The 72,089-nt window shown below is 38.8% G+C and overlaps 1 protein-coding gene across 2 annotated transcripts; it reads left to right on the plus strand.

Moving 5' to 3' along the window:
• The first annotated feature begins 957 nt into the window (after positions 1-957).
• BCHE (butyrylcholinesterase) lies at positions 958-32,869 on the plus strand. Of its 2 annotated transcripts, none has more exons than XM_035902896.1 (4): positions 958-1,021; positions 4,034-5,555; positions 25,684-25,850; positions 32,742-32,869. In XM_035902896.1, exons 1-4 carry the CDS (start codon positions 958-960, stop codon positions 32,867-32,869), a joined length of 1,881 nt encoding a protein of 626 aa, XP_035758789.1. The 2 variants fall into 2 exon arrangements, with proteins under 2 accessions (XP_035758789.1, XP_035758797.1); XM_035902904.1 differs by lacking the exon at positions 958-1,021 and adding an exon at positions 1,053-1,074.
• The last annotated feature ends 39,220 nt before the right edge of the window (positions 32,870-72,089 follow it).

Below are 72,089 nucleotides of genomic sequence, written 5' to 3' on the forward strand. Positions count from 1 at the left end.
TGTGGATCCCTGCGCTGTGGGACACGTCCCTGACAACCCCGACCTGTGGTTTGGACTAGCTTTGCACCTGTAGCACTGAATTCTGGTGGAAACAATACTTAAGAGGTTCAAGGAGCAGGAGGATATTAGATATACTAAGCAGCATGGGTGATTTCCTATTTGAAGCCTAAGCAGAGAGAGAAAACAGCGTGTGACACCATATGGGTACCATTTTTAACCCTAACATCAGAAGAGGACAATGCAGGTTTCTGCGGCAGCCTACAGATGGCCATGAGTCAAGTAATAAAACTGATGCTTGCCAGTTGTTGACATGGCTGTGCAGAGGACACTCCTTTTTTATCTGCCACAGTTGCTTAAAACCAAAAATACCTTGCAAGTACCTTATAGTGAAAAGAAAAGTTTGAAGTGCTTTAAAATTGTGCTAATCTTGAGCTGTACAACAGCAAAAAAGTACAGGTGAGATCGGTGCTCTAAGCAAGATGAAGGAAAGAGAGGCAGGATTTTATTGTACTTATAATTATGTTTATCTTTCTAGATTATAAAATTGTTGCCCGCTGCTAAGAACAAATCACTGCTCCTTCCCTTTCCTGCAGAAGCTCATGCCTGGTTTTCTCCGAAACAGGTTTCTCTCTGTAGCATTTCTACAGCTATACCATTAGCCTTTGAGCAGATGTCAGCCGGCGAGGAAGGGCTGCCTGCAGATCAAGTTGCTGCTGCCAACTCTCGCGAGCTTTGTGTCAGAAACAGTTGATTATAATGTCAGTACTGTCCAATTCACGGGCTTAAAGCAGCAGCTGCATACTTCATTTTCCCTGAAGTATTCAAAGATCCTGACTCTTAAAAACTTTGTAGTTCTTGTAATAGAAGTGGGGTAAGTGATTCTCTATTTACACGTCTCTGTCTGCCAGGATAATTTACGGTTCAGCTTGATTTGCACGGGGATTGGGATCTTTTAAAATGTTACGCTCTGCCCATTTGTTGCTCTCTTGGGAAAACTCACTCTGCTCTGCAAATAGAACGAGCGAGCAGGCGCGTGTATCAGACCTTGGTATTATTCAAGGGATCCTGGGCTAAGTAAATTAAGCTGAGCTAGAAAGCACTGATTAATTCAACCATCTTTTCTATTTAAATAGTGATTATATAGTCTCGTGTATAGATTTTTTGGCTGGGTGAAGATTTGCAAGGAGAGGAAACAGTTATTGAAATAAATTGTGTTCCCTTGCTGAATAAAAATACAAAAGTATAGTCTGTTTAACTTTTGCTGGAGGAAACTACTACAGAAGCAGCATTTTAAAGTATGCAAATACATGATATATCATATCTCGGCTCGGTTAAGGTTGATGAGCTAAAGCAATCTTCTGACCCTTTTACTCTCACAGTAATAACCAAGTAATGCTTGTTTTGCTCAGTGTGCTTTACGATGTTGAGTTTGTTTTAATGCAGCATTAGGAACGTTATTAAAAGGAATATTTCCTTCAAGGTGTAGTAATCATCCTCTGTCACTTGCTACTTTTGTTAATATGAGCAGAGTAACTTGGGACTAGACAAGTCCTCTCATTAAGTAGTACAAAACTTCTCTGTTTTTCAAGCTTGATCTCTTTCAAACTTTTTCTTTAAGATTCCACCTGTTCTTCTGCAGAGCTAATTAAAAAGGTACAGAGCTGAATTGTTTGTTAGGTTTTTTCTTCGTAACATTCTTGTCTAGAACTTCTTAGGGTCAAAAGTTATGGCTCTGTGTTTTGCAATGCTACGGTGTTTTCCTCCCATTCCATCCCTTTTTAATTAACAGGCAAGTGCAGGGGGGAATTAATTTTAATTACTACTTAGATATTAAAAGCTTTAGGAACTTCAGCGTCTCTTGCTTTTCTTAGTGTCATTTTCTCTTCTTCATAATGATGATTTTTGAAATCTCTCATTATTTCCAGCTTGTTGTTGTGGTTCGGTCCTGGGTAGTGTGTTAGAAGCGATTACATGAAAAAAAGACAGCGTTGGTGAAACAACAGACTTACAGAAATTACTTTTCCCATCTCACAGGGTTGTGCATCGGGTGCACACATACCCAACTAGATCCCTACCACTAACATTTTTCACAGCCACCCCAGTTGCCTCGGTTGACTGTGAGATAGGGTGAAAGAGTTTAGCCTTAAGCTAACATTTACATACCTTTTCTCACCCATCTCTTAAAGGATTTTATTACAGGAACAAATGGGAGAAGAAAAAAAAATAAAAATGTCTGGCACAGAGAGAGGGGAGCTAAATGCCACTAAACGATGTGAGCCTCCTGTGCGGGTCCTGCAGACTGCTGGAGCCATCCTCTGCTTACCCAAACTCCTCATCCTCTGCTTACCCAAACTCCACAGGAGCTGCTGGACCACTTGTGTCATCCAGACTGACTACTCACATCTCTGAAGTTTAGCACACGTGGGACCATTTGCAGGTTTCTATAAGTCGAGCTGAAGGCTGGGTGAAGCCTTAGACCAACTCTGAAGTCTATTGCCCCTGTTCACCACCTCATATTTTTTTTCTTTTTTAATAAAAAGACAAGAGCATAAATGTTTGTTTTCTAAAATGTATCTATTTTCCGTCTGTTTAGATGAATACTAAAAATATTGTCTCTGAAGATCCTTTGATGCTCCTCTGATGCTGCGTCAAAGTTAGGAACCTCTCTGTGCAAAATCTTCCTTTCCCCCCCCGCTGCATTTTCCTAGCTGATTTCCAAGAATACCCAAGCAAGCCAGAGGAGCTCCGATTAGGCCACAGCTGTACTTTCCACAGAAATTAGCCTCATTCCTTTTAAGGACACGAGTGCTTCTCATTAACAAAGAATGGCCTGTTTAAATAGCAGGACAGAGTACACTGTGTACGACAGGGCAACACAAAAAATAGAAGGAAGCTTTGTTGGGCATTTTCGAATATGTAAGCCATAGAAATGGGTTTATGCAAATAGTCTTTTTCTGACTTTTCACTTTCAAGGGGAAGATACTGGGGTTCTTATAGGATTTCAAAATGTTGGGGTAAATAGGGCTATTAGTATGCTTAAATGTGGTGCATGATCAACATTTACATCTTTAGCTTTAAGACAATATTAATTATCCCTTTGCAAAGTTCTCAGGAAGAAAAGACCAGGCCATACTTAAAGTATTAGGCACCACCTACAGATATTAAAAAAATCCTTGGCTTTCTAAAATTTTAATGCTTGTTCTTAGTAGTAGAAGCATGACTACTTGTCATGACTATGATGGTTGTAAACTTGGTTAAGTTGCTTTAGAGAAAAAAGGTCTTGAAAGAAATGTTTCATTTAGGTCTTGGCGTGCCTCTACCACAGGAGCTGATGAACTGATGGTTCAGAGCACTTTGTATAGTTCACTCATTAAAACACCTTCAGAATTTAAGACACATGAGTAGGACAGTGAAATCACCCAGTGCTTTGAGTTTATAGCAATGCCATCTCACTGGTTTGCTTCAGCCCAGGCATCTGCTGTGACACAAGCATATGGTTCAAAACTTATGTGGACCTGCAAATCCTTGGATTAAAACTTGGTTTCAAGCTCCTTTTCAGTGTTCATATGTGTTTATGTGTGGAAAAATCTGTGCCTGGTGATGTTTGTTGTCACTTTCTATTGATTTAAAAATACAAATACTAAAATACAAAGTAACCTCTAACAGAATCATGGCTAGTCGGGCATGGCATTTTCTGTCACAGATCATAAAATGTCCTGTTCATCATGCTACTGGAAATGCATAGTAGTCAGTCTGCTTATGTGACTTTACTTTCCCTGGTCTGGCTTCTTCAGTCCTATGTGGTTTTAGTGGCAGTTTTTCTGAAGCACCATACCAAATACTAAATACTAAACACACTCTTTGCAACACAACTGACTAACAAGAACTTACAGCTAATGAGTGCTGAGCTTTGTACAGTAGCACCATCTCATTTTCAATGCTCTTGGGATGACCTACACCCTTTCTGAATTAGCGGGTTGGGCTCTGGTACATTGCAATACTAATTCTGAATTTCTTTTTTCCTGTATTTCAGGCATCATGATTTGGACAAATGGTACAAGTCTCTATACCAGATTTCTTATGTGGCTTCTTCTCCTATATGTGTTGATCAGGAAGGCAATGCCTGAAGATAACATCATTACAACCAAGAAGGGCAGAGTCAGAGGGACGAACCTGCAGGTACTGGGGGGAACTGTGACAGCTTTCCTTGGAATACCTTATGGACAGCCCCCCATTGGTAGGCTGAGATTTCAAAAACCAGAACCTCGTGAGAAATGGTCAGATGTTTGGGATGCCACAAAACATGCAAACTCTTGTTACCAGCTTATAGATACAACTTACCCAGGATTTCCTGGAACAGAGATGTGGAATCCAAAAACTAACTTAAATGAAGACTGCTTATACCTTAACGTATGGATTCCTTCTCCCAAACCCAAGAACGCAACTGTCATGGTGTGGATATATGGTGGTGGCTTTGAGACTGGGTCAACTTCCCTACCAGTCTATGATGGCAAGTTTCTGGCCAGGGTAGAACGAGTCATTGTAGTTTCCATGAACTACAGGACTGGTGCCTTAGGATTTTTGGCTTTGCCAGGAAACCAGGAAGCTCCCGGAAATGCAGGTTTATTTGATCAAAGATTGGCACTTCAGTGGGTCCAGGAGAACATAGCAGCATTTGGAGGCAATCCAAAAAGTGTGACTATATTTGGAGAGAGTGCTGGCTCGGCTTCTGTCAGCTACCATATCCTTTCTCCTAAAAGCCATCCTTTATTCACAAGAGCCATCATGCAAAGTGGATCTGCAAATGCCCCTTGGGCTGCAGTAACAGCAACTGAAGCCAGAAACCGAACGGTGGCTTTAGCTAAACAACTCCAGTGTCCCACCAGCAATGAGACAGAGCTAATTCTCTGCCTCCAAGACAAGGACCCGAAGGATATATTGGAGAATGAAATTTTTGTTGTAACATATGACCCTCTTTTACAAATATATTTTTGTCCAACTGTGGATGGCGATTTTCTCTCAGATATGCCAGAAACGTTGATTGAGAATGGCTTTTTCAAAGAAACACAGATCTTAGTCGGTGTTAATAAAGATGAAGGATCAGCTTTTCTAGCATATGGAGTCCCTGGCTTCAGCAAGGATAGCGATGGGTTGATCAATAAAACAGAATTTGAAACAGCTTTAACTCTGTCCTTCCCAGAAGCAAGCCAACTTGCAATCGAATCGATCATTTTTCAGTACACAGATTGGGAAAATGAGCAAAAGCCAGAACATTACCGTGATGCCATGGATGATGTTATTGGTGACTACAATATAATATGTCCTGCAATGGAATTCACCAAAAAATTTGCACAACTAGGACACAACACGTTCTTTTATTTCTTTGAACATCGATCCTCAAAGCTCCCTTGGCCAGAGTGGATGGGAGTAATGCACGGTTATGAGATCGAGTTTGTGTTCGGATTGCCCCTAGAAAGAAGAGTGAATTACACCAAAGCTGAAGAAATCTTAAGCCGGTCCATATTGAGATACTGGGCAACTTTTGCAAAAACTGGGTAAGTTTACTGTGGAAGTTTGTTTGACTGATCAGATGCTCGTTGTCTCATGGGCGGAAAAAGCTTAACTGTTTAGTGGTGATCTGAAGCCTGATGAGAATGATGAGGAAGGATTAATTGTTCGTCTGTTCAGAATTCCTGTTTTAGTTCTGATAAAAACCCCGTCTTAGTAGAACAAACTCTTGATGCATGGCTCGTTGTATGGGATGATCTTAAGAAAACAATCTGTGTCCACCCATAAAAGCAAATACAAAACCTTTTTTTGCCATGGCAGCAGTTGTTACAAAGGAAGGTAATGGTTTCAAGTTTTAGAAACAAAATATTTCAAATTCTAGGAAAGACTTCCAACAGTAGATGTAGGAGCAAAAAGCCCAGTTTCCTTTAAGATGTAATTTGCTCAGAACACTCAGGTGCATAATATGAAGGTATATTATGTTCACATGATGAAGTGGTTGGGCTTGCAGGATGGTTTTTTCAGAAAGCCTATCATCTTCCCCTGTGCACTGTAAGTATAATCCTGTGTTTCAGTGAAGCCAATGACAAATCACTTGCTATTTCCATTAGACTCATCTTTAAGTAAAATATGTCCTAGCCTGTATAAGAAACAAATAAGCATATTTCATTTGGATGTTTGAAACGGATTAAATGCAACCCCTCATTCAGTCCATTTAGCTGTTGTCCCAGAGAAGTGAGGCAGCAGTGAGCAGAGCTTGGCAGGGTTGTGGGGTTCTCGATGCAATGTTCAGTTTGAAATGAAAACATTTCAGTGCGGTAAGAAAAACAGCCACTACTACAGTCATGTACAATCAGTCTCAAGGCTGCAAGCCTGATGGGATGGGGAGGTATCTTGTCTTCTCAGAAGCTTGGTTTGTGCTCTCTCCTGAGAAAATTATATATATATATATATAAATCTGTACCTGTGAGAACATACAGTCAAACACTTAAATAACACTTTAAAAATGTTTAGTTATCTTAAATTTTAAGATCCTGCATTAATTTTACTTCCATAGTGCATTTTTCCTTTGATTTGTGAAGGATGTGTAGATTTGTAAAGGCTGAAATCAACTTTGGAACAGGATTTAATTATTTTTCTTAATAGATTAGAAATCAGAGGAGACCACGGTGCTCATTTAGTCTATGCAACCTTGTACATAACACAAAATACAGGTAGGAATGAAACATTTCCAGTGAAAAAAAAAAAAAAAACCCAGAACAAATGTTGGTAGTTTGTTCTAAAGCGTAATTCCACTTAAAATGGTTACAGTTATAAAAGGAAGTTTTGTGTCTGGTCTGAATTTGCCTATTCCACTTCTATGTTTTCCAGGTGTTGTATTTTGTTTGACAATTTCTAAGCTTTATATTATGATTTGTGTTCCATATAGAGATAATTCTAGGCTCTATTCAAATAACCCTTAATCCTTTTTTTTTTTTAATTAAATAAAAGAGGTTATACTCTTGAGGCTTTCACTACAATGCATTTTTTCAAGCCCTTAAATAATACCATCCACATTCTCTAAAACTGTGACGACACCACCTTGTTGGAACTTCCCATGTTGGAATTAAACACTTTTGTCCCCAAAGAGTCCTAATTACAGGTGTCATCCATCCCCTCTAGTTCAACCTGATATTCCCCTGTTTACTCATCCAGGGAAAGCACTATTTGCCTTGACCTTAGTGTTATACTAGGAGCTGCTCTGTGTCCGCCTGCGTACCATGGCTCTGTGGTCTGCCCTGATCCTGTGGTCCCGAGCCCTGCGTAGTCCCTTCATGTTATGCTCTACAAATGAACTAGGTTTTTTTTATATGCATCCTATTTTTTTGTTTAACAGATTTGCTTCTCAGTAGATGTGACTGGCTGTTTGTCTTGATGTGTAGAAATGTTAATTACATCAACAAGTTCTGTCCCCTTTACATGTTGAGGCCTGTAGTGGTTTTTTTTTTTTTACCATAAGTGAAGAGCATATTAAAATTCAGAAAATGACTCTGCAGATAGCTATACTTATCGATGCACAATGTTTCAATACCGGCTTTATTCTTGTAAAATTTAATCTAAAATTTAATCTATGAGCTCTCCCTGCTTCCCTCTTCACTCGGAGCCTGATGGCACCACTCCATGTGAATTCGGTGTGAAAGACTGTAGCACAGAGAAAAGCTTTCAGCAGGGGTGTATGCTGTGGAATTGAGCTGTGAAGTTGATTTATCAATGCCAAAAATGCATCTGATAGATTCCCAGGATGGAGTCAGCACAATGAGGTCAGGTACCGCTTGGTAACAACTCCTGCATCATGAAGACATGCTATGACAACATTGCTTTGAAACTGGTATCATTAGGCCCTTGGTGGAGAGCAAACTGAGTGAAGGCTCCTTATTACATACTGCAGCTTTACAATCTGCCAGGAGTTAGCAATCAGGATCCTATACCAGAGATAATGGATCTTTCCATTAAACAGAACTATTTCTTAGTAGGAAAAGAGAAATTCAGGTCTATATTAGATTTCGCAGAGTAGTATTTACATATTTGTGAACTATTCATTTCCACTGGATTACACATATATTAAAGATATGTAGTGTGTATATATATTATGTCTATCTAAGAATATAAATATATATAAAAAGTATAATACATTATATAAAATGTATTTACATACAAAATATACATTTATATATTTATATATAAATATATTATTTAAAACATAAACATGTAAAAATATATATTTACCTCCATATAACTATAGATACATTTATAAAATCTCAATTACCTGCTGTGCAAAATAGAGTACACTCTCCCTGTCACTGTAGCTAGCTAAAATTAGACAACATAAGGTGCATTCAGGTTTAAGTGTATAGAAGACAGCCCCATCGTCTAGTCTGATTATCATTTGCACTATAATTAGATTAGCCTACAGATCAAATTTCAGGTGGTTTCCACAGCAAACAGCAAATAATCCCTCCCTCTGCTTCCACCACGAGTATCAAAACCGTCACTATTAGAGTGGGCAAACAATCGTGCAATTTATGTACCAGTAAAATATCAGACCGGTATTAACCCTTCATGTGACACTTTCCTCATCGTCCAGAACACAGATCCCATAGGCTCTGTAACACATTATTCATAGCGTACAACGAGTGGAGAAATAATAAAAACTGTTAATAATTCCAAAAGTAATAGCTGATCCTTGTTTCCTTGGCACCTTTGAGCCCACAGTGAACATTTATGAAGAACTGGGGAAGCCCCATTTGACATAATGTTTTATAGTAAACTCTGGCAAGATCAAAGGGCAAACATTTGAGGGGAAAATTACCATTGATGTCTCCAGTAGATGAGGAGAAAATCAAGCAAAAGATGAAAATCAGAAATACAGTGCAGCGCAATTTTTAGTGAGGGCGTTTGACCTAATATTCTAATGTGCAGAAGTACAAAAGCGCAAGGGAGAGAAGAGCAGCCTGCAGAGGAAAGGAGGTAAGGTAGAGTCAACAAAAGCTGAAAGAAATCGTTTTTCCCCTGGTACTTTCTGGTTGGGAGGGACTGAGACGTGGCTCAACTCACTGCACGCAGAGCTGTTTCTCACGAGGGGTCTTCAAGCCCCTACTTTGACCCTAATGATCTCTGGTTTTCATTCTCACATGAGGAGTAGGAATAAAAATGGTGATATGAAAAGTCAAAGGCATATTCTATTTATATTAACATATAATTATGTTATTATTATATTAATATATAACTATATAATATTGATATTCTAACTTTGACTATGAATGAGGAATGGGTAACGTAGGTGATTCAGTAGGAGGCAGGAAGAGACATTTCACCTGTGAGGCTTGAAGTTAGATGCTGGCATTATACACCAATATCATTCTTCAGTACCCAAAGGAATAGTGTCGATTTTAGGAACCTGCCATATATTTTCATGTCTGTAACATCTGTGGAGACCCTGCTGAAATAGTCTGCTTTGACAATAAGCCATTGGTTTTCAGTCATGAGATTCCCTGCAGATTCATTATCCAGAACAGGATTCAGCAGCTTGGGAACCCCTGGGAACTATGGATATGGTAACGACCTCTGTTACTGCACGTAGGGACAGGATGATCATCACCGTCTGCGGTTCACCCATACAAATAATGTTACTTGGTATCACATAGCCTGAGAAGAATGGAAAACAAACAAACAAAAAAGCAAATTACCTCATAGGTCTGACTGTTCAAGCAGTTCACATGGAGTAGCTTCAAGAAAGGGCAGACTGGGAGGCCCATAAGATTCCTGGTAGTGATGTTTCGGATCAGCCCATTGGACTATTTCTAGCTAATGCTAACCCTGATGCTCATAGATAGACCACAGGACACAGGTAAACACCCCCCATGGAGCTGTGGCTAAGCAGACTGGCAATGTGGTTAACTTACCCTCCAGTTATACACTTGCAGAGCTTCTTCCCCTCAGAAATATGCTTACGATTTATTTCAAGAGCAGACCCAAGTAATCAGTGGCACAGATTATCTGTTAGACTCTTGCAAGGATGTGCTACACATGGAGAAAAATAACGTGCTCCAATTCACGGTGTTTAGAAAAGCATCACTCCAACAATTAGTCTTTCACTCTGTAAGACACATAGCCAGCTCCTGCTCTTCCTGGCTGGCTGAAGAACCTCTGCCCTCCAGTCTGGGACAATCCCCAGCCCCCTGGCATCTGAAGTCTACTGGCAGCTGAACACTTGCATCTTCCAATGACCTTTTCACTTTAAAAGTGGGTTCAGTGTATTGAGGGAGAAAGTGCATTGGTAGGAACATCCTCACGGTGTGAAGTCAGTCTTGGGGTGGATACCAATGTCTGTTAAGGTGCAGAGAAAGGTAATTATTACTAAATGTCAAATAAATTCCTGGGATTGGAAGACAAAAGTTTCCAGGTGTGGTAATTCCATTTCCACCACTTGAACACTTCTGTCATTTCATTATCACTACAAGTGTTAATGACTGAACTTTTGGTATCAAGTAAGGTTGACCAAGTATCCCAGCCTTTCCTAGTGCTGTTAGCATAATTTCATAAAATACTTCCTTTTTTGCACATACTTGCATCTTGAAAGAACAACGTTGTCATCACACCCTCAAAAATTTCTGTTCTACCAGCAAGAGAACAAAGAGGGTTATTACTAATGCTGTGGGAATAAATCAAGTATAATAAAATATTTCCAATATATTTCAAAGAACAGATTCCAAAACTGATGTTGTTGATTTACACTTGGATTTAAAATTCCTCCATTTACCCTGAGCTAGGGTACCCTCAGCTGAAATTTGTATTTAAGAATATTGGCAGTTCAATACCAGTTAGTAGTCTTAAAAGCATTTGATAAAATGCCAGACATCATCAAAATTAGACAGGCAAAGAGCTGTAGCAAGATTGTATTCAGCAGAAAACCAAAGTAAGTTATCATGGGGGGCAGGAGGAGTGCGAGGGTCAGGCTCCGTATGATTGGGCTTGTGTATAGGTCAAGTTAATTTTAACAATATTAAGTTAGTTTTCAGCGGCCTTCTCCTGAATGCTTTCCAGCACACTTTAAGTGATGCCCATGGTGAAAGAATTTAAATTTCTCTTTCTAAGCACTTTTAAAATTCATTTCTCTGCTGCACTTTTGTTATTCTTCAGAAAGCTTCGGAAAGTAAGCACAAGTGACACTAACAGGTACTATCAATCACGAGCAGCAGAATGCTCTGCTAACTCTAGTAAGAGGAAGTTTTATTTATCATGAAAAAATATATGGCATCCCAAATCAGTGGTTGCTAGGTTATGCCTTTTGCGTTACTTTATTCATTAGATTTGGTAACTGTATTCTTTAGATATGAGTGACGTAAAGTGACAAGGAGACAGACAAATCAGATGAGGTGAAAACTCAAATAAGAATGTAGTGGAACATACAAAGATAATATTTTTAAGGCTTTGTGAAAAATGTTTTGGATAAAAAGAAACTGGCAAAACTTGTCTCACTGCCAGTTTTACAACTGCTGAAACAAATCTTTGCAGCTTTTTCTATAAAGTGAAGCCTTTGAAATATTTCCTCCTATGTTTTAGGGGAATTTGTGAGGCTTTGATTGTCCCACTAAAGCTCTGAAGCACTTTGCCTGGTTATTATTGCCTTTCCCTGATGTTCCACTGGTAGACATATAATAAATTTCAGTGCTTTTGTTACCAACTTATCACAACATGTTTATAGAGAGTAGTTTCAGAACAGTGAGAACAAAACCAACAGCCTCATATAGAGTCCAGACAGCAGATTGAACTGGGGACCTATATACCCTATGTATGGAAAGGAATGAATATATTGGGGGAAAAAAAGAATATAAAAACCTCCAACCACTTTTAATTTTCTAATACTTTAGAAACTAGGAAGTTTGACCTACTATTAAGTCATTTCATGGTGAGACATTCACTGTGGGTTGTATTTCACTGAGATTAGCCCTCATTCACAGGGACAGAGGCAGGGGCCTGGGCTGCAGCCACTCAGCTGGGACCTGCTGTGGTCTTCAACCACATCATAGCTGTAGCTCAGCAGGACCAAGAGGAGGCTTTCCCTGACGCTGTGGCTTCTGTCACCCCATGCTTATGTAGAATAAGGAATTTTTCACCTTACCTAGTGATTTGACTGGATCAGGTCAAGAATCCAGAACAAAAGATTTCTGGGTGTGAGGTAAGGAGTATAAACAAAGGATGAGAGAGGTGTCTAAAAACACAAAAAGATATATGGAAAGTCTTCCTTTCCCATGTTAGGAAAAAGCAAAGATTTAATTTTGACTCAAAAGGGCACATGCATTCTCACACTCACTCTTTCACGGGAATAATTTCTGAGCCATGATAAAAATGGTGGAAATCATAGTCATAAACAAAATAAAGGTCAAATTTCAGGAAACTTGCTCCTATTTCTCCACCTTCAGTCTTGGGTTCTTAAAAGTGGCTCATCATCTTTCCAGGGTCCATACATATTTTTATATTCAGGAGCAGTAATGGAAACATCTTTTCAGCAATCTATTTGGAAATAGTGCATCATGGAAAAAAACAGTAACTAGAGACTCACTTTTGGCAGTCATCTCTCTCTTTCTGGCTTGCAAGCTGACAAGCTGTCATTGAATTTCAGAATTGAAAACAGGAGTATTTGATTCAGTCATCTTTTGAAAATAGGTCTAGGATACAAATTGTTTAGATTGGTTTAATATTATTACAAATATTGCAAAATTACAAGAAGATGTCTTGTTACTTTCCATATGTGCAGCAAATGCAATTCCATCCATACAGATTTTATTCTCTCCAACAGATGAGTCAAGCCATTATTTTCAAACATGAGATGAGAACAGCTATTAAGGAAATGTCCAAATATTGTAGGAGTAATTGAATGAGACATAAAACTAAAACCTAAAACCATAATGCAAAGGGTTGACTTGAATATAATACTGGCAATGCTTTATAGAAAAGGGTAAGCTCAAACACAATTGCCAAAGACTCCGGGATCAAAACCGCCAGTGATAACGCATAGTCCTGCGATTTAGCAAGGCGAACTCCCTGTGTCTGCAGTCGGAGGCAGAGACACACAAATATGCACGCACAGACACAAGAAAAGCAATGGTAAAGTGAATCTCCTGGAGATGCATTTTTGTACAGCTATGCTGCCTTTGGCTGACCTTGTAAAAGAAGAGAGGGAGATATCTTGGACATGGCTTTTCCTATTCTTGCAACAGAGATACGTAGAAGAGCCGGTACTGGACTTGGTTCCCTGCTCTGCCCAGAACCTGGCAAAGAGTCTACACGGATATGTTTTGCGGAAAGGAGAGGAATGAAGAGATACAACTGTTCCAAGAGTTGAAATAAGTGGTGTGATTGCTACCTGAAATTTGGAAGTGGGAATAAGAAGCCTGGATAAAAATAATTTAGTGTCTGATGGAAAGTACATGAGTAAGGAACATGGGAAAACAAGAGAGGGAAATGCTAACTGTTGCAAGAGGCTAGGTGAACAAGAAAAGACATAAATAAGAGAGAAAGAACAAAAAGAGATGGAAAGATAAGAAAATAAATTGTCCAAGAGACTTTCTAAACATTTTTGGAGGGTGAAACGATCTGTGATCAGTGAAATTAGGGAAATGCATGCTTGAACTTGCTTATTGTGAGTTACGTGTTAGGCAAAATCACAAGTAAGAGCAATACACTTCAGAGATAATCTAGGATTAGGGATTACTTTCCCTATATTGTAACTTTTGCAGTCACGTAAACATAGTTGCAAAAGTCACTGTGAAATTCTAATTAGTGTTCACCCACAGTTAATCCTCTTTTTAGGGGCACTCTTCTTCCATGCTGCTTTTCTGCAGCTTAGTTCTTGTTTCATCATCAAAAGACAGAAATTGAAGTCTAAAAGGTCTGCAAACCCCATTTTTCCAGGTGGTTCTGGAACACTAATCTGAAGTCCTACAGAGAAATTTCACATGGAGAATGGAAACCTTTCGGTACACATTTTAATTTACTCCCCAACACCAGAGATTGGCTTGTTTCAGGGAAGTGGCAAAGGGGAGAAAAGAGGAAATGAGGAGCAGCAGAGGTTACCTAACACCATATTTTTGAAGGTAGCTCAAGATGGTGTTTAATTTTTTTTCAATCAGCTGCAAGAGAAGTCAGTTGTGGGTAAATGTAGTTAGCAATTTAGTCACAGGACTTGTTAGACTCTGTCCCCACAAATCTAGAAACCACCTAAGTAGAAACCAGGCATTTTATGCTCTACATTTGGTAACGTTACACAATTAGATGCTAGTGCAGATGTAAAATTAAAAGCTGCCATTGTCTGTTTTCCCAGACTTCTCTGGCCACCATCCGTACTCTCTACCTTTCCTTTAGGGAACATAAGACAACTTCCTAATTTCATACAATACAAACCTAAAGAGCGTTGCCTCAAATTTACACCAGAGAGATCCTTTTTTCTACTGGAGCTGCTGCTCAAATACTGTGATTCTTATTTTAACTAATGAAGTTTTAAATATCTGCCTCTCATGAACGTTATTCACCATGGTGTTCTCAAGGAGTAGCCTCCAAGTGAATTTTCTAGCTATGAAGCAGTCTTGTGGACTATAATTTCCACACAAGCCCCCTCAGTTTAGAAAGAGAAGGACTTTGAATAGGCTTAGAGATCCTCCCCTCTTTACATACAATTTCTTCTTGAGAGAATACCTTTCAGGACGCAGGTTTTAATTTTCAGATCTCCCTCTTGGTGCCAAGAATATAGTTCAAATCAGATTCACGGGATGTTATTAATACAGGGACATAATCTGAATGTGTTTATTGTAGAAAGATACGTGATCGCCACTTGTAGATGTCAATCCTACAATGAATTTATAACAGGAATAAGAAAATAACTTAACCATATTTTTTAAAATATCTTATTTGGGGGTTTATGAAGCTTGTAGCTTCTCATTTACATTCTCCATCATGAAGTATCAGTGGCTCAGTTTCAGATGAAGCAATAACACACATACACACTACCAAAAGCTACCTAATGGTTTCATTTATAGGGCTGCTCAATTTGGCCTAGATTACATGGTAGTTGAAGTTTGTGACTCATGCTTTTCCTACCATTCACAGTGGCAGCAGTGGAAAATAACAAGAAAAATGCTACTATGATGAAGTCCATCAGGGCACAGTGAATCTAGATTATTTTGTTTGGTGCAGGGTTATGTGGAACATCCATCTTGAAAAGAAATCATGATTAGGGCAATTACAATTGAAAACAAATCTCAAATATTATATCCTAGTATTGTATCTACCACGCAGTCTGTATTGAAAATTTGGTCTCTAGAGATAAGAAAAGCATTGAATTCATTTATCTAACAATTTCTGAGTGTCTGGGATGAACTCTATTAAAGGGAGAGAAAGCAAGAGATGGAAACAGCAATCATATACATATGAGTACAGTATTTACTCTTTCTCGCAACCAACTGGGCTGACAAATTTTACCAAAGCCACTGGGAATTTAAAACACAGTATTAATAGTTAAATGGCAATAAAAACATTTTTCTCTCCCTTCACACACTCTCTTTAGCTTTATCTCAGGGAGCAATCCTGGTTCAGATACTACATAAGTTTATGTTTCTCCAGGTCATGAGACAAAGTGAGGTTGCAGAGGAGATAAGACAGTTTCAGAGAATGAGTAAAAGGGCAAGTGCCATGTGCCTTCCTGTCTACTTGTTCTTTTACTTACCTTCTGTGGAAGTTACTTCCTCTTTCAAGGTCTCAATAGAGTTCAGCACCTTCTTCCATTTCCAAATAGCCCTCTTCAACCTCTACAAGTAAGACTAAAAACCATAGTTTCATTTGATTTCTCGCTGCAGCCAAGAGTGTAAAAAAAATAACAGCTTTGAAAAGTGGTCCTTGAAAGCTAAAATTGATACCATAAGAAAGGGCATAAGGATCTTAAAAAATACTTTACAGGAACATTAAAAAAAAGGTAAAAATGTTCCCTTAGAATAAAGAAGGACTAAGCCATAGCGTTGCCTTTCTCATGTCTATTCAAAAGTGATGTAGATGTGAACTGTGAATATTCACACCAGAACCTGGAGTCCTGGAGAAGGTGCGAAATTATCGTTGTGAATTCTATCCTGGAGGAGAGAAGCTTTTGTAAACAGCCACAGGTATTTCTCCAGCTGGGACCTGATCCAAACCTTTTGAAGTCAATCAATCTGTTCCATTTGCTTGGATTTGGATCAGCCTCTAACTAGTAACTTGACTCACCTCAAAAAGTGCTGGACTGGTCTTTGAACAGCGTGCAAAATAACACATCAGATGCAAGACATGTTAAACAGAAGGAATAAAACACTTTCGAAAATCCTTTACTGCTTTATCCCAATACATAATCTAAATGTGTAAATGACTACAAGTGTATGTTGTAGGTACGTTATATTAGACACTTGTCACATTCAGCTTAGTGTGACCGTGAGCATCACACTGAGTGAGTGGTAAGTATTTTGTAAAATAAGACAGGATAAAACATATTTTTGGTGGTTTAAAATTATCTCCACATTAATGTCAAAATTTCATCCATTTCCCTGAACTCAATTTAGCTTCAAAGCTTTTGGCTTATTGAAGTCATACCATTAGGTTGAAGTTGAAGATCATGCACTGGTTTTGGGTTGGGTTGGTGTGTTGTGGTTTTTGGTTTTTTTTTTTTTTTTTTTTCCTCTTGCCAATCACTCTTCTCACTGTGGCAGCCTCCAGCATTGCAGGCTCTTTCCATTTTCAGAGCTTGCTTTCTTTTCTTTGGCCAGAAATAATGCTCTGTGATGAGAAAGCTTCAGCATGGTCTCAGTCTCTTCTTTGCACCCTCTTCAAAACTGTGCAGAACATGCACGTATTTGGCATGTACCATCTGAGATATTGAGGGATCTCGGACTGTCAGGGGTTCAGGACTGTGGTATAGACTTGCTGACATGGGTCTGATAGTCCTCAGTCAGAAGGGCCCAGAGGACATTGGGACAACACCGTTCTCATTCAAATCAATGTGGATCTTTGTTATCAATTAGAGCTAAATTTAGAGGAAGACCTAGTCATGTTTAACTTTATCAGTCCCTCAGGAAAGGAGATTTTAACTCGCTTTCAAGTTTCTAGTGCTAGTGACTCTTAGACAGAGTGGTGGGACTTCTGTTCCAGACCTTGTATGATAATCACATCTCATCATATGCTATAAAGATACATCATATGCTATAAAGATAGTGGAGTTTGGGGCAGGGGTTCCTGAAATAGCACCAAGCTTTGCAGGAACGTTTTCAGAGTGGATGAGACCTACATGCAGAAGTGCCAGCGTGGGCCCAGGGGGTTAGAAACACACAACCAGGGTCTGAAGGGTTCATTAGCTCTGGCTCAGCTGACCTGGCTCCTTATTGCTCCCGATACCAGAGCAAAATCCAATCCAGGAATCAGGGATTTCAGGCACTGAGCTCCTAAATGCATTGCAAGCATGCCCAAAGAGCTAAGGCAGAACATCCCGGACCTAAATTTCTCAAATACTGTATTATTTATGGTCAATACCTTAACACCTACCCTGTCAAAAAAAAGCAGGAATTCACAAAAAAGTACCAAGATATGCACAAGCAAGAATGATTCCAACTTTACGGGTGCTTCATGAGGCTGTTCTGAGCAGAACACAGCAAGACCAAAAAAGAAGCAACAGCTTGTTGCTTCATTTCCTGAAACTGATATCAGTTGTAATAGTGCATACCACGATAATTTATAGTTTAAGACATTTAAACACACAACTGCCGTCACCAAGCTGGAATCTGGAAGGAATATTCTGAGCTTTATTTAGCCTGCGAAGGTGTAAGAAAGCCTAGCTGCAAAGGTCTTTCTCCAGTTTCTGTCAGTTAAAAAGTATGCCAACTGGATCCTACAGGTTTCTTCAAGGATCAGCAGAAGAAATAATATTTACCTATGATACAACTTGCAAGGCAGTTTCCTTTGGCTGTGGCTGAGGGGCACTTTGTAGTTGCTAGATTGTGAGCTCACATGGGTGATCTGTGAGTGAGAACCGAGCACAACAGAGTCAAACGAACTTCCCATAAACAGCTGCTTAAGAACAGTAATCAGAAGGGTTCAAACCTGCAACCTCTTTCAGACTTGCAGTGCTTAATCGTACGAGTCCCTCCATTCATTACAGTAAGAATCTGAATAAGGCCAAAACATTGCAGAATCGGGACCAACAATTTTCACGTCTTATTAAGGAACAAGTAAATAAGAAACTTTTCATTACTATGGATTTTCAGAGACTGGTTACTATTTTCTCGCAATAACTAAATTCTAATAAATAAAACAATGTTTTTAAACATGACCATTTTTTTTTTCTAAGTTCCCCAGTTCTTCATAGTGTCACAGGAGCACAGACCTGATACCTTGAGAACACTGATGCCATGAGGCTGCAAGGAAGCTTAGTGTGTGAACCAGATACTCATGGATGCTTTCCAAGCACCCAGTATTGCCCAGGCTGACAATATCCCTGTCGGAGTTGTCACCTTTCAGTATAGTGGTTTTGAGAACTTGGTTATTAAAAATGGCACCACTCACCCTTTTCAGGTGATAGATTAGATAGCTGCTGTCTTTCCCATTAGTCTAAGAGGTTAAAGACCTTAAGAGAATATTTTAAAATAAAATATTAAGTGTGGCAGTGCATTTGTATGGAGGGTCCATCAGTTCAATAGACAGGATGGTTAGTGATTAGCTGATATTACGGAATACTCTGAAGAGCCATCTCTATTAAAAATTAGCAAGGTAACTTGTTATGCAGTATCACGTATAAAGAGCACCGACTGGTAGCAGTAGTGATATCAAAAGTAATATATGTATTTGTGAAGTGATAGCGTGTCAGCTTTCCAATTCACTTATTATAGGGATGGCAGTTCCCCTTGCTTGTTATTACCAATGGGCCAATTCATAAACTTTGGATAATGGACAAAAAAGTGCCCCTGTCCTCCTGTCTTTGCTTTTGTAGCTTCTAATAACAAAAAGCTTCAAAGTGTACAATTTAATATAAAATATTTTGGCATACTGTAAAGATTTTACGCAAGGAGCCCATCAAATCATTTTAGTAAGTGGTAGATGATTAACTTACTTGGGAAAACATTCTGGATAACTGTCTGAATTTAAAAAAAATAATCTAAGAATAAATTCATTATATAGAATCATACATAGGTGGACCTAACTGATAACGATATTGCATCAGATGCAGTCTATGTATTCGCACAGTGAAAGCCTTTCAGATTTATACAGGCCTCAGTCTCTGAATGGAAAGCTTATACAGCAATTAGAGATTCTGGGGATTTTTTTTTTACAGTTAACAGGGTTTTTTTAAAACAGGTGTTACAGAGATTTCTTCATACTTTCCTTTGCTAACTTTTCTAAGGAAAGTTTCCAGAACAGGTTCATTTTCTTTGTTCCAATAGCTAGGACTGCTCCTCAGGTTAAGGACTTTGAGTCTTCAGCCTCACGGCCCTCTCCCGTGTCTACTTAACAGTGAGTCATCTGAAACTAATAGCCTGGCATGAAGGAACCGGCATTAAGCCAAATTGTTTGAGGGGTTGAGAAGATTCAACCAGTAGATAACAGTAAAATCTGCTCTTCTTTTTAATAGAACTGGGCTGGAAAGTATCTGTTAAGCTCCCAGTTGTACCATCCAAGCAGAGACTTACACAAACACGCACTGTCACTACACCATTATCCCCCTGGGGACCACGCCACTGCCCAAAATTGATATTAACCTGGCAGTGGTGTTGCAATGAGAAAATGAACATAGGTATAAAAATCATGCATTGTAGCCTTTAGAAATTATGAGAGACGTCTGGATCCATTTGCCTGACTGATGCTGCAAACACTTCCCACCCCTCTGCAGTGAGCGGCGCTCCAGAGGGCTGAGGCAGCGCAGACCTACCTGGTGCCCCTGTCAGCTCTCCTGCTAGTTAGGAGTGCCCTTCTATCCAAGTAGAAAAGAGGGAAAACAACAAAGTATTTTCTTCCAGGCTGGGCAGGGAAGAAAGTTCATCTATTTGGATTAGCTAAATAAAGATATTTTGACTGGGTATGTTTTTTGGTGCCAGCATGATTAATGGAGGTGTTCTACACGACACAATCACTAATAAAGCAATTATAAAACTGAGATAATTTTTTAAGACACAAATCTTGGGGTGTTTCTTCAAAGCGTAGGATTTCTCTGTTGTGACTCCTCTGAAGTCAACAGGATCACTTGTTGATTGAAGCATCAGCAAGAGGGGCACAGGCTTTGACCATACTGCAGAAAGAAGCACAAACGGCCGGCATAGTCCATCCCTTGGAGGGGCGAAGAGACAGAGGCCAGAGCTTTGATGAGCACCCGTCACATGACTGTGTTATCCAGATGCCCTTACCATCTTACCAGTTTTTAATCTACCTGTAGCTTCATTAAAGCAAGCAGGCATGTTTACTTGTGGTGGAGTGATAGCTTAACCTGTGGTACCAGTTAATTTGGCATCTTTGCTTCTGTTGTAAGCCACATTACCTGCTTCCAAACCCTTACTCACCGAGGTCCACTGCTGATACTACAGCCCAGTTGACATCCTCTCACCCTTTTGTCTATTTTGCCAAACCTCGGATTTCTCTGCTCTGTGCTATCTTACTCCCTTTCACCTGGCAGAAAAATTGTATATTTACAAATATACGAAAAATTTACAATGCTACAGAAAAAGCAGTTCATTAGGTATTTCTACAAGCACAAAGAGATTATTAATTACATTCACTCCTATTGGGTTTTATAACTGTACCGGGGAGCTGCATGAGTGTTTGTAGGGGTGGAAACCATGCTGTGCTGCTCTTAGGCTTCGCGTGGCTGCCCTGAAGCCACCTCAGGTACAACTGTGTGAGCCTCAACAGCTCCCTTTGATTGCAGTATAGACACGTGCAGAACCATCCCTCATTCCCAGAGCTACCCCTGGGGTGAAACATTTACACTATGCTTCTTATCTGATGCTGAGCTGACTATTTCCATAATTCTTAAGGGTTTTGTAAAGCAACTGTAGAAAATGTGCAAGAGATGGGGTTATTGTTGCTGTTGCATTTGCTCTAAGGCTGTTCCCACTCCCTGTTATCTTGTGCCCATGGTAACACACTGTAAAACGCCATCCCATGAAAACCAGCTGATTGCCAGTACTGCCTGATAGCTAAAAAGAATCACGAAAGCTAATAAAAATGATTCACATTTACTCTCTCCTCCCTTTAAACCAGCTGTTTAAAAGAAAAGGGGGCCAAATTGAAAATGAGCATCAGCCGTTACAACCCAGGTGAAGTCAATAAAGTCACACCTCGGAGGAACAGGTCTCCATTTGATTTCAATTTGTACTGCATGGGGGAAGCAGAGGGTGCAGTGGCATTATCATAACTTTTCATTAATCTCAGTGGGCAACCTGTTCAGCTAACGAGACACATGCCAGCAGAATGCCAGTCTGGTGATAACATGCAGAAGGCACCGAGGAAGAAATTGCCTTACTAAGTGTCTGTGACTGGTGGGGTTGCTGCTACCCTGATGAGAGGAGGAGGTGGGAGGGAGGCAGGCTGTGTGCGGAGAGGCCTCCTTCCCACTGCTCCACGCAATGGGGAGGAATGGGAAATCCTCTACGGGGCGAACTGCCGGCAAACGAGCTTGCTGAGCTCTTCTCAGAGCAGGTCGGAGGGAAGCCAGCTGCAACTGAAAAGACAATTAAGAGCAATAACACACTGCTCAGGTGAAATTAGTATGTGCTTCCTCTCGAGGAGCAATATCTCTACGAACAGCTTCAGCCAGGCAGAACAAATATTTGTCTGTCTGGGGTCTTCCAGGCAGGCTGTCTGGAGGGAGGAGCTACTGGGGACTGGAAGTAAAACTGTGTTTCGGCCTGTGAGTTTGGGTTGGCATAATTCATCTGTGTTAGACAGCTAAAATGATGTGGGGTTTGTTTTTCTTTTCCTCTAGAGAAACACACAATGTGTTAACCCAATCCATTTACAAACAGAGCGGCTAAATAGGAATCCAGTGAAAGCTTGGGACAATCTAAACTAGCATGTGGTACAGTTAGTGTTTACAATACTCATTAGGAAGGTAAATGATGCCTAAAACCCTTTTCAAGAGACTTGGAGAAATATCTTCTTTGTGGACTATATCAAAATATAACTTAACATTACAAAAGAATCCCTCTGTTCAATGGTGGTACCACAGCAGAGAGAAAACTATTCAGAGCTCACTCACAAAAATGAAGTGAATAAAGTGAATACTTTACAGGGACTTCATAACAAGAATTCTAACCAAAAAAAAAGCTAGATAATGAATTAAATTTCTGTGTTTATGTGTTTGATAAACCATCTGTAAAAGTAATGCTATGTAACAGTCAATAAATATGTAGTGAGCTAGTATTGTATTTCAGACTATATTGGTAATGTATGTATATTTATTATTATTAACAGAGCTGTGTTCAGGTTGTTAAATTTGGTTCGGGTGGAAAATGTACTTTCTCATTCTAAAGTTATTGAAGATGAACATTAAATATACAGAAATTTTCAGTGAATAAGCTCCTCTAAAACCCTCTAGTCAAATCTAGCATATTTACTGTAAGAGAGTCTTGAGAATTAAATGTTATTGACAGTTATGGACATGCAATACCCAAAGGGGAAGAACCTGATCTTAGTAACAGCAAGTAATATCAAGCAACTTCTACTGAACACAAGATTAAAGAAGGCTTGTGAGCTTCAGTGGGAGCACATGTATGTATAAAGGCAGAACACGAGAGCCACTTTACTGGGGACTGAGTTCAAAAAGATACTCTGTTTTTCAAGTTAATGGGAAAATAAGTTTGGCTGCCTTAAAGACATATCTTAATGAAATAATTAACTATCAGTGAGCTGCTGTACCACTATCAGAGAGTAGACAGAGTCCAACCTATAACTTCAGGGCATACGCAAATAAAAAAAAATATCTGGAATAATGAAACAAATTCTGTTTACACCAAAGTTTAAACACAGGTGGTCTGTGTTTTGGTCTTTTTTTTTGTTGTTGTTCCTTGCTTGCATTTCTTCTCTGGGAGCAATTCAAATAATTGTATTTCTTAATTGCTGTAAGACCTGCTCCTGCAAACGTTAAAAAGTGTGTAGAAAAGGAGCTAGCTTTTGTCTAAAATATTTAGTGAAGAAACTCACATTTTCTCCAAACAAAATTAAGGTCCTCCCCAACTACAGCTTACAGATATGGACAGAGGTCTAAGAAAGGTGATTAGTGTTTGACAAGGTAGATGCACAAGATTGAAATTCATCCTGAAGATGCGTGGCCCCAGCCCTTTTGGGACACACCAGCAGCCCCCACTGACAACACTGAGGTGGGCAAAACTGGAACGTACTGAAGAGATGATTGAGTAGTACTAGAAGATGAAAGAGCAGAGGTTTGAGGAATTGATAAAGCTGACTGGATAAAGTAATCATGAAGGTTTCCACAGAGATTTTGAGCTTTGTTTCAGTAGAAGCAAGTTCCTATAATCTATCAGCAAAGATTGTCCATCCATGCATAGATGGACAAAGACAAGGTTGTGCAGTGTATTGGATTCCTTTCTGTTCAGTAAGGATATTCTCAAAGTACTTTTAATTTTCTGTATGAATATTATTAAACTTTGAGTTTGGTGCAAAGAACAGGGAATTTTACAGCTTATTCTGGGCACTGCAATTCTCATCATGAAGTTATTAGCAAGAAGGAATGGACAGTAATTGTGATAGAACAACGAGGTTATGATTATAATTTGTTCTTACCAGTTAAAAATTATACTCCTGCAATCTCTCTGTTCTGCTGTAACCGGGAGCTACTTTTTAGCTTGGGAAACTTTCAATAATGGAGCTAAGAAGGAAATTACTGGACACTTCTTTGAACAGTAAACTTCTTAGAAATGTGGAGAGAATGTCATAATCAGCAGGTTCACGTATTTCAAAATGCCGTGTTCATCTGACAGTTCTTTCAATCATTTTTAGTAAAATACATCTGTAGCCATTGTGTAATCCCCCACACACCTGTAAATTATAATGTGGAATGTCATGATTTATTTCATAGCATAAAAGCTGTTAAATGAATACTGACAGCACCATTAACGTTCTGATCTTGAACTGAAGAGCAAGTCAGCTCTACTTAAGTCATCATTCTCATGAGCCACAAATAAATGTGCAGTTAGAAAGGGTGCCATAGGTTAATCAGAGCTGAATTAGTAAAGAAAAATTAGTAAAGAAGTGAGCAATTCAGGAAATGACACGCCAAATCTCTTACTCTAACATGTTTCTGTAAGCAGCCAATGCCTGGTACTAAAGACTCCAAAGTGAAGCAGGATACTAAAACATGGGCTGAAAACTCGATTCATTCTGAATGAACTAAGAGATATCGATATTATTTCAGCAGCTGAATCTTGTGCTCTGACTGCACCCACCTACACCTGGTACCTTGTTCCCACTCTTGGCAAGCAGAATTCAAGTGGGCTCCACACACCCTGGACTCCTCTCTGACCGCTGCCTTCTAGGAAGAGTCCTGGTGAAAAGTAAAGTAGTGATAACCAAATTAACTTTGCTAATAGTTCTCCTTAATTTATCCCACCAGGGATAAATACTGTTGTTCTGCCCTAAACCCCAGATTCCTTGATATCAGCTTCTAGAAAAGAAAATGAGTCCTTCTGCTTGCACTGCAAAAAGGTGTTTAATTTGTACCCTTAACCTCTTCTGAGCTAACATAGATTTATACTTTAAACAGTCACAAATCTTCTTTTTCTGAAAATCATATTCCATCTCATTTGCTCCCCATGCAATGCTCCCCATTTTGTTCTTTTTCTACACACTTAAATTATTTCTTTTCTAGTCATATAGATACTACATATTGTCCCTTTTGGAGGGGAAAAACTGGATGTCTGTCCCTAGAACCTTATGAGTTCTGTTGTATTATTAATATTTAAACACAACTATTTTAATACTAACAGCTGTGATCTTTTAACATGCAGAGCCTGTTTTATAAAGGGCCAAGCACTCAGTACCTCTTCCTGGTTTCCAAAAGGTCTGAGGTTGTTCACGTTTGGCACTCCACTGATGGGGCTCAGCATACTTCAAGAAGGAACTGTTCCTTCTTAATGAGAAATATTTTTTTTTTCTCCCAATATAGCCGTCATTCAAATTTCAGACATTATTTGTACCTTTACTTACATTTTTATCCGAGCTATTTAGTCCAATCAATTATTTCAAACTAAAACATGAACCACTCAACCTCCAAAACTAGTTGATTAGTTTGTTCTTAAATCATCCATAATAACTTACAACTTCTATGAGAGTCTCCAAATTCAACAAATGTAGTTTGTATATGGTTGTTTATTAACTTTTGTCCCTTAGGTGAACCCAGAACACCTCAAAAGGGGAATATAAATAATTTTCTTTTTTTCTAAATGAAGTTAAATCAAATTTACCTTCCTTTTTTCCCCCCTGTTGCTTACAAAAGTATACTTCAGTAATTCCAAACTAACATACTTAAGCTAAAATAACTGTTAAATAAAAAACAAAATGTTTTATTGATGTGCTGAGGTAATTTCTGATTCCAAATGAAATGTTTCTTTTCTCATTTAGAACTCCAACTGGGACCCTGATTAATGGAACAAGATGGCCAGTCTTCACCAGTACTGAACAAAAATATTTGACATTAAATACCAACACTTCAGAGATACTGACAAAATTACGTGCTGAGCAGTGTCGATTCTGGAATATTTTTTTCCCCAAAGTCCTGAAAATGACAGGTAAAAGTGGTTTTGTAGATGTTTTTGTATAAGTTTCATACAAGGATTATTTGCTTGGCATTAATGTAATACCTTAGTTTAAGTTTTTACATTCTTATTTGTAACTGAATTTCCATGAGATGTTCAGATGTTGGACAAAACTGTCCATGCTGTGGTGAGGGTGAACCCTGTAACATGCCCTGTCCTTCGGCCCAGGACTTGTGCAGGGTGGAGATTCTCTGCCCCAAAGTGCAGATGCAGCCACAAAGTGAGGCATTTGAAAGTGCTGCAAATCTCTGTTCTCACACTACCCACTGCAAGGGTTGGTGCTGCCTGGCCTTGGGTTCCTGGGGTACTGGAGAGAGTGGGAAAGACTATGCCAAAATGGGAGCTTGCACTGGGGTTTCTAGCAGCTTTAGTTGTCTTCTATAAACTTCACGTATCTAAGGTACATTGTGGGGTGTTATACTGGGATTATAGTATCTATTATTTATGGGATTATATTATTATGCAGCTAATCCACAGAGAATATTGTGTTGCTGCTGCCAAAAGGGGATTCTGTTCTACATCTTGCGTGAGAGCCCTGTGGTTTAATTCTAGAGTGTCAGTCATTGATGACAACCAAGAAACTTCAGGATTCACCTATGCAGAATAGAACTGATTTATGTCTGGCTGTGTACACAGTGTTTATGAGATTTCACTACCCAGAAAAATATAAACAGGCTGTTTGATACATTAAGCTTAGTTGAACACAAAGGACTTGGATTTTCTTTAGAAGCCTGATGCCACTGTTTTTGCAAAGCCCACCAAACAGACCAAGCCTCTGCGCTTCTGGACTTCAAAAGGAATTGATTTTGTAAAGTGATTTTGCAGCTCTGGAACTGCATTCTGCAGTTGAGGGGGGGAAAAAAAAAAAAAAGTCTCATTTCAAAAATAAGATACACTTTTTAAATGTTAATTAGTAATTTACAAGCTTTCTGCAAGTTTCGGTTTGAATGTTAGTCTTAAAAATATGTAAACTTTCATGGTGCGCAGATGATTCTTTCTGAAATAATTTATTCCTTCCTCATTTGAGACTTTAACTGTATTATGGCTCAACTTTTATCCCCTCTCAGTTCAATAGATACTTCTCAATTAAATCAAGCGAAGCAAAATCAGTAGGTAAAATGAATAATTTATAAAGCATACTCTGTGATTTTAAAATCACAGTATACCAAATTATGGATGGATTTGAGGGAGTTTTCTCAAATGCTGACAAGCCCTTTATGCTGAGACAGGAGAACCGAACTATTTTACATATTTCTTTAACCTGGCTGTGAACATCTATTGAATAATATGCATCTTACAAATGGACTGAGCATAACCAAGCGCTCCGTGGCGGAGCAGAAGAGAGCACATCTTGGCAGGACAGCAGAGTTGCTGTGCATGGTCCTGTGGTGTGAGGGATGATAAAGCAACGCTCTGGATCTGCCAGGAGACATAAATACATCATTTTGCCATATTCGGTAATTTACAACATAAATTTACATAATTTAATTAAAAGAAATTCCTCAGCATATTCTTAGCAAAAAGAAAGAATCATCGTGCCTGGATCCTAATAGAGAAATGAGGGAAGAATATTGTAAAGTAGTGTTGCTTTGCCATGTATCTGTACCTATCAGTCCTTGAAATATTGTAACAAAAATACTGTGTTTATATTTATGTTCCCTATACAATCTTATATAGTTCTGACAAAGAAGCTTTTAAGATTCTGCTTACCAACATGATATAGTACTTCTTATTGTAATAATTCTCTTCACTGAAATATTATTTTGCATTTCCTATCTCCTTTTATGCCCAAAGAACGGTGTATGCCATAAATACACGATTTCTTCATTTTATGAAGGTCTATATTTTCTATTGCTTCTTCCATTGAAATATTCTTAGAAAAAGAAGGTTACTTTAGCATGACATGAAATAAGATGACAGAGAACAAGAATTAAGGAAATTTTTTGTTATCATTATTGCAAGTTATTGTTCAAGTAGGGTTCAGATAGACAAAGTGGAATTACATCAGTTAGAACCTGAAGAGGACAATCGGACAGACTTACTGTGTAGTAATTGCCAGGGGATTTCTCATTGTGCCAAGTGGTCAGAATTTTACATGGATGTGCTTGGTAATGAAGCACTTGTTTAGTTACTGATCCACGCCTGGCACAACCCTTGAGGTCTTCTTGGTATGTAATGGCCAGCTCCAAATGCATTCAACATTTGAGCAAGCCTGTTCTCATAACAGGCTGGGTAAGATGAGTTCCTTGAGGCAGTTAAATATGTGAGAGAGGAAAATATTTAGTCCCTGCCATCTTTATGGTTAGATATTTTCCATTTTCTTCAAGCAAACAAATCAGACTTGTTCCAAAAAAATTGTCATGGTTATGGATTGACAAAACCAATAGGGAAAAAAAATAAACCTGACACAACAGTAACAGCCACATATAAAATACTAGCCTTTATATCTCGAGTAGTTTGTATGATTTGGGAATATTTCTCAATGTCTTCCCCTTCAATTTCAATATATACAAGTACAATTTAAGAGATGAGTCAAAATGTCTAGTTTTGTGTCTAGCTTGATAATTACAACATATAAATCGCTATATAAATTATATATAAATAACTAGCCAGGTAAACTGGACGTAGACATGTCTTACATGGGCTCTCAATTCCAACTAGACACCATTTCTGCACAGATTTCAACCCTATTGCAAAGACACCGAGAATATCCTCTGTTCCCACTCACCCTAAGACAAGCTGGGAACATTCAGCATTTAATATTTTATTTGAGGGTGTGAGCACTGGGACAATCACCAGAACTTTTTTCTGATGACTGCTTCTAAAAGAAACATACCAGAGGGACAGTAAACAGTAAGCGACTCTTAAGTAGCTTTTAGAGCAATCATATGTTAATTATAAAAGCATCTATGTTAGACTACTTCCTTAATGCAGTCTTTAATGCATCTAGAGCCCTAACTCTTTATATATGCCTCTTTCCTCTTGATTATAGCAAGCTGCAGGCAGCAAAGCTTTCCATTTATGTTCCATTGCTGTTTTAGTGTGCCTAATACACATAATACATATTTTTCCATTTTATTTTATATTACTGCATCACATGTCATCTACAGAGAAATCAAACATCAATGTAGCCAATATAAATGCATTATATTTTCAAATAACCCTAAGAAGATTTTTAATGTGGAGATAGAAAAAAGTTCAGAGAATCATAGAATCATTAACATTGGAAAAGACCTCCAAGATCATCAAGTCCAACCATCAACCCAACACTACCATGCCTACTAAACCATGTCCTGAAGTGCATTGTCTACACATTTTTTGACCAGCGAACCAAAATAATTGTATTTGCTGTGATCCTCCAAATAGTATCTGGATTTTATAAAGCTAAATACTCAGGGTAGTAAGAATATTTAAGATGTGACTAATTAGAAAATTCACCATCAGAATTAGTTTTCAGTTTCCACAGAGCTAGATGCTGCACTCATTATGCATGCCAAGAAGTGGACTAGTCAAAAGTAACTTCACCAATACTACTGCACCTACCTACAGAGTAAGATTGTACTCGGTGCACCTATGGGTAATAAGCTGTGTACCTCAACAATCTGATTTCTTTCTAACTCCAGTACCTTGCACCTCAGGTCATAGGAGAGAAACCAGCCCTTATAATATTTGATGTCCCAGAGAGCTCTGTTGAGTTTTGGAAGAAGAAAAGAATAATAAAAAATTTTTTAAAAATCTAAAGTTTTTAAAAATACTTATGAAAACAAATATTCTGCTGTGGCTAAAAGAGCATTGATATCCTGACTGTGTGCTTAAAGAACATTGAGTATCCACTGAAATGTGGATACTATTTGTTTTCTTCTTTCTGAACATTTGTGTAGAAACTATGACCAGGAGAATCTACAGCATAGATAAACCTGTAGCATTTGTCATACTAATGAATCAAGAAGTTTGCAGGTACCCACATTTATAAGCTGTTGAGGACAGAAAAATTAATTCTAACTTGTCATGCCTTATTAATTATACTATATCATAACAGCTATATGGCCTTTGTCCCAATCTTAATGTTAATACCACAAAAATATATTTAAGATTAGCACTTTATTGGCACATCTAGCAGTTCAACAAATGATGGTATGGAGATAAATTTAACTTTGCTATAATGCCATTAAAGTAAGGGCTGTATGCCTGTGTGGAAAGAAAAGAAATGCCAGCTGTCTGCACTGACACTGCCAAAGAATCAAAGAAAACTTTCATTTTTTTAGTCTGTTAAACTGGGACCTTTCTGAGCACTGAGGTATGATTCATTGCCTCCTGAAGCCTCCCCTTTTCTCCTTGTAAACTTCACTGGGCTTTGCATTAGGCTAATTGGCATTAGTGTAAACTTTGGGATTGCCTAAATGACCACATATAGCAAAATAACCTCACTGTATTATTGCCGACTTCCATAGTACTGCACCACACTGTAGTAACCCAACGCTCTGAGCTGTAATTATCGGTCAAGTCAAATTCTCTATTTTTTTTTTTTTTTTTGTTTGGCCTTCTAGCTGTCAGCTCATCTAAGTCATGGGTGGTTGCTTCAAAGAGATTGATGATGTTGGTGATAATGGGATGCATTGACTTGTGACTTCAATTTGGATCTTATCACTGAAAAAAAAGCAAACAAATGGGAATCCAAGTTCTTATTTCAGTGTTTTCCATCCCCCCTTTGTCTTTTAGATTCATAATGGTGCTAGTCTGAATTTCTCATTGCCTGCTTTCTGTAGCTGACTCACTTCTTCACTGTGATCTTCAAGAGGCACTGAAATGCCTCATAATTTATACTCTAGAACAGTGACTTTTAATTGAAGATATGTGTATGGTAGAGATATTCCAGTTTCTAAAGTCTTTGGGCAGACTTCAAACACATCTAAACCTGAATAATTAAAGACGGAACAGAGTTTTTTTTTTAATTCGTAAGTGGAGGCTTTGCCTGGATAAATAAAACTGGATATCTATTATTAAAAATAAGAAAAGAAATATGGCTGAGGCATTTTTCTCCAAATAATACTATTACTGGTTCATAGACTAAATTATCAATCCATTTGACATATGTGGAAAATTTGGCTTTACTCAAGACCCTGGCTACATCTTTAAATTAAGAAATGTGCAAAGGCAAGTTCTTAGAGTCAGGAAAGTAAAATGTTGTGCATGTCTTCTGCCCATAGTTCTGAGAGTCATATCTACATAGCTTAGTAATCAAAACGTGGTTTTATTGTTACCAGCGTTTACAGTCATCTTTAAAGACAACTGTGGCCTGCAGAAAAAAATTAAAAATTACCCAAACTTTTCTTTGATGTAACCAAGCTTATTTGTATCTTTGAACTGAGGGAGAGGAGTACGGTTAGGGTTTTAATATTTTTTTCTTATATTTGTTCTTCTCTATTTCCCTTTTGACTACAAGCAGAACATCCCAAAGAAAAAAGTATCTTGGTTTTATTTCTGGTCTCACTGAAACTAAAAAGTAATGTAAATCTCATTTTAAAGTCTCATTAAATTGCCATCTGGATTTCCAGACCAAAAAGGTTTGGAAATGTTGAGCTAAACTGCAGATAAGCAACCAAATTACTGGATGCTTCTCCAAACTAAATCTCTGAATCTGTTAACTCTCTTTCCAGAATATTTTCTCTACTGATGTGTAAAACACAAAAGTATTTCATTTTCACATAACCAGTTAAACTTGCAGTGCTGGCAGATCTTAAAAAAAGGGGAAAATGGTGTATTTATGGGGGGAAAGGCCTATGCTCTACTGCAGCAGAAGAACATAAAGTCAAAAGACCATAAAGAAACCATGGAACTGTTATCTCATGAACACAATTACCAAATTTTTTTGGAAGCAAGCGATGTCAATATGGGACACCGAGATAATTAGGTTCAGAATGAGTAAAGACATTCATAGATCATAAATAGTTTCTAAACTTTAAGAGAAAGTCTACAAGTGATCCAAAATAATAAGCCACACTATGCGATACAGATACATTACCTTTCCTTTAGTTGTTGTATGGGTTGTTCCTGCAAGGTCACTGCATTTCTCCCTAGCATTAATTACTTTTGGGGACTGGAGGAAGTGATCCCTGTCTGTAAAATACTCTGGGAACCTTGTAAAATACATTTTTATTACTCTTCTCATCCTCACCCTCTGCTCTGACGCCTATAACAAATTTGGCAATAAATATTGCCTTGGGATGTGGGATTAGTCGGCAAATGCTTTATATGCTAGAATGAAAAAGAAGAGGAAGCTGTTTCATGTTGACATAGTGCGCATTTTGCAGTATCTTTCTCCAAACTTGTGCCCCTTATACACTATGCTTGCAGATTCGTTCCACAGTAGGGAGAAGTCCTGACCATCCACTGATATCCATTGAAACTAATGGCAATCCTGTTGCCTTGAACAAAGCCATGATTTCACTTTATCTTTACAAGCACCTATCTCAGTTTGCATATCGTAGTCTTTGGGGTATGTAGGTTTCACTGTAAAATATACTGAACCAAAGTAATAAAGATTTAAAAAAAAAAAAAAGAAAGGCGGCTTTAAAATGATGAATTTGATGGACAGAAATATTATCCAAAAGCAACAAGCCCATACATAAGTATATTTATTACCCTGTGGTGTGCCAGAATGATACCTTGCAGTCCTTCCTTCCTTCCTGATGTAAAGATAGTGTTAATCGCTGAATTTACAGCCATTCCAGGTTTAAAAAGAGAGGCAAAAGACCATCCTATAATGTATTTGGAGCAAATGACATTGATAATCAAAATTATTTTTCAATTAGCATATAAAGAGATTCAAATTTAGATTAATGTAACCCATTTCATGTTTTACAGGAAATATTGATGAAGCAGAACGAGAGTGGAAAGCAGGATTCCATCGCTGGAACAATTACATGTCAGACTGGAAAAATCAATTTAATGATTACACTAGCAATAAGGAGAGATGTGCAGGCTCTAATTAATATGTTTACCCTTTCTAGTATGTCCGCATTACTGTTCATCAGGCAAATATACAGGTAGCTTTCTAATATGTCTAGTATTAAATATGTTATGCAGATTAAAAAATGTTATGGATATAATTTTGATTCCCCAGATCTTTCATTTATATTTTACCTCATCTCTCAATAAACAATATAAGGCATCCGTACCCTTTGAAGCTTCACTGTGTTAAATAGGACTATAGAGATTAAAGTCTGAAGATTAATGATGTACATATTATTATAAACACTAGCTGCTTAAATTCACACTTCAAAGAAACAATGTAATCTTTTATAGAAAAGTGGATTTTTTTAAAAATAGAAATAACGGTGTTTTACAGTATTGCCATGAAAAACACATTTGGTTTTGATCTTTAACTGCAATGCCACCACACTTAAACCTTGCTTCAGACATAATTTAATTGACATAAAGAGATAACAACTTTGCTGGACACACCAAATAATATTTGCTTGTTAGACCAAGAAGTTTTAACGCCGACACTAAAGCTCAAATCATTACTTCTTTATGGCCAATTCTGTAGGACAAAGCCACAGTAAGAGAGTATTCAGACTATGTATTGAAGACCTAAATCATCAGCACTCTGTGTGCAAGTGCAGCGGTGAAACAAGCCAGAACTGATGCCTCTGCTTCTGCTCTCCCCATTTTTCAAGGAGTAAAGCCCAACAGATCACTAGGTAATGAGAGCTCACAGGTTTTCGTGCTGAGTTACCCACTCTCTTCAGCTGGTAAAATCTCTTCTATGCAGGTAAGCTCTAGCAATGATATATTTTGTCCACTGAGTTGCCTCCCAGTTGAGGGACAGCCCCAAGTTTGCTGGAACACAACAGACAACTTTTTATACCTGCAGAAGAGCATTGATCTGCATATCAGCAGGTTCCTCAGAAATCGGCCACAAAAGCCCTGAGTGGGACCTGGCTGCAAAGCCTTTGCTCCTCTTGGGGAAGGCTGGGAAAGGAGACATGGTCACCTTGGTGGGAAGGATCCAGCTCTTTGACGTGGTCAAGTGAGCTCCAGTTGCCATGCATATAGGCACCTCCTGGATCCCTTTCTACCTACTCCAGCTAAATCTGTTAGAAGCTTGTGAAAAAAAAAAAAAAAAAAAAAAAACAACAAAAAAACCACAACCAAAAACCAAAACAAAACCCAAAAAACCACCTTGGATAATTCTTCATACTTCTCTGCTTCTGGATGGGGCTGGAAGTTGTATGCCTGAATAACACCTTAACTGCTTTTCACTGGCCCAACTGGGAAGAATGAATGCCAAAAATTTGATAAACACAAGGAGTATGTAAAAGCAACAACTCGTCTCATAAATAAATTATCGTGAAGCTTTCTGTAAATGTAATAGCATTTCAGTGCACCTATTTTCTGTTCTAGTAATTGCGAGCTCTTGCAAAATTCCTTCTCAAATTGAGTAGACTGAAGAGATCTAGATAACGAACAGGGAGTATTCTCTTTCTGGCAATCAGTTTGACCACACAGGATCCCTACACTGAAAGGATTTATTTCTGCAGAAAGGCCAAATTCTGCAACAGATGATGGCTATATCATCTTTTCAGTTATTTCTAAGAGAATATAATTATTTCCTGACTAAATTATGGAAAACCACCTTTTAGCACAGTATTTCCAAAGACTACAAATCAAACCTATACAATCAAAAAAACTGGTCATTTTTGAGCAAGCTGATTAAAATTTGAGATTATCTGGAATTAAAAAGCCCTTTTGATGCAGCATTTCATCTTTACATCACAGGTAATTAGCTGATTACATACATTAGCATAGTTACCGCTATTAATACTCACATGGAGAGCTGTGTCAGTCTATGGTGTATTGGGTGTTTATGGGATATTTATCATGCCACTGATAAGCTACTGGAAAAACCACAGAAGGATGAACTTCCTTTCCATCATTGAGCCAGTTCTGGCACTCCCCATTTTATTGACGTGGTCTGATTCATAGACATGGTGGGTGTGGATCTGCCACAAGGAGCCTTGACAGTACCAGCAATGCCTAACCATGTTTCAAAGCAGCATTTGTCTCTTTTGATATCCTCCTCTTAGCTATATTTCACTATCTATCTATCTAATCAGCCTAGTCAATGGGGGGAAAAAAAATCTGAGCTAATTAAAATGCACAAATAACCTTTGGGAAGGGCAGGTTGCAAAGCAGTTTATAAAATACTTTGCTGGGAAGGTGTCCTTTGTCTATGTGTTGTGAGCTAGGCTGGATAAGGTCTATTTGAAGACTAGTATCCTTTCCACAGTATGCATACCATGCCTGTGATGTTCTTAAGGAATAAGGCTGGAGGAAAGAGGAAAGAAAAGCAGAATAAAATAAAGCTTAAACCACTTTTTGAAGTGTGGTTTTACTGATTTTCTTGGTGTGAATAAATTGCTAGCTTTGTATCTTTTCACATGCTGGGAAATAATATCTCTATTTATCATTCATATGAAATCAATATATCATGTACTCATATATTCATATTCCACACTTCTGCAAAAAAAGGAAAGCCTTAAGTACTTGGATGTAAGCAACTAAGGTAATGAAGAGTGTAAAGAGACCAGTCCCCATTATGGGTAATTTCAAACTAAAGGTCAGACAAACTTATGCTGGAAATCGTTTGAGGATACTGGATCATTGCTTTAAATGATGATTACATATTAGAGGGATACCTCACCCAGACCTCACTGAAGATGTAATGTTGTTAATTAATGTTTTCTTCTGGCTCAAAAGAGGCAAGAAACCAAGGTTTCTCTGTGAAATCAGAGAAAATGTGTTGATTCTTTCTTACCATTCTTGATATCTGAAGCAAGAATTCTGAATTTAGTCCCAGAGTTGCTGAAAGATTATAATAAAATGAACTGCAGTGCCAACAAAAATGTTGGCATTAAACCAGTTGTCATTAGGTTTATAAGCTAACAGCACACTGATTAAATTACAGACATTTCACACATATTTTAAAGATAGTCATAAGAGGACTGAAGTTAGAAATTTCCCAGCAAAACTCTGTTTAATTAGTACCACTAGTTTTTGCATTTTAAATGTTTTGTCTAAAGGAATTTGGGCTAGATAAACTTTCAGTAAAGTAAACATTATTTGAGTGAAATCCTATCTGTGCTCCTGCTGGAGTATAAAAAAATTGAAGGAGTTGGGACATTCAAAGTATCTGGTCTAGGGCATCCTGGTTTAGGTCAAGGGATGGTCTGCATAGCTGGACCAACCAAGGTTGAAGCTTTTCTTTTTGGGCCCTCAGACCCCCAAAGTTGTCTCTAGCAGAACTGAGACCCCCACAAGGTTTTCAGACTTTCTCCCAATTGCAGATTTTACATTCATAGCTTGGATTTTTGGGATGGCTGCTCAGGCCTTGCTGTCCTAAGCCTTGGCCATCACTCTACGTTTAACATACAGATAAAGCCAAGTTTCTGTTTAAGTGGAAGCCTGGTTTTTTTGGCCCTCTTTCATCACTAGAGGCTCAGGCTATTTACAGAGCAGAGATTACTGCTCTATAAACCCAGCTATAGTTGCCCACTTTAGATCTTCATGAATAGACAACTTGTATGCATCTCTCAATAGCAAGGAGCAGAGGCAAATCTCTATCACCTCATAGTTGGAAAGGTATCTTTGCAACACAAGGAATATAAGGACTTTATTATTAAGTAGATTGTTGGAGAGAAAATTAGATTATGAAAAACTTATGGAACTGTCAGAAAAATGTATATATATTTCATGACATATGAGCTTAATATGACCTCTGTAGGCCCTCTCTAATGTTCCTGTCACAACAGATCGTCAGCAAGTGATTTGGCCCACTGTCATATGCAGATATCACATAGATTAATCTGAACGCAACATTAACAGTGGAGAGATATATATTTGTCTCTGTCAACATCATAACATTGTCTTCTCAGGCTTGGTTACAGTTCATGCATTTCGACTGGCTCAGCACCAGCTCCACAACATCATCAGCAGCCACTTAGAGAGGCATAATAAACGTCACTGTACTTCACTTACACCTGTAGCGTGTCCAGCTCTAGCGAAGAGCAGTCTGAGTTGCCATTCCCAAATGCCAGCCTGTCCATAAAGGGCTCTTGCCCTTCCTTTCCCTCCAGTCAAGGGGAAGGGAAAGAACACCAAGTGGGTGGAAAAAAACCCAAAACAACCAAGAAAAAAAAAAACAAACCACCATAAAACCCCCCACAAGCACTTTTGCCCCAGAATGATCAACAACTGAAGGGCGCCATTCTGTACACAGAGGTAATAAGTATCCCAGCAACTCTGTCCAGCCAAAAAACCTTCCACTGAGTTGAAAAATAAGTTTAGGACTTCGACAGCGATTCAGAATATGGGGTGAAGAATGAGACCGGCAGGTTTGGCTCAGGCTTGGGGGCTGCTATGGAAAGTGCTCGTGCCAGCTGACTACTTTCTCACTGTCTTTTCTCTTCCAATCCATGGAACTATGGGCATTTGCCAAAAACTCTGACTGCTCTTGGCTAGCCAGCGAGTCTAAAACCAAGCACCTGTGTAACAGATATGTGCAGCCGTATATGTTTACCACAGCTGATCCATCCGTAGTTCATGCCACATGCCTGTTGATTTACTCTGGGTGGATTGGGAGCAAGAATCCATTAGAAAAAAAGATTCCTGGCTGAATTACAAGTATTTGTCTCTTTCTCATTGCTCGGTTTTTAATTTGTCCTCATCTGTCCAAGGTTCTAGGGGGGGTTTCCATTGCTAAATGATTGCTGTTGGTACCAACTGTACAAGGGTGAAGAATTTTTTTTAAAAAAAAAAAAAAACTCTAGAAAAATAGAAAATTTTAGACTACCCGAATACTGTATCTTTGGGATCTACAAGACATGTTTGGCAACTGCGTGCACACAGTATTTAACAGTCTTGACTTGCTTCCATGAGCTGAAAGGACTGTTGCTTTAAAATCACGGGTCTCTTTTAGACTATGCATCCATGCATGCATACATACATAGAAATACAGGTTCATCAGCAGCTCCCTCTTAACAGTATGTTTCCAACCTCTGCAAGCAACACGAAGACGCAGGCTTATATGTTATTGGGTTTGTATTTTCAAAGTGTATCTTTTTGGTCTTTACTGAAGAATAAAATGATCACAGGACTTTCTGATATTAAATCAACACCTCAGCCAAATTAGTCATTCACAGTTAAAAGTTCAAAAGCTTTTACTCTGATTTCAATTGGTTTAGGACCAAATTTTATGAACAAACATAATTAGCCATTTTGAAATGCTTCATAAGACAAGATAATTCCTTCCTGACCCCTGCTGAAATCTTGAAGCATGAATACTGATTATCTTGTTTTAGCACATAAACCTTCCAGCATTTTGTTGATAAACTAGATTAGTTGCACTCATAAAAAATGTTAACTCATAGACTTAATGACTACAAAGCAGTGATGTGAATCTACAATTAGCACAGGTGTGAATTTTTGAGAGGCTTTTAATTGGATTGCAGGTGAGATTAAATAAGGCTTCCAGGCATGTTCCAAGCAGACATGTTGGGCTAGGGGGTGAGGGGGGGCTTAGTCATATAATTATTTTAGTCAGTTTGGGGAGAATTAAGAGGAAAAATGAAGCTTAATTCCAGCACAGGGTCTGTTACACAAAAGCAAACGATGAAAAAGTTTCCTTCCTGATAGCATCACAGCAGCTTGAGGACACTTGCAGAGGCTGTGGGGGTCTGTCTTTTGGAATTTATTGAATATATCACTGTCTTTTTAAAAATACCCTCATTCTGGTCAGGGATCTGGAGATAGCCAGGAAATCACTGTTGTTTGAAAACTGAAAATTATCCAGTCCCTCCAAATCCCTGTATTTGCCTGGAAAAGAACACCAGCTTCTGATCCTTTCAATCCTGCTCCATTTTAATATATGCCATAGTTGCAGGAGCTAGTGTTTTAGCCACTATTAATAGAGCAATGTACAAATGGTGTAGGTGGTTCTCACAGTTTGGGAGTGCTGTGGTTAATTTCTTTAATTTATAAAGTATTTATAAGTCCTCAGTTATACTGAGTAGTGGTAAGAGTGTGTAGGCAGAAAGCAGTTATCTCCACACCTCTCAATCTTCCAAATTAAATTCACTCTTGCAGCATGTCTAATCACTTCAGGGTACCTCATCATCCTCTCCCTATTACAGGCTATGCAGCACCATTTCTTACAAAATAGATACATATGAGATAATAAAATAAGATCAATCTAAAAACTCGGTTAAGTGTGAGACAATTAGGGTATTAACCCAGAAAAAGCAGCAAGAGATGTGACTGATCATTTATCAAAAATTGTTTAGAAAGTAAATCACTGGACCTTATTTAGGGCTGTGAGAACCAGCTGGAATTACACATCCAAAGTGATACTTCTGAAATATTAAACTTTTCCCACTCACTAATTACAGAGCTACAAATTTTATAGATACTGCTAGCTGAAGTTACATCAGTCATTAAATAACATTAACCATGCCTCACTTTTCCTGAATTAAAGCACATATATTTGACTTTTTTTTTTAATTAGGAGTTAGAATTGCAGAAAAATATTGCTGTGTTATCTTTCAGCATATTTTTTTATCTAGACATTTATCCCATTCCATGTTTTATTTTCAGTGCTACAGTGATTTGGATAGTTATAGTCTTCTCCATCCTCTCCATCTCTTATCTCTAAAGAGCTTGATCTCGTAGCTCTCACTGCAGGCATTATTCTGGTTCCAGGAATGACTATTACAAAAACTGCAAGTATGTACTTATGTACACACGGCTGCCTCCGCTCAATAAGACTTTTATATTTCATCTCTCTTTGGGAATGACCTCAGCACTCCCAGTTTTAGACCATTGGATGGCTTTCAGTTAATTAAAGTTTTGTCATTGCCTTCAGCAGAAGCACAAAAGCTACTTTGACTGACATTTTCAATCTTCTCTATCACTTAGTAATCTGGGACATGTTTACTATTTAAGAAAAAAATCCACATCACTTTTTTCACAGGTTTCTCTTAATGACAAGCTAAATGGGAAAGTAAGGCCGTGGACAAACTGTATTTATGTACTCCTCTTTGCAGAGGAAAATCCATTAGATGCTAACTAAAAATGCCACCAACTCATTTACTTTACATTTTACAGGTTTCTATTATTTTGCTAATGAATGGACTCTGAAAAATGGAAGCAGAAACCAAAATTCTCCTCTGCTAATCCCTTGCAAACCTGGCAGTATGCCTTCAGCTCACTTGAGGGGCCTCTGCTCCCTCATCAAGGCTCTCAAGAGTTTAGTTTAATTGTACCATAAATCTGATCCACTGTAGCAGATCCCATCCTCATCCACACTCACATAGCGTATGTGTTATTAAAAATATTGCAATCAGTATATTCAAGAACTTTCTGGGGAGGGGCATTGACAAGCAACCACTACAGGAGCTCCCAAGCCTGCCACTATCCCCTGTGGGTCCTGCAAAGAGGAATCTTAGTCAAAACTCAGGCTACAGCTCTCTACTCACTCCAAGAAACAGCTGGATTGAGTCTGAGCAATGCAACTTAACAACACTTCGGAGCAAGGAAAGCAATAAAGAAAATCTCATTGAATTTTCTTCCCTATCCCCGGGCACAAAAATGGCAGATTAACAGCTTTAGCTCCCTCAAACAGTGGTAAGGCAGCAATGGTACGAGGTTTCTTACAAGGCTTTGTGCTGAAGTCAGTAAGTATAGAGCATACGGGGTCTTACCTGCTTTTTCCACCTAGTTAAGCTCCGGCTAACTGCGTCCCATGGTGCTGGCCATAGCAGGACCTGATGCTTGTAGCCCAGGGGGCTGATGAAAACAGGACTGAAATCTCCACTTAGGTAAAGGTCTTGCTCTTTTGGTGAGACAGTACTTCAGGGGACAATTGGAAACCCCTGGATCACCATTAGCTTTTCACTCATTCAATCTAGCCTCGTTACTGGTGAGGCAGGTGTGCTGTAGCATGAAAATAGATGGTCTGCTGTTGGCTGACTTTTGAAGCCTTTTGAATAACAGAGGGAATAAAACTCAGAGCAATGGAGAGGATTCACAGAGGCTTTAGTCCAGGATGTCACCCACTCTGGAATAAACTATGCAATTTATGGTGATATAAGAACAAGCCTTATGCCAAATCTCTGAAAAATCATACTCTATGTTATTTCTATATTCAAAGATTCCTTGACCATGTAACCAGCCACTGCAGCCTGAATTCCTTCTATTTCCCTTTGGTATTACAGTTAGAGACTCCTAAAAACGAGGTTTCTGTTAGTGCACTGTGGCTCTACAATGAATTCATGGCATTTGACATTCATAACTTCACATTTATAAAAATAGACTAGTCCATTAACAACCTTGTTAATAATGGTTCTAGAAAAGGATCTATTGCCTGAAGCAATACAATTATTGGTCAATAATTCCTCTTTAGCTGTCTGTATCACTACCGTTTTAGTTCAATGTTTGACTTCTTACCCTTTGATCTGCTAATTATCTTTTTACCCTCTGATCTTCTTTGAAATTCCTTGACAATTTGATCCATTAATTACAGTACCCGTATTCCCTATTTTCTGTAGAACGTGCATTTTTTCTGACCCTCTCCACCTCTCTTCGTACAAATATTTGCCGTCTTTCTGTTGGGTATATCTAATTCTGTAAATATATATTGATAGAAAATGCTATAAATAAAAGTATCTTTATGCTTTCCTTGAAATCCTTTGGACTTCATAAAAATGTCTTAATAGTTTGTCATAGACACAAATTTTTATGGAAATGGGCACTCATCTCTGGTAAATTCTTTGGCACTCCGTCTTCAACTACCATAAATTCTTAGATCTTTTTCAAATGTCAATAGAAGTTCATTGCATTTCCAACCCAGAAACTCTATTAAAAACATAGTTTCTGCTATATTCTGGATATATAATATAAAAAAGGTATTTTGTGATATAAGGCTTTCCTCACTTTATGAGCACAACTCATGAATTACTGCATTGCCAATTTCCTAGTTCCTTCTAAGACAGATGTAGACTTTCAGTGCAACCTAAATATGTTTGAGAGTGGTAGAATTTTAGCAGGATACACTCAGGCTGTTAAGTTGCACAGTGCAGAAATGATGATGCTATGGGAGGGGGACATTCCTGAGACTGGGAAGCAAAGGTATGGCAGTTGGAACACAGCCTCGGTGTTTGAAAGCCAGATTTCATTCATTTACTGTGATCAGGATAGCCTATAAGAATTAAAACCAGTCGCTTATTCTACCAGGAATCCTTTGACATGGTGCTAAAGGCGGCTATATAGCCATGTGACGGGCAGCACTGCTTGTGAGGAAAAGTGGGGCAGCGTGAAAATGGGGCTTACACTCACACATTAGGATACAAACCAGGCTGCCCGTTGGGAATTAGTGGTGGATGGCTTCCTTCTGGGCAGGTCAGGTAATTGGGCCAACCCAGGGTCTGGGAACACAGAGGAGCGGGCTCATGTCAGAGTCCTTCCTCCTACTCCTGGCTGACCCAGACCCACTATTCCCACTGGGACGTGCCATGGGTCAGTTCAGAAGGTGCTCGCTCACATACACCTTGTGCAGTGTAGTGCTGTGGTTTTACGGTGAAGTGGCTTACCCACGCACTTAAATTACCCATTTTGCAAACCTTGCAGATAAAAGCATGCAAGCTCAGAATGGCAGCAGTTCTTCCAGCCTGCTTCACAGAAGAAAGAAAGAGAGTGCCACCTGGGTCTCTTCAAAGTTTGTGCAAAAGAAGGACATACTTATTTAAACCTTCTGTGTCTCAGTTTGCCTATTGGTGGTGTGGGAATTCTACCATTAATATTTACCTACCTTTTTAACCTCAGAGAGAGCAGATTTAGTTCAGTACTGAGAGCTTGGGAAATCTCAATCAATAAAGCACAGCAAAACACAGGCTGTACGATTCTAAGTTTTATTCAGTTTTTCTGTGGCACTTAGGTGCAAATGCTCACTTAGTCCTTTGGCCAAAGTTACCAGCCATTTGAAGTAATAGTTTTGTGGTGTGTCTACTCAAGCGAACTCAACAACTTCTCATTCCAGAGAAACCTCTGCAGAGTTGCCAAATAGCTATCATTAATGTAACATTTTTCTTTTTGATCTCGTTTCTGCTTTAAAAATGATTGATTGAACACCTCTTTTCTTGTATAAACAATCTTTGCAGTTTTTAATAGAGAGGATTCATTTTAGCTTCTCCAGTGTAAAAAAAAAAAAAAATCTCCTTTCTGCGCATCCAATCCTTTTCAATCAGATTGCTCTTACAAACTCTGGGGTCTGTAAGGGCAAAATACAAGCTACCGAGTAGAAATATCTTCCTCTGCAATCCAAAGGAAAATCTCCTAAGAAATAACATTCTTCTCTCTCAATTTCAAAACAAAAGTGTGCTTATTGAATACAGTCTTGTCTAATCATATTGACTTATTCTTCCTTTTTTTCCCTTTTAGACCTACCTGATAGCATATAAGTTGCCATTTTTCACAATAGTTCTTAAACAGCTCACACTTCCTTGCATCACAAGGCACTTAACAGCTTCTCAGTAATCTGATTGTTCAATTGTCTGAATATTTCTTGACACAGAAAAGTGAAGTACAAGTTCAGCTTGAAATATCTTGAAATACAGTAGGCCATTTCACTGTAACCGAAGCAAGTAATGGAGAATTTGTAAAACAAAATGTAAAAAAATGAATTGTGGTTTGCAATAAATACGTGTACTGCTCCAAGGGTATTTCTGTTTGAATTATGGAACTTCTCATTCATTGTTTGGGAATCAGGACTTATCTGCTTGACTTCACTTTATAGTCCCCTAGCCAGGTATCTTAGGTGCTTCTGAGACACACTATAATTCAATACTATATGGAGAAGCTCAGTTCATTGATTGATTGTAAATCTCAGGTTTGCCAAACATAACCAGAAAGGTGGTCAGAACTGCTGATGATGTCGTTTTTCTTCACTACCACCTGTATGATGAAGGAAAACTTTTTGCTGCTTCCTTTGGTGGAACTTGGTCTCATCAAGTATACCAACCAAGCAACGTCACCACCAACAAGATTAAACAGCTACCGAACTTCAAACCGGGATTTATGACTAACCTGAAATGTACACTAGTAAAATAAACTCATTAATCAAGAAAGTCGTCAAAGAGAAGCACCATTTCATCTAGTCAAATAGCCTCTCTTTTTCTGTGTGTGTGTAATGCTTATCCCAGTCAATATTTAGATTATTAAAATCCAGCAAGCTACATAATGTGAGCACATACATTTTTTTCTACAGCGGAATCCCGAGTTCACCTGCTTGTGATTCTTTTTAATCTCCAGTTTCAGTCGAGATTCACGTAACCAAAACAGTCAGATAATTTTCCTTTGTCATTAATATCTCTCACTAATAACTAAGTAATCTCTCTGTCTTCCTTTTGTATCCCTCTAGCAAATTGCACCAGGTAGTTTTTCAGTTACTCATGTATATTTTCCTCTTTCCTTTCTATTTCTTGCTTTGCCTCTCTGTGTTGCCTGGGCTGCTATTCAGTGTTACGAAATCTTAAGAAATCTGCAGGATTCCCCTGTAATTGTTTTGCTTTATCATAAAAAAAAAAAAAAAAAAAAAAAAAAGACAAGGTGATTTGCCAGCCAGGGTGTTCCCATACACAGAATTCACCTTCAGTCCATTTCTTAACAAATATCATTTTGCTTTTCCTACTACTCAAAGTTGCTTATAACTGCTAAAGCTTCAGCGTAGCAGAGCTTATCCCAGCTCTTGTGTTTGCCCTTTTATCTCTGAATAACAATTAAAACCCAAGATTTTGATAAAAATTTATTATTTTATTTTCACTCATTTCTTCATTTCATTCTGTAGGATTTTTTGTTGCAAATAGGTTAAATATTTTGCACGAGAAACCTCATCTAAATGTGAATGAAGTCAATGAAAGCCTTTCGGTTTGGCGTTATAGGCTTTAAAGTGAACCCTAATTTAGTAGCTGAGCTAGCCCTCACTCTTGCAACAGAAGTCAATGTAGAGATCATGCTTTGACACACACAAACTCCAAAACAATTTAAGCATGTATTTATAACTAAGATGAATGTATGAGTAATATCATCTCACACATGCCCAAGAACTGCAGTGTTTTGTTGACTATAACCTTCACCACAGGAAGATCTAGAAAAGAGTGAGATGCCAACTTTGCTTTTGTAGCATACAGGATTGCCTCTCCTGTTACTGCTGGGAGGGGCACAGACTTTAAATATTGTTTATCACTGAAATGTTTAGACATCCTTCCTCTATTGTTTTCTTCCTGTGCTATTTAAGCAAGGAGCTTTATTTGAATAAGAAGTCTTTAACCTCATCACAGTGTTGGGTTTTTTTATCTTCTCAACCTTCTTATTCATTATTATAAGATCCGGTGATTTTGCTGGCCCTGCCTTAAGTTTAGCTGGTATTTTGCCTTTTGATGAAGACAGCTAGGGAGGAAGCATTTGGGAGGAAGCATTCTCCAAACAGAGCTGGGACTCTTCAGCACAAAAAAGAGAAGGCTGAAGTAGGATCTTATTAATGTATATAAACAGCTGAAAGGAGGGTGTAAAGAGGGCAGAGCCAGGCTCTTTCCAGTGGTGACCAGTGACAGGACAAGAGGCAATGGGCAAAAACTGAAACACAGGAACATGAGGAAACACTTTTTTGCTGTGATGGTGACTGAACACTGGAACCAGTTGCCCAGGGAGCTTGTGGAGTCTCCACCCTTGGAGATATTCAAAAGCCATCTGGACATAGTCTTTGGCAAATGGCTCTAGGTGGCCCTGCTTGAGCAGGGAGGTTGGACCTCCAAAGGTTCCTTCCAACCTCAACCACTCTGCAATTCTGTGAAACATATCCATTAGTTCAGTGCCTCAACATGCAGGATATCAGAACCGAAACATGAGGATGCCAAGTGCCTTCGAGGCCACAGTAGAATGAATATGTGTTGCCAAGACCCAGTAAAAAAAAAAAAAAAGACGTAAGTTATATTAGATTGACAGGCTGAGAGAATTGGGGATGTTCAGCCTGAGGAAGAGAAGGCTGCGGGGAGACCTGATTGTGGCCTTTCAGTGCTTAAAGGGGGCCCATAGGAAAGACTGGGAAAATCATTTTAGTAGGGCCAGCTGTGACAGGACAAGGGATAATGGTTTTAAACTCAAGCAAGGTGGGTTTAGACTAGATATAAGGAAGAAATTCTTTACAATGAGGGTGGTAAAACACTGGTAGGGGTTGCCCAGAGAGGTAGTGGAGGCCCCATCCCTGGGGACCTTCCAGGCCAGGTTGGACGGGGCTGTGAGCAACCTGATGTGGTTAGCGGTGTCCCCGCTCCCTGCAGGCTGGGTGGCCTCTAGGGTCCCTTCCAACCCAAAACATTCTATGATTCTATGATATCCAGTGGGGTTCCCAAACTGCATAGCACCCCAAGTATCATAAGATTTTGATCAATTTTTTAAACGTCTTTTCTCTCTTGCCAAGCCTCTTGTCTCATTCTGCTTGATCTCATAATTCTATAATAAGAAATAAATGTACCTTTGCCAATTTCTATGAACTGAAAAATAAACCTGTAACTTAGGACATACTTGGAAATGTTTACCCCATGAAGACTGTCATGTCCCTTTGAATTTAATGGGAGTTGACACTGAATTCAACGAAGTGCTAATTTCCCTCTCAATTTCACTAGCACTTTCTCTGGATTTATTATGTCTGCGATTTCACACAATGTCTGTAAATAGTGTTATAATACAGCCGTCAAGCCAGGCATAGTATTTTAATCGAGGAGTTAGAGATGCTGCCTCCAGTTCACATCTGCAATGGATAATCTGGATTCAACGCTCTTGAGATCTGTCTTTTATTATTAATTGGTTTCATTTATTTCTAGCAGCTTCTTATAATTAGAAAGGGTGAATCCCCCTCCTTTAGGGAAGTATCAATAATATACTAGAAGACAAGATTAACTGCTGCACAAGGGCCTTTTAAACCAGAGGCATCTCAGCAGCTTCATCTTGCTCTTGCAGGGCTTGTGTTAGGAGCAGCCACACGGTACCAAGCCTCATCGTGGGATGATACATCCCTGCCTCCGTAGTTCTTCCCTTCTCACGAATGGTGATGTGTGGCCCTGCAAAGTCCAGTGTGTTAGCTGGTGATCTTTTGGAGGTTACCTGCTTTGCAATGGCTTCAACGCTGTGATGAATATTAAGATGGTAAATCATAATTGTCTAACAGTAGACTTAAGAATATGGATTTTTTTCCTTTTTTTTTTTTTTTCTTTGTTGGTGTGTGTAAGTAAATTGGCATCCACAGGATTACTGCAGTCCTGGATCATATGTGGTAGAGACTTCTTGGACTTTAAATTCCTCTAGTTCCTTCATAAGCAGCCTTGCAGATCTGGCAGGGGAAGGTTTTAGCTTGTTATCCTTCTAATCCTATCGCAGTGCTTGCTGCCCTCAATAGTTGTCAAGCAAGCAGGTGCCTGCAAGGAAATGGAGTCAGATATCTGATTACAGTCTCCGCTGCGCTCTGAGGAGTGATGAGAAGAGTTATACTGGGCTAGATGCAAGCGGGAAACGGACAGAGTGAAGCTGCTCTGGTCGAAGATGCTCCTCCCCAGCCTGGCACAGTGACAGACCTGTCCCTCGGCCAGCAAACGAGCTGCGAGTTCAGAGAAAGGCAAAGGTGCTGTGCTGGCAGGGAGCAAAATCTCTTCTCTGCTTCGGGGTCTCAAGAGAGGGAAGCTAATGTAAGAACTAATGTCTCCTGACCTCTGCCAGGAAAACTGGATGGCCCTTGCTAAACTGTTTTTCTGTTTTTAGTTTCAACAAGCTGTCTCCATGCAGCAAAGCCCTATTAACATCAACTGACTTATGTTGGTGCTTAAAGCTACCCAAAAAATAAGTGCTTTGCTGAAAAAAGATGGAGTTAAGCTGAAGCACTTTGCGGCATAAGTTCTGAGTCAATATTTTAACTGGGCTGTGTAATTTCTCTCCGGTTAATGTGAGGCACCTCCTTGTGCCTTCGGTGCAGAATAGTCTTATACATATCATCGGGAAGACTGTGCTCATCTTATGCCTCACTACGTCTTATTATGAAATTATAATGCCACTCTATAACCTTGCTGGAGGGAGAGTTTCAAGCTAATGCAAGAAAGCTGGCCTCCCATACTGATGAACAAATATTTTAAAGTAGATATCTCTGAATATCCATCCAGTGCCTCAGTGCAGCCAGCCTCAGTGGATTTCTGTTGTTTATCTTAAGAGAGCTGGAGTTTATGTGTTGAACTATTACCACCCAGTCCAAGAGTCTGCTTGGAATTTTAGAAACTTACTTCTTGCAGTTTTATCTTATATGACAATTGTCATGTTGCCCAACCGTGTTGTTTACACATTTCAAACCTGAAATTATACAAGATTATGGACTGTAGAGCAATCTCTGGGAAATATTTTGCACGTTTGTTTGTTTCTGATAAAAATTTGCAAAAAGTTCAGACCGACTCCTAGTTAAAAAACGTTAAAATACAAAATTAAACAGTCTGTGCTTTTTAAAAGCCTAATCTGGTCTGAGCTCTTCAAAGCAGGAGAACTTCAACAGTGCAATAAGCAGTCAGACATTCCCTCTGAGCCTGATAAAACCGACTGACGTCTGCAGGGAACTATGCTACTGTAGGAATATTGTACCTCCTCCATCACAGCTAGCATTGCATACACAGTCCTCGAGCCAGCTTGAAAATGTTCAGGCAAGATACTACCAGTCTCTTTGACGATAACCACTTGTCTCATGTAAAATACCTACGTAGACAGCACTACATGCTCATAATAGATATAGGCACAGCAGATTTTTTTCCTATGCTGTGATAGTCGGGATGCCTTATGGTCCGAGTGACTACCGAATATGTGCAAGTATAGGGAGAAGGAAAATCTATGGGAAGTTGTAAAAGCATTAGGTGCAGTCTCTGAAGTAACTGAAATAATTCTGTGGAAATTATTCTACCTTTCTCCATGCAGTCCCAACATTTGTATTTCAGTACCAAAAAAGTATATTCGGAAAGCAGACTGGCATAATTACAGTACAGAGAAACCTGTAAGAAATGGCAAAATGACACTAAAAAGATAGCCACTGGGAATAACACAGGCAAAGATAAAAAAGAAAATAATGTTATTTGTACAAAGAAACATTTGTGTGTAACAAATGCAGAAAGGAGAACTCTGCTAATTAAATTCACTGCAGAATTGTTCTGCTGACCTGTGCTGTATATTAGGAGGAGTTCAGCTAGGACACTTTCAACGTGATCCATATTATTTACTCTGTAACTGCTCTCTGGGTGTGTAGAATTTAAGACTTTAGATTTTGCTTAGAACTTTGCTAAAAAATCTGCATTATTTTAAAGCATGAGCACGATGACAATGTTAGGTTTTGCCTTTGCAGAGATGGTCTGAAAGGTGCTCTCCAGAGCAAGTGAAGATAAGCAAATGGGCTTGTAAAATGCAGAAACATCCTTGGAGTTTGTAGAGCTCCAACGCTCATTCCATGCTTCCTCTTACTTAAACAATAGGAAACACCAAAGAGGAGGAGAAGAAATATTTTCTGAGAAAAGTGTTGATAATGTGTGTAGCTGGGCAGCAGCCCATCACGTTTTCTGGAGTGCTTGCCTTGTGCGGGCACGGAGCTGAGGGGCATCTCTCCTCTCCGTCACCTGCTGATCCCAGTAACTTGAGCAGTTGCATGTTTTCTTAAAGTCCTTTCAAGTGGAGATCAGTTATCTCCACACCTCATTTCTGGAGTGGTTTCTGTGTGCTCCGTGCCAGTAGAAAGCAGCTGCAGCGTTCCTGCTCCGCTCTGTCTCTCCTGGGGGCTCCTTCGGTGCCCTCCCTCCATCCCAATATGCTTTACAAGGGACACCGAGATACAGGAATGGCACGTCTCAAAGTGCTGGAGGAAATCTGGGGATCCTGAGGTTCCTGTTTGAACTGTCATGCCATCCCCACTGACACGACCCCTACTTTGGTCTGGCCCAGAAGAGAGGAGCGGAAGAAATAAAAATATTATTTAGCATGCCTGCAGGGAGGAGTTCCATATGCACGACTTGAATATAGCATGTTCAGGCAGCCCAAGCATCCTGAATACTAAAATCAAAGAGGACAGCAAATTGAACAAGTGTTTTATTTAAGATGTTGTAAATTGGGCTTTTCTGCTAATTTTCCCTTTCGCTCACTCGAGCCCCAGTTTACTTGACCTGTGTTATGCTACACATTTCCTGATAGAAACACCCCAGATAAGCCTCTCACCAGCAGTGGCCTTGGTTATCTGGGTCTCTCTGGGAACAGAAATGCGCTGTCGGAATCTGAAAAAAAAGGTCTGCTTAATGTCAGGGAGTATGCCAAATTATGTCATGAGAAAAGGAGAAAATCTCTTGGTGTTATTTTATTTTTTGAATAGGCTAAAGCAGGAGAGATAAAAAGCTGTTTATCAAAGGCAAATACAGAAATAAAATTTTGCTAGCCACTAAGGTGCATCACTATGTGCAGAATAGGTAGATTGTTCTCAGAATTTTTAATTCAGTTATTTGTTCTGGAGTCTATGGTTATCACCAGCCCCGCATCACTTCTGCTGGCTCCAACAGGACCATAAACAGTTTGGGACCAAGAGCCGGAGCCTCTCTTTTCGACTTTGTGCTATGTGCAAGGTGGTTTTAAGAGGGTAAATATTTACAAAGCTGCAGAGACAGGATAACAGAAGCAAGAAGGGCTTTGCCTCTCAGGCAATGCATCAAATCAAACTTTTCATAAAATTTTCCAGATGGGCAGTATCTTTGTTATTCACAGATTATCCATGTGCGTTCTGGGCCCAATTCCCCTGATGAATTCCTGTTTCAGTGCATCCCGATAGATTTGTTTCTGTCTACCCTTCACACGTTTCAATTTCCATAACATTTTTACATTATATATAAGATACCCATAGTCTGCAAAGGGATAGCCTGATCAAGAAGAGAAAGAGATTATTCTCTTTGCTCGTCAAAACAAAAAGAAATAGCAATTCTCCTTTTTTTTTTGCTTGTGGACTGACAATATGTGATAGAAACAGAAACACAGCAAGTATACTCATTTTTCTGTCTCTTAAAGCTAGATATGATTCTTATGAAAAGTTCTCAGTGCTTTCTAGCTGGTGGAACAGCTCAGTCTAAAATATATTAAAGACATTTGTAACTACTAAAGGGGAAAAAAAGTAAAAGCAATGGCAGCAATAAAAATGTTGTTTATAAAACAGGGATGTTTAAAGCATTTAGACTGATTTATCAGTTCTGGTACAAACATTTCTCTTCATCCTTTTGAGCCTCAACATAATCTTCACTTTTGGAGCACCAAAATCTTTTCCTCATGATATTTTTTCCATGGTTCTTCACTCCAGACTTCCAGTACTGGAAATCCAGACTGGACCAGAAATAGAAATTACCAGCTACCACAATGAGAACTGCCATCACTGCACTCCCAGTCCATCTAAAATCAAACCCTACATACCAGGATGGAGCATCAGTGAAGTCCAAGTCTGAGTCCTAGTCAACATGGGGCTCATTTTTTTCAGGAACAGTATTCCCAAAATACTATGGCCATTCACACCTATAATTGATTAACTGTAGGCATGATGTTACCCTGACACGTTAACCATTTCATATGAAACATATCCTTTGGCTCATGGTACCGTCAAACCTTTGGGATCTTTCTTCCATTTAAGAATACTTAATGAGTATTTTTAGGAGTTGCCCCTACACCCTTAAAGATCTCCCTTGTAGATGTGGACTGATTTTGCAAAAGAGTTACAAATTGTGTATGAGAATGTTGTGCTACACAGCCTCAACAGGGCTTCATGTGAGCTCAGGAATTGCCCCAAAATAGAGTTTATTGCAGGCATCACAAGTTGAAAGATGGCTTCTTGTTTTCCAGTGTGTTAGTGCCAAATACCATGTATATGTAAATGATGACGATAAAAATTTACCTGACAAACAGACAGTAGGAAAGTTAGATGAGTATTTCTTAGTGTGGGGTTGGCTTTTAGATTCCAAAAAGAGGAATATAGGCAGAAGGATGTGAGTATTTGATCCTATACAATATGTTGTTCTTTCATACTTAGATAAAACAGCAAAAGTTTTTAATATTCAGCAATTCTCTTGACGGCTGTAGAGTCTTCATGACAAATCAAAAGTTCCTAAATGAAGCATTTGTGTACAGTTTTTTAGTGCATGGTTAGTCACAAAGATACAAAATACGATGGGAAAACAGCGTATGTTAACAATAACTGCAATCTATTTGATGTAAATGGTTCAGTTGTGTGCCAGGCTACCAGTACTCCTGCTTCAGATCATGTTGCTTAACATTTATAGCAAGTATTTGTTTTCATCAGATAAATGTAAGTAACATAATCATGAGGCAATGAAGGCAGTAGATTGGTACTTTCCATATTTTTTTAATGCAGCTGTTTTTTACCCTTTTTTGCTGTCTAAGAGGATCCACTTGGGAATTCTGACTGTAAGGATTATTTTTTTCCCCTGTCTAGCGGTACTAGTGGTTAATAAAGTAAAGATCTGAAAAGCTGTTATTAATAAAGTATCTTTTATTTTATTGCTTAGCTTTTATTCATTTTTCACACACACATAAAAGAGAGCAAAGAGGAAAAAAGTCACCAAGATGTACATGAACACAGAAATAACCTGTAAAGTCTTAAAAAAAGATTGTCAAGGTAATAGAGATAACACTTTTAGATTGTAAGGATGGAGGGTGAAGAAACATAGAGCCTTTGGGAAAGGAAAGTTCCCTTTAAACCTTTTCCCACCGCTTGCTCTACAACAATGATCTTCTTTTGGTTGCAACATTTAGCTGTAACGTAACTTATTCCGGCAGTAACGCCAGTTCAGTTGTCTCAAGGGCCATGTACTTCCTAAGATACTGCATACAATAAAACCTTTGGTTCAGGTATAAGTTATACCAAGCACAGAAGAGCTATTGTGTGTATACCCTGCAATCGCCTCTAGCTGGTAGAGGTCTAAGAAAATAAGTCCTTGTTCATATCTTGATACGTCACCTATTTCTAAAGTTGACCTGGCAGCACTAGCAAATAATGCAAAAACTGGAGGATTAAACCAAATACATTAAAGACAATATAGTTGAGCTTCCCTTTCAAACACGAGTGCTTTGCAAGAACTCATCTCCATGGCTCAATCCCACTGCCTTTAGGAGAAACTTTGCATTGCATCCTCATATCTACAGACCACCTCTCCTAGACAGCCTTGGAGATTTAGAGTTATAGCAGGTATCTAAAATGCCTACAGCTTGTTTGGGGAAGAAAATGAGAAGGGGAAGTGAACAAATATTACTCAGTTGGGGATAGTGTATTCCTGCATAGGTAAGTTCTTTTAACAGAAAATTAATTGGCATGCAGTTACGCAAAGCAAAATGAGTAACAACAGGGTTTATGAGGCCAACAAACACCAAGTGGCAACTACCGTGTATTGATATTTCCTAAAAACTTCTAAAATCAGGTGTTTTATTGCAAGATAAAATGCAGGAGATACCATAATTGCTACTTTTAAAAGAGATATGGGAAGCACTTTGCCGCCAATTTGTCAGAAATGTGGGCTATATAACTATATAGCTACAGTTACCATGGTTGCCATCTTTACAGTGGATGCTCTCATGCTGTGGCAAGCAGAAGAGGGACAAGCTGCCCGTGGTAATAAATTCCCTCCTCATCAGAAAACCTAATGAGAGGCTGCCTGTCTCTAAGCACCCGTGAGGGTGCATCTCCATCTGTGGGGGTGCAGATGGCGGGGAAGGGGATGGCGGGGCAGTGCTGGTGGGTCACAGTGCTCGTAGTCATTTGGATCTGGATAATCTGCATCTGAGTCTCTTTTGATGTTTTTTGCTTATCAATGCAGTGAGTTTTTTAGATCTCACTGAATTCTACTCAGTGTTTTGAATATTTCTTGCATCTTTATTATATTGCTTGTGAATATGCTAGGTAAAAAATAACCCCTGCCCTCGAGATGCTATAAAATGTAGTTGTTGTCCACTTGCCAACATTGTTTGACTTCTCTTGCTTATGAATTTGTCTGCAGGTGTGCACCCTTGGATCTGGTCCAGTATACAAAACATTTTAAAAAATATAAAATAAATCATAAAGGACTTCCATAAATATAGCCCTTTCATCCCACCTCCTTTTGAAAAAGTGATGAGAGTGAAAAAAGTGAGGAAAAAAAAGGCTCTGCAACCAACCCAGAGCAAGAAGAAATAAATTAGGACATAACCTCATCCTGGATTTGAATGTTCAACAAGAGGAACTAGTACAAGATGTAGAAAAGAACTAGGAAGAGTAGAAGTAGGTCTCATTTAAAAGTACATTCCAGTCAAAAATACCTCCCAAGTTTCATGTCAGCCTTGTAGTTTTCCTCTAAAAAAAGAAATCAAGTGAGCAATAGTTATTTAATAACAGAGTGACCTATTTTGGAAATAAAATTAATATGGAAGTGTTCTGAGAATAGGAACAGTTTTTACGAACCTTTCTCCACCATTTCATGGACCAGTTCTATGATGACCATTTAACAATTCTTACTTTGACTCTCTGGGCATATGTCACAGAATCCAAGCTAAATTTCTGGTGTTTGGGCTGAAACCTGCTTGATTATGTACTAAGTATTAAATTCCTATTAAAATTTTTTCCATATCATATATATTATTTTTAGAACAAATTTCCACACACTTTTTCCTTTAAACAAGATGTAGTCACAGAACTTCAGAACCTCAGAAACGTTTGGACTAAATAAAAACAATGGTGCAACTCCAATGGAGTTAATGAGGTAGACCTAGGAGAGATCCTGATTTAGAATGCTCAGGTTTTAAATGGAGACATCGGAAACACTGTTCAGTGAAAAACAGCAAAAACAAATGTATAATGATTGACTTCTAGAAAAGACTGGTCTTATGAAACCTGCTAAGAGATCAATAAGACTGATTGACTTTGTCACATGCTTATCTGTTATACCAAATTATTTGTAAGCTTTGCACAAGATATGCTAGCACCAAATATTATTCTAATACATCACTGGAGGTAGGCTGTTTTCCAAAATAGAAGTACAATTAATCATTATTAGCATGAAGAAGCTGCTGATATTGTACATTAATAATATGATGTTAATGTTAATAAACCAATCACTGTAGTGTTGATCTATTGAATGCAATGTGGTGAATACATTGTGCCTTTGGTAAGCAATGAATGTGATTTACCAATTCCTGTGTACAGCTCGCTGTTTGGGGATAAAACTAACATGATTAGACAATGGAAAATGTTTTCCTGAGATGAGATTTTCAGCATTGTCCTTTACCTTCTTTCAAAAAACAAGAGAGGCTCTGTGTACAAGGAACAGACAAAGATCCGGCTTCGGTAGAAATATTAATGGATGACTAGCAATAAGAAATAGTGCAACTGTATCATGTGTCTTTACTGTACAGAAATGCAATATTTCTCATAATAACTTTAGTAATTTTCCTAGGACTGTTTATAAGGAAGAACCTGAATAAAATTATTATTTGAGTTTGTTTATATTTATCTCTGCCTTTCTCTAGCAGCTATATCCTTCTCCCTGATTACCCTGAGTATACAAATATTTCTGCTCCCTGGGCAATCACTCTTTTTGTCTACAAACAGGGCTCCTGAGCACCAATAATTTCCAAATTATTTCCATGGACATCTGTCTTAGTAAAATGTTACTCAAACACCAATAGCCCCAGTCCTAAAAGACGAGTATAAGCAATACCAAAGCAAGCTTATTTAGATACAACACTTAGCAGAACATTTGCCATTAATTTAATACTGTTTCCAAGGGTCTTGGTTCCATGACACTGCCGTGACTCACCATTATTATATGTGTGATTAAATGATACTAGATGATGTTGAAGCTTTAGTCTAAGCATGGGCCCTTAATCAAATCCACAGATTCAAGAAGAGACACAGATAGGGCTTAAAAGACAGACTGGAGGGTCCTAAGGTGGAAAATAGCAGAGATGCTGAACTTTATACTTAGCCAGTTCTAAGGGATTGGGTTTTGTTTGCTGAGTAGTTTCTTTAAACCTCATATTTAAAATGGCTCCTTTCCCTTTTTCTCCCCAGTCACACTTACAATTTCTTTTCAGATAAATATAGATAAACTGTATATTCTAAAAACTCAGACCAATATTGAAAAAAATGGGTGGGTTTTGATTTAGCAGTTATCTTTCGGTAACAAGGTTGAGAAACAGGATTTATCAGAATCTGTTGTAGGCTCATATTTGATTGCTGGATTGCACATGACATGAAAAGATTTGACAGGTTTTTAGTAATCAGGCTTGTCAGAATTTTGTGGAAGGCTTTGCAGTCTCTGGCCGCCATGCTGATGAGTGCTAGAGATGCCAAAGGGCTCTGGCTTTGTATCTATTACACACAGAGACAATGTCGGGTTTTGAAATAATTTCTGTGTTTCATGCATAATCTCATGACACGGAGAGGATTGGGAGTTCAAAAGCCTGTATTCTCTTTCATCACTTTTATTACAGGCCAGAAATTTTGTTTAGCCAAAAGATTCCTTAAAGCGTAGTAGAGTCTGTGGATAAAAACACCATGACAAATTCATCAATGTTCTCCAAAGTTTTGTAACATACTTCTAAAAAAAAAAAGAAAATTAATTAGCTGATGGGCAAGATCAGGAATATCACATAAATATGTCTGTTTAAATCTCAGTATTGGACAGCAGTGGTTTCTGCTGCAAAATACAATAATATGTCATTCAGTGACATTTTGAAAAGTGCTGGATGGAAAGCAGTCTCTGTGCTTTTGCCAGATTTTATTTTATGTAGGCCTATTTCTGATTTTGCTGACTATATATTAAGCAGTTTTGACAGATAAATACTGATGTTTTATTTTCGTGGAGATTATAGAGTGGCATGCTCTAAAGTCTGGTGAAGTAGATTACTTAAACCACTATTACTTCTAGTGGATTTTTATTATTATTTGGATTTTCCAGAATCATCATCTTGCGTCTGCTGTCCTTTCCCTTCTGTCAACTCTGGCAAAAACTGATATCCAGGTGACTTGTCTGAATAAAATAAGTTTTTCAATTCCTAGGCTACCATTTCACTCCAACTTCATGCTTATGAAAAATGGAGGAGTTTGGGTCATGCCTTCAGGCCGTTGACACTGTTCTGCAACCACTGCACAGCAACGCAAAGGAGAGATTATTTCTTGTTGTATTTTCATGAACTGAATGACATTGCAACATGGCTTGACTCTTACTCTTCATCAAGTCATCCTGGATATTAAAAAAAAAAAAAATTAGTCGTTACAAACTAATGTTATTTTCCCTTTTAGAGGCAGGTCAGATATGATAATCCATTTATCCACAGACATTTTTTGAAAACCTGCATACGTAGGCAGAGGCAGACTCCCTTTGAGAATGTTAGCTTTGCAAGTAGCATCATGATTTCCTTTCGCTTGTGTTTATCCTTTCTGATTCCACCTGAGAAGAGAAACAATCACACCAAAATACTATGATAAAACTTTTTTCCTGTCTTCTCTTTGGTGGAAACGTTAACATTCTGATTAAATCTTCCAGCTGAAGAAATAGCTTTCAACCAAATGGATAAACATTCGAAATGTTTTTATCTGGTTGGGGAAGCTTTGACATAAATTTCAATAAGCAACAGATAAAGCTCTAAATCTGTACTTGTGTCTTCGTTGCCACCACAATTTCCCTTCCAAGTCCCCAGTAACCAGGACTATGCAGCCACCTTCTCTGCCTGTAACAGGCCCACGATCTCACAGGTGGTTGTGGAGGTATTTTGTTATTTTAATGGCACTTTTTCTGAGCTCCTTTAAATTGATGGCTTATGACCATATTGTCCCTGCCATCAAAGACTTGGTATTCAAGGACTATGCTGAAGGACTTGCCTCCAAACCAGAGAGTTATATAGAGGCAAAAAAATCGCAAATACAATAACAGATGGTTTATATCAGCTTGACAGCATCGGGTTTGGCCAGAACCCAAAACAACAAACTTCTGAGTTGGAAGTTTGAGCTGTTGTTTGAAGTTAGGAGCCGAGGCTCAGGAAGCTCTAATGCTTTGTAGCTGATCCACATGTATGTGGTAGGGACATCTAACGTGAGGTTAGAGTAGTGCTCCAGGCAGGTCAGTGTCAAAATAAGGTGAAGAATGATCTAAGAAAGCAGCATGGATTCAGCTAAGGAGATGGGAATGATATTTTAAATTAAACACCAGTATGCAAAATAAAAGGAGTGGACTGATGATGTAGAAATGGCTAGAGAAGCTTCATTTACACAGGTCTTTTGAGGAAAGACTGGTTAGAGACTTCAGCTATACTCACACTTTTACAGAAATTATTTTCACTTACTACCAAAGAATTAAAATATTTTAAGCACACAATGTGCACGTGTTGTTTAGGTTAGAAGTTTTTACAAGTGTACCCATGAACATGTCAGATCGGTATAACTTATTGATGACCTGCCTGATGGAGACTTTCTGAAACTTCAGTTCACCACAAATATAAAAACTAAACCCAGCATGTTCAAAAAGAACATGCAGAAAAAAAAAAGACAATCCTCTTTTCCAGCTATCTGTAAGAGCAAGTCTTGTAAAGGCATTAAGAGGTTCTGAATCAGGCCCGAGTCAGCAATTCAAAATTAGAGTTTGCAAATTTACCAGTAATTGGTACTGCATCAACAACAAATACATCTTGGTTTTATTATCTTTCAGCATTTGTCATGCACAGACTGGAAAATGTCCCTAAAATTTCTCATCTGACACAGAAACCACACCATCTATTCTCTCCCTTCAGAAAGACAAGGCTATTAGAAACTAATAGGGTCTTTCAGGAATTGAAGATTTCCCCCCATCTAAGATGTTTTCCTTCATCCCCCCCAAAGGAGGTTTTTTTTTCTGTTCTGCAAATATGTAATGTCCTTGTAAAAGACCTTTTACTGTACAGATGAAGCAAACTACCTCAAGGAAAAAGGAAGAATGAAAAAGTGGGTTCATTTTCTTTTTCTGGTGCAAGTCCACTATGGTGTTTGGAGTCATAGCTGGATGGTCCAGCAGAGACCCTGGAAAATGAAAACCAGCCAAAGTCCCCACGGAGGAGGGATGTGAAGGTAGCTTTTAAGTTTCTTTCTGTGAATTCCACGTTGCAGCCATGGGCTGCATGAAATCTTCTCTTAATCTAAAAATATATGGGATTAAGAGTTCTATGGGCAGCGTGACCAAAAGACAAGAGATTTGATGCTACCCACATAATTTCCTAATATGCTTTTGATTTATAAACTGCTGGGCTTTAATCATAGTGGCTTGGGTACTGCTGGTCTCAAGGTGGACCTTTGGTCTTTTTTTGACTGTTGCATAAAACAAATACTGAATCTTGAATAAAGGCATTCTCCAAGGATATCTTGTTATCTTACTGCCCAAAGGAGGATTTGGTTTCAAGATCCTTGTGTGGGGTACAGCTAGCTACATCCTTGGAAGAGAAGGGAATTTTGTCCTCTGATAGATCTGATCTTTATCCTTGGCAAGTGCATGGTACCAGAGAGGAGGAATATCTTTCCTTTAAGTACTCCACCAGAACTGTTGCACCTGGCTAGAAAATAAAACCAGTAGTCAAGAAACCCAGGTTCAAGGGAAATATATACAGGAAGGGAATGGGTAGTCTCAAATTTCTAAGCAAAGCAGTGGAAAATTAGGACTTGGTCTTGAATTCCGAGACACTCTGTTACTGAGTTGCCTCATACACGCCTCATCACTAATATTGTACCAAAAATGACGTCTTCACTGAAGCCTCACTGAAGATGGAGGGACCAAGAAATGCTTGAACTGTAATTCTGAAGCAGTATCTCTGCATTCTTAAATCACAGTGTTTAGATGCTGATTACAAAATATCAGTGTTCTATATTTTTGTGAAAAGTCCAAATTTCCAAACCCTCTTTTCCAAAAATCTTTTCTGCTGTTGTTTAGATTTCACCTACTTTTAATTTTGTGAAAGTGTCTTATGGTATAAATAAATAACAAGCTACCTGGGATTTTAAAATTTTCATGTCTTCCATTTCAGGTATTGTTGTTCTGCTCCCAAAGGGAAATTTTATCCTCCCTGCAGCATTTGAGGACTCTCGTACAGAACACAGCCAAATGCAATTCTCTTCTTTCTCTTTCCTTTTTTTTTTCATTTTCTTTTTTTTCTTTTTTTTTTTACAATTCTCTTCTTTCTCTTTCCTTTTTTTTTCATTTTCTTTTTTTTTTTTTTTGGTGTTTTTTTTTTTTGTTTTTAAAGAGACCAGGCCATCAGGGGAGTTTCTGACAAACACCTTCTTGAATTTATCATATATGCAACTAACCATGAATTGAGCACAGTTTCATCCTCCCAGGTTTGGAGCAGCACGTGCTCCACACTGCGGTGAAATCAATTGCTTTCCCAGGGAAGCAAAGTGGTATTAAAGTTTCTAACTGGGCACAATATCACCTTTCAGCAAGATAATCTCCAGCCTTTCTCTGAAGCTCATTCTATAATATGATTTGTACTTTACTCCCCTCTTGTGAACAGTGCTCTGAGCTAATACTGATTGGATCTGGCTTTTATTTTCTAGTTCTGCCACTGAGCAGGTTACGCCACCCCTTTGCCCATTCCCCCTTCTATTTTTTCCCTACTTCGCCTGTTTTGACTGCCAGCTCTTTGATGTACCTGCGATGTGTCTGCACAATTCCCGGAGTAGCAGGACCGTGATCTCAAACGCAGGTATGAGGCACGGCTATCAGGATAGCAAAGAATTAAAAATGAACAGAGCTTTTCCAGGCAATAAATTTTTCTTGGGTGAAGCAGAAGGAGCCAAACTTGTTTTCAATAAGAGACACCCTAAAACTGAGAGAGATGAACCAGTAAAGCTAACATTTACAGTTCCACAGCATAAGGGTAACATTACTGTTTTCAATTTCATATGTAAATAAAGAACGAATTAGCATTTACTGTTTGAAATAGGAATGTGCCTGGTATTGTGCCATTACCAGAGCTTATTGTCCTGTACTCCAGAGCTGGAGTGGGAAACGACAGTGTGTTAAGGCTGTTAGAATATGTACTACACTGCTGGATTTGTGAATTCTTTGTGTTACAATTAATTCCATCCCTGTAAAAACCCCTTTTCTTGTTTGCTTTATTCTTTTTTTTTTTTTAATAGTTAGCCAGCAATTAATTTTTTAATCAAGATTCAGAGACAGTGTTATACTGGTTCACGTCTAATAACGAGCATTATATGACTACCAGGGAAAGTGGGTGTTTGCTTGTCTTTTTGTTCTCTCCCATTCGCATTTGCCAGGTTAATATTGTGTATGCAAATTTTCATTTGGACCGTATTAGTGTACAATCTTAAAGTTAAAAAGCCAGAATATTTTGAATTCCAGTAATTCTCAACTGTTCCAAATACAATAGGCTTTCTCATTATACATTAACTAATTATCTCTGTGCAGCACTCTAGGTGAATTTCAACACAAGCACTCTAATAATGTAATTAAAAATGTATAAAGGAATTAAAAATGAATTAAAAGGAGATCATACAGAAACTTTCAAATTTGGACTAAATTAAATTACTGGATTTAAGCCCCTCAGTTTTAAAGGACCTGCAGTCAGTAGATTAAGAATGTTGGGATGCCACTAAGACCTCATGCAGAAAAACATGAGCTTCAAAGCAAGTAAAAAAAATAAATCTCCAAATCTCCTAGGGTCTCATTCTCTTAAGGGCCACCTTTACCTTGCAAATAGAAAGACCATGCAAATAAATTTTGCCACCAATAATGATCATCTCTACTCAGCAGGCATTTAAAGGTGGTAAGAGAGAAGCTGAGTTTAATATCTTGAAGCTGAGTTTGAGTCCTGGAGTAGGAGAGGACTCAGCTGTTGATTTTTCCCTGTTCTGGGTGGGTTTGGGTGTCAGCACTTATTGAGAATCTGTTGACGCTGGCTCTCGCTTTGCAACCAGGCTGATGAAGTGCTCCATGAAGGGCAGCACCCAGCAAAGCTGGCCCTGTCCATCCCTCCCATCATTTCCAGCTCTCCTCCAAATAAGCTTCAGCCCAGGCACACCCCAAGCTTGCACAAAACCATGAAGTTTAAGCCCGTCCTGCCATTTATAGAGACTTCCAGGCAACTTTCAGCAGCACATGGAGCAGGAGCAGCCCTAGCACATCTCACGTCCTGGGGACCGCTATGGGGAGCGCAGGCAGAGCATCCCAGGCTCTCCCCTCCTGCCTGCACATCCTTGGCAGCAGGCCTGGATGGAGGCACGGAGGTCACTTCGACTTGGAGCACATTAAATGCCAGGGGAGGCCATCGGGAGAGCTATAGTTGCCTGCCTTAGCTCTGGAAAGTAAAACAATTAAATGAGGCCAGGTCAACTAAACTAAAGTATCTATTTTTATAATCACAACATTATCAAATGTATTCCTCAAGTAAACACAACAACCAGCTTCCATTAAGGCTCCCTTTGTAATCTGCAATAGGTCAGACACGTCTGTTTTTGAAAAAAAAACCGTAACAAGCTATTTTTTAGTTCTGCCAGACTTCTGTCTCAGGGCTATATACTTCCCTTCAGCGTTGTGTGTGACTGTTTTCTGAATTGAGGACAGTAAATGACCTAAGCCAGCAACATCACATAGAGACCAAGTGTACAGGCAGTGGAATTTACTGAGAAACTGGCAATAATAACAAACAAACATCTGTAATAGAACATCAAAGATAAAATGCACTCTAAGTGATGTGTGCATGGAGAACATCATGGATAATATAGAATATTAGTTATGATACTGGACATCTTCATTTTTCTATTACTGCTCCTTTCCCTCAGGTAATTTCTATAGATCCAGCTGTTGGGTTTGGATTTTTTTTTTGTTCAGGTTTTTTTTTTTGGAGCAACATAACGAGATGTTTACTCCTCCTTTTGAGAATTTTAATACATGAAATATGTCTCTCTAAAAATCATATTTCTGAAGGTCTGGCAGAGGAAATAACCTAATCATCATGCAGACAGGAGGGACTTAAAATATCCTAAGTCCAGAAAAGCCACTCAGAGCTTAAAAACAGTGATAGAGATTGGATTGCCATATGCAAACATATATGCATATAGGTTCAAAGTCTTTCTTTAAACTAGTTCTGCCTGCTTGCTTATTTTAGTTTATTAATTAGTTGTTATAAGGATTTCATACATTTGAGCTCAGGGTGGTGGTATCCAACAAGAGTTTCCCTAGATAAAGGCACTGCAAGGAAAATTCCTTTCCCAGGCTCCTGTGAGGTTGAGGCCAATCCCTACCACATCTGACAAGAGGGAAGGCAAAGCTGTGAGCAGAAACCCCAGTAAATTCAGGGCAAGTTGTTTCAAAATGAAGGGGTGTTTTTCCACCAACTTCTTTTTTTTTTCTCCTGTAGGTTTTATTCAATGCAGAGTTCACAGTACAAATTGAATGCTAATATTTTCAACAGGAGAAAGAAAGCATTAAGAAAACATGCTCAAAACATGCTTTGGGCAACAATTTTAAAAGGCTTTAAGTTCTTAAAGCCAACAGAATTTGGTTTTGGTGTCGTGGTGCACCTAGCTGGATCGGGAACAATGTGGTAGAATTAATTAGAAATCCCACTTGAGGAAAGGGGATTAAGAAAAATATACAGACACCAGCTAAAGAATACTTATTGCAAGTCAATACTTCTCTAACAGACCTCTTTCTGTGCAGAGTGACCCCAGTGTGGACTCCTTGCTAGTTCTCCCTCTGCAGTGTTTCTGGCCTGGACTTTGGTAACCCAGACTTCATGAACAGTTTTTCCTGCTTGTATTCCCTTTGTAGACTCCGTGACTTCTTTTATACTTCCTTGCCTATTTATACAGACCCCTGGGTATACAAAATACAAGTAATTTAATAGACAGTGGATAGGCTCCTAACCTTAGAGGATCTATCGCAGCCACACAAGAAGATCCGTTCCTCATGTTATTCACCCCAAGGAGAAAAGTTCCACAAGTACTCCCAGACCGCTCCCTCGTCTGATAAAATGGTTCTGTCTCAGACATGATTTTGCATTTTGGCTTATAAAGCACGCTCCAGATGGGAAAGCATCGTGAAATTGGCCTGCTTAGAATAATGATAGTGATAATGAGACCTTGACTTACCTGGAGGAGAATGCCCCCCTGCAAAGATGTCAGAGAAACAAGCAATGAGCTCTTGGAGCAATTTTATGTTATATACACACACACGATGACCTTTAAAGACTTTGCCCACCAGGGAGAAGTTATGTAGCTAAGCAAGCAGGGAAAACGTATGAACCTGAAGAATTATTTCCTCTGGAAATAGCTAATATATTACTGGCAAAATAGACCCTCCACGTTTCAGAACATTATTCTGACCGGGTTCAGAGTTTCTGGCTAAGTTAAAAAACAACTTGCCGTATATTAAAACAAAACGTGAGACAGATCTCCATTAGGAAAAGAGTGGTGTAATTGTGCAGGCAAAACTGAATCTCCTTTGAAGATGATAAAACTGACTGAACCATAAAGTGGTTTGACAAGCCTTACATACCCCTCTGTCCACGTGTAAGACCTAGGATCAAACTTGAAAGAAAAATGGGTTACGGACAGAGGGGTTTTTTCTGCAAAGTCTGTGTGGTAGCCCACTACACTTGCAATCTCTCTTCCTATTTGGGTGCAGAAATAGCAATTTTTTTTCTGTCTTGGTAAGGATTTCTACCATAAAGCCAAGGACTGGTTTTAAACTAAAACAGGGTAGGTTTAGACTAGATATAAGGAAGAAATTCTTAACAATGAAGGTGGTGAAACACTGGAACAGGTTGCCCAGAGAGGTGGTGGAGGCCTCATCCCTGGAAGCATTCAAGGCCAGGTTGGACGGGGCTGTGAGCAACCTGATCTAGTTAGCGGTGTCCCTGCTCCTGCAGGGGTGTTGGACTAGATGACCTCTAGGGGTCCCTTCAAACCCAAAACATTCTATGATTCTATGATTCTATGACAAATGCTTATTAGGGCAAATTCAGTGGATGAGCTGAAAAGAGGCAAAATCTTTCAAGAGCGAAATCCCACTGAGTAAGGCTCTGTCTCACCAAACTTTATACATTGACAGTGCAGACATCTGCATTTGAACTAATCACTGAAAGTAATGATTAGTAAGCAGTGTCACTTTTACAGTTCTTTGACCTATTTTAAATGTCTGCTTCAGCATGACTGAACTGATCCCCAAAAGCTTGTTTCTTTCTGTCAGCTCCAAAGGTGCTTATAAGAGTACATGCTGTGATACAGCACATGCTGAAGCTTTACAACCTTGTTGTGACGCTTACCCGTCATAGACAGCTCAAGGTCAGGATTTTCTCAGACGGCCTGTAGGTTTCTTTTATTTGGGTGGTTCGAATGTCCATGTTCTTCACTAATGTGCATTTACATTCTGCATCTGGGTGCTAGAGATCATTTTGTTCCCATAAAAATCTAATCCGCCCGAACACTGTTGTGTATGTTAAATATGAAAATAGGTTATTATGAAGCTGTGAGGAATATTTTTGCATCTAAAACTTAATTAGATCTGTAAAAGGATGTAAGCGGTGTAAGAACTATCAGAAAATGTTAAAGTAAGAGAAGATATGTTTGGATGTTCTGGAGAAGAAGAGGAAAGAATAGGTTCTTGCATTAGCAGAAAACAAAATAATTCTAAGGATGAAATATCAGAGAGGCACATGCAGATATCAGACTGATGTAGAGACTTGAGAGTGATCAGAAGTAGAAATGTAAGTGGGATCTCTGTTGATAGCTGTGATCAAATCTGGGCAATATGTCTGGGCAAAGCAGCACCATACAAGAAGCTAAGTCTGCAGTAGCTGGCTCAGCCAAACAAAGAGGAAAGGTAAGAGGAAAAGCAATCAGAGATAGAAGAAATCAGACTAAAATAGAATTTCTAGGAAAAATCTTTAGAATAGTTGCAAACATTTGTAATTTTTTTAATATGCATTTTTAATTTAAGCGTATAGTTGCTGGGCGACTTTACAAGCTGATCAGATTGCCCTTTCCATAGCAGGATGCTTTGTCTCCCTCTGATGCCAGGTTATATGTACACATGAGTTTGCAACGGGCATGCTCCCAGCATGGAGAACTTCTTGCTTTCTCTCATGAAATAGCATTTCACGATTTCACATCCCGAGTTCTCTGCTTGCAGATAACTTAGCTAGATGAGTCACGATTATGCAAAGATATTGAACCTGCTGCCTACAACTTTTATTTGTACACCAGGCATCATTTCAGCTTTATTGCTCCCATTTGCTTTCTATCTCTAATAACAGGCCTGCCTACAAAACCCACAAAATCCTTTAAAACACACGGTTCATTAGTTCTGTTTTGAAAAGCATTGTAAACACTGAAAATACATCTCAGGCATAGATATCTGGAATTGATAATGAAATTATGGTTCATTCTAGGGCAGGGGGAACCATAACACAGATATTAATGTGGAACTTAGGTCCCTAGATCCTGCAATATTAGGAAAACTCTCGGAAAATGTGCCATTAATTAGGTGTGGCTTCCGTTTTACTTTTTCTGTAGAAGACTCTCAGAAGCGATACTGTTTATCCTGGTATTCGTATGCTTTTTTCTTCGTTTTAGCTTTAAAAGCAATGCAGTTCATATTGGATTACAACCTCAGAAGAGCAGTACCACTTCAGTGTAACATAAGGAATTAATTTCTATCACTTGCTGCATAGTTTTCTATAGGTTTCTACATACAACTGTGGTTTTGATGCATAAGCTCCTGGCTTGGGATGCAAGGTGTATAACTAATTTAGGCCATGCTGAGTCAACAAACCTAGAGGGAATTCATTCATTACTTAAATATGTAATTTCCAAACTCTTGGTAGTTCATCTGTATAAAATGCAGTCTTTGTCCTTTGTCATTTTGGAGAGTGAGTCTAAGACAAAATTAGCTTTAACTGTATTTGCTGTTAGTAAGGCTTTTTCTTTCTAATATTACTGCAGAATTAGGAAAAGGTTGTTAACATGACCAAGGAGAAATTTATTTTTAGATACATATGAGCTACATATATAAGCTATATATATAAGCTTTCACACTCATGTGTCTGTCTACCTGTCCAGATACCTGCGCTAATGCCTTTTTAAGCCATTAAGCATTTATAATGAAATTTAAGAAAGAGATGGAGTTCACAGAGATATTAGATTCCTTCTGATTTCATAAAAGCCGGAAGCTGGAGGAAAAGGAGGATATTACTGCCAGCACAGAGAATAAAGATAAGCTCACCCTTTATTAGACATCAGAGAATCCAGGTGGGTGTAAAAACCCACCTTCATGAGCTCAGCTGCTCCTCATGTACTCTTCACTGAGGTGAGGAAGCATACATTTTAGTCTGACCTTGTTACAGCCAAGTTAATATTCAATGAGGGGAATAAATCTCTGGCTTTAGCTAACTCAGCACTTGTACACCTGCGGAGGCGATGTGCAGAGCCTGCATGCTGCTCGCCTTCACCCAGGACTAAATGGAAGCCCCCCCGGGGTACTGCTGCAGACCTTGGGCTTTCACCCTGGGGAGACTTCCACTCCAGAGGGATGTCAGATGTGACTCGGAGAGGCTGTGGTTTACTGAGGAATTTGTTTAAATTGAAGTATCTGAAAGCAACTTTAAAGCTCTGCTACACACTCTATCATGTTTGGCTACTTACTGCCTTCATGTGAATATTTGTAAGTAAACTGACTAAATTAGTGTCATTTCAGTACTAAAATGGTGTCAAAAATCTGGCTTGAACACTTTTGAGGCTGTTGGTTGCTTTTCCATATGCCTTTGCAGTGAAGAATACAGACTGTCTATATTTCAGTATGAAGTGTTTTATGCCCCTTTTCACATTAACACATTCGTATCTGCTCATGATATAGGGTTGCCACAGAAATAAGCGGCTGGATTTAGTTCTATATTCCCAAATATCTTGTTCCCAGCAAGTCAATGTGTCTTACAACAGTCTCAAAACAGCCAAACTGGATGTGTTTGCCTTTCTGGGATGAGCAGTAAGGGTCCATGATGCTGGATTCGCATTAACTTCCCAGGATTGCTCAAATTTTCCCGCAGAGTAACCAGTCTTGCTAAATGGGGAAACAATTATCATCATTCGATCATTTGGTTATTATCTCGCTAACCATCTGTATGGAGTAATTGATTGTAAGGTATGGTACAAATAAATACATCTCATCAGGCTTTCTGGAAAACCAGTATCATTAGAAAAATGAGTTTGATTGTCTCAGCTCATATGGTATTGATCAGCACTCTTCTTAGTAAAATAAAGACAACTTGGTAAATATTGCTATCAATCTCTGCCTAGAAAAGACAAATGAATAGTCAGCAGGGAGGGCAAACTGCAAGCACATTTAAGTAATAAGACACAGCAGGACATGCTATTGTTAGGGTAGACACCCTGAAGTCTCGTAATGTGATTATAATGTGGCTTCCTGAAACAAAACAATTATAACTATCTTAGATAAAATATTAGTATCAATATTCTGCGGGGTTAAGTGAAAGCCAGGCAATTAAATTTTTATTTTTCAATCTATACCTACAGTTTTAAAAGACATTTCAAAGGCGGTTTGTCAAAAACACCTTTGTTCCTGGTAATGGTATTCAATGTGTTACAGGCCTGTTGAAAATTAGAGCTAGTCCCTATGCTTAGCACAGACACAGAGGTCAATGCAACTAAGATTTCATTTCAAAATGCATCATTAAAAATGTATATGTAAATTCTTTTTTGCTAGGTTAGTTGGCTGACAAATTGAATGTTCCTTCGTGATGCAGCCCTAAAGTTTAAAAAGAGATTGAATGTACTATGTAAGATATTTTGAGCTTGTTTTCAAGATGCAAAAAAATCTTACCTGAATATATTAATTTTGTTTCCCAAGGTGCATTTGTGTTCATTCCATACTGCTAGTGAGGGGGAAAGTGGAAAAAAAGGTATGCATCATTTTCATTCAATGAGCATTTATCTTACATAGAAATCTAATTTATTACTGTTGAGACTATAGCATTCACTTCCCTTGGTACCAACAGTTTAACCTCTTCACAGATGACCTCGGATGGGACAGAGAGTGACCTCAGTAAGTCTGCAGATGACACTAAACTGGGAGGAGTGTCTGATACACCAGATGGTCCTGCTGTCATCCAGTGAGATCTGGACATGCTGGAGAAACAGGCTAACAAGAACCTCATGAAGTTCATCAAGGGGAAGCGCAAAGTCCTGCACCTGGGGAGGAACAACCACATGTGCCAATACATACTGGGACCAGTTGGAAAGCTGCTTGGCAGAGAAGGCCCTGGGGGTCCTGGTAGACACCAAGCTAACCATAAGCCAGGACAATGGCGTCCTGGGCTGTATTAGGCAGAGCATTGCCAGCGGGTCGAGAGAGGTGATCTTCCCCCTCTGCTCAGCACTCGGGAGACACAGCTGGAGAGTTGGGTCCAGTGCTGGTCTCCCCGGTACAAGAAAAGCAAGGACATACCAGAGCAAGTCCAGCAAAGGGCCATGAAGATGATTAAGGGATTGGAGCAAGAAGCTGAATGAGCTGGGATTGTCCAGACAAAGGTTCTTCTCAGTGGTACCCAGTTAATGGCCAAGAGCCAAAAAGCACAAAGCAAAATACAGGGGATTCTGTTCAAACATAAGAGAAGGTGGTCAAGCACAAGATCAGATTGCCCAGAGAGGTCGTGGAATCTCCATCCCTGAAGATATTCAAAGCCCAGCCTGCTCTGACTGCCCTTGCTCAAGCAGGGGTGGGGCTAGATGGTCTCCAGAGGTGCCTCCAACCTCAGCCCCTCTGTGACTCTGATGTGACAAAGAAAATTAAAATCCTGAGTGTCTCATATCCAGGTGAGTGGCTGGAAAAATGTTTTGTGTGAAGTCTACCTTGGGGCATGGTGTTTCCACTTTTTACCCACGTGTCTAATGGCATTACACATAGTCTTTGCAATGAAGCAACAGCATTGTGACTTATTGAGTCTTCTCAGTTTCCACTGGTAGTATGTGTAGGTTTTTTCATTCCTTCCAGGTTAATTTGCATATTTAAGATCTTGTCTATTTTGCAAGGCTTCTCTATGGGTGGATCTCTGTTACTGAACTTACCATATATTCTTAAAAGAATAACAAAGCCAAACAAAGAAATCAATAACCACAAGCTTTTTCTGGAAATTTTATTTAAACTTTATCTTAAAATCTGTCATGGAAGATTTAAAAATGCATCTGTGAATCATTTTTAGTTGAATATTTACTTTATGTGTTTACATATTTAAACATCTTTTCATTAAAGAAACCCAAGATGACTAAACTTGCTAGATCATTTTTTATTAATAAATTTTTAAAGCCCGCATTCCACGTAATTGCTAGGAGCCTTAACTCCTCTATTACCACCAACAGGGACTAACTGAGCATTCATTTTCAAAACCTTACCAGATAAATTAAATTCACACATGATATTTCAGGTATTAATATCTGCACAAGGATGTTCTTGAAGTTGGCAAGCACACAGCAGCAAAATGAAGCTGGCATGAGTTCAAAATGACCAATGATTTAAAATTTAGAGAAAATAATAAGACAACTTATTTGCAGAGACCATCTATGCTACAGTTTTGATTTTTCACAGCAGGTTACTTATCAACCTAATAGAAATGTTGACATGCCCAAACTTAGCTCCTGTATCACCCAGTCACTGCTCTAATCTAATTGATTTGTGGTTGTTCCCTTGGATAAAGATATAAAGTGGATGTGCTTTCCAAAATATCTTCAGTTCTTCTTTAGGACAAAGAGGCTGTCCCAGAGATACCTGTGATTACATGATTCGAACAGATTTTTATGATTTTTGTGGGCCTGTTAAATGACAGGGCATCATATTTTACACCAGATGAACTGCAGCCCTGTGAATAATGACAGTATTTTCAGCTGATAGTACCCTTCCCTGACCTCTGTGGGCAAGAAGGTGTTCCTACATTTACTCACTTTTTAACACTGCAGTAGCAGCAATTCTTATAACTATGTCAGATAGTTCTGTTGTCTTGCGTTTTTCAATTATCTAAATTAGCACGTAGCATTTGCAGCAATGGCTATGTCATACCACAGTTTCTCCTCAAGTTCTTGTTTCCCAAACTACAAAAAACAGTAACAGGTAAGAATTTTCTTCCTTTTCATTCAGTTGCATTTTGCTGAGAAAAACAATCCATTATATTGCAGGGAGAATGGAAATAAAAACAGAACAAAAGAGTAAATCTAACAATAAATAACTTTACTGAAATATGCATGTTTTTCCCATGGCTAAGATTTGCTCATCAAAGTAAATATGATTTTGGTCATGGTCTGTCAGTCTTTCCTTTATTCAAGCTCTGTTTCACCTGAGGTCTGGGGAGGCAGCTCCTTTTTTCATCCTGGGGGAGAAGAGTGGTAGCACTACATTGTTATTCCAATCACCCGGAGAGGTTTCAGCTGTAGGATGTGGCCCTACAGACCACTTTTTAGCAGATATTATTAAAACACAGACTTTTAAGATCTATCTTTTCATTAGGAGCTCCTCCAACTTCACTAACCTGGACTGGGAATTAACTGGGAATGTGATGGTGCAGCTCTCTCCACTGATTCCGCACCACTAATCCTACGCGACTATGGTAGGATTCTTCTTCTCTACCCAGGAAGGATGGGATGGGGAATTGCCAGAGAACGTACAGGGATCGCTCATGGCAGACGTTAGCGCTAACAAGCTGCTGTTGTTGATGCTATCTTTTGGGCCAACTCCTGGTACGATATATAATTTCAATATCTGAAAAACCTGTAGAATGGCATAGATGCATTAGAAATTGCTCTGTACATGTGGCCATGGCAGTAAGGGTCATGTCATGAATTCAGTTTCATGATGGGGACTTACTGCCCAGGTAGTGATGTCTAGCTTATGCATTTGGTTCCTTCTGTCATTTTGGGTTTCCTGAATTAAAGGTATGATTTGAAGCCAAAAGATATTTTATAGTCAGTGTTACTTGCTATAGCAAAAAGATATTTTATAGTCAGTGTTACTTTCTGTAGCAAACATTTAT

The sequence above is a fragment of the Egretta garzetta genome, unplaced genomic scaffold (genome assembly GCF_000687185.1).
Source record: "Egretta garzetta isolate BGI_Z169 unplaced genomic scaffold, ASM68718v1 scaffold221, whole genome shotgun sequence".
Taxonomy (NCBI): Eukaryota; Metazoa; Chordata; class Aves; order Pelecaniformes; family Ardeidae; genus Egretta; species Egretta garzetta.

Excerpts from the sequence above, each read along its gene's own strand:
- BCHE (XM_035902896.1), top strand. The coding sequence starts at position 958 with ATGTTACGCTCTGCCCATTTGTTGCTCTCTTGGGAAAACTCACTCTGC. Across the intron at positions 1,022-4,033 it reads CTGCTCTGCAAATAGAACGA|GCATCATGATTTGGACAAAT; the intron begins GCGAGCAGGCGC and ends CCTGTATTTCAG. Across the intron at positions 25,851-32,741 it reads CAAAGTCCTGAAAATGACAG|GAAATATTGATGAAGCAGAA; the intron begins GTAAAAGTGGTT and ends CATGTTTTACAG.